Source organism: Pleurodeles waltl, chromosome 7, assembly GCF_031143425.1.
Source record: "Pleurodeles waltl isolate 20211129_DDA chromosome 7, aPleWal1.hap1.20221129, whole genome shotgun sequence".
In the NCBI taxonomy this organism is placed as follows: domain Eukaryota; kingdom Metazoa; phylum Chordata; class Amphibia; order Caudata; family Salamandridae; genus Pleurodeles; species Pleurodeles waltl.
Genome location: NC_090446.1, coordinates 1,194,084,121 through 1,194,156,209, shown reverse-complemented (window position 1 = coordinate 1,194,156,209; position 72,089 = coordinate 1,194,084,121).

Here is a 72,089-nt window from a genome sequence, read left to right as displayed (position 1 = left end):
TTCTTTTTTTGGTAACAGTACAGCCTCTCCCTTTTTCTTGCCTCACACCGGTGTAGTACGATAGCTCCACAGACAGTGTTAACACACTGTGGTTTTCAATACAAAGGTCTGGCAGACATCTACATGTGGTAGACTCCCTTTAAAGGGTCTTATAAGGATTATAAGGGGGCAAATATTCAGCCCGCAGGTTTGTTAAAGGAGCTAACCATCACCAAAATCCTGACATTAATCTGTGAGATTCCATGTAACAAGAAACCTGTCTACAGGCTTTTACACAGTGTAGTAAGATTCCATCCTTAAAAGCCATTTTACTTTAACTTATGATTTGACAATAAATAAGTCAGGCCTCTGCCTTTGTTGTAATTTTTCATAATAAACAGATCAGACTTATGGAATCTCACATAACATTTCCCAAATGAATCAATAAGACCTATAATCTTCAGCAGTAACTGATCTCCATAACTAGCTTAGGTCTAATTGCAGAAGCAGAAGCTTTGTCACAAGGCCATCAGGCACAAAGGCAGCAAAATTACAGTTGTCAAAACAATATACAACCTATCTTAATAAGGTCTACAAGATTATCAGTGAAAATCTTCTACACCTACGGTCTATCCGAAGGACTATCCAGTACCAAAAAACATTGTTTACTAACTTAATCTGCAATATTCCATGTCACAAAATTCCAGTTTATAGTTTTCAACACAGTGTAATTACAATCTACCTTCATGATACACAATGAATTGGTCATGCCTCCTGCTTTTCTTATAACTGTTCATAATAAACAGATCAGACCTATGCCATCTGGCATAACCTTTCCTAAAGAGCCAATAGCGTATAGCCTTCATCACAGCATTGCGACCATAACCACCTGAGTCTCTATGTATTGCACTCTAACTAGCAAACATCAGCTCTGCAGTCATAAAATAACAAATAAATACACAATTGAAGTTAGCAAAACAATGCACATCCTTTCTGAAAAAGGCCTAACAAGTATTAATGCATTGCAAATCTTTATCTCCAAACATTTAGCAGATGGGGTACTTACACCAAAACCCTTGCCTACTACAATAATCTGTGATCTTCCATGTAGCAAAACATATATCTATAACCTTTAACACACTGTAATGGAAATCAACCCTTAAGGCTCTATTGGTTTTAACATATGCTTTTCACAATAACTAAGTCGGGTCCACTGTCATTGTTGTAACTTTAAATGATCAACAGATCAGGCCTATAGCCTTGATTACTGACTTGCCACCATAAGCTGTCACAGAAGCAAGCTTTCCCAGAGGTCAAAAAGTGTAATACAAGTACTCTTTTACAGCAGAAGAACAAAACGTCTGCCCAGAAAAAATCTGTACTTCCATAAATCAATATTTTGGTGGAGCCAAACCCCTCTCTTAATAGTGCTTCTTAAAGGTATTTTTCTGTTGATCACAGAAGGTCTGAAGAAAGGCTCACGGTAAAGCTAGAACTAAAATGGTGGCAAAACAATGGCTTTTTCACATTATGTCCTGGAACTATGTTTTAGGAGCTATATGTAGTACAGGTATTTAAGAAAATCTGGTTATGCAAGGTTACTTGGCCTATCATTTTTCGAAATGTTTTCTTGACTTCATTGTATCTTGCAAACCCTTCATGTCATATCCTATTACTGATCCTCTACATGGACAGGCGAACAAAACAAAAGTTACTCAAATGTCCGAATAGCAGACTGTAGAGAGCAGAGCAAAACAAATCTTACTGGCTTATCCAGTAACACTATGGTGTCAGATGATGTCTGATCCTGTGATCTCTTTGCAACTGGCACTATGGTGTCAGTTGCAAAGGGATCACAGGATCAGACAGTACACTTGACACTAGTCTTACATTCCTATGGTTCAGACAACAGCAAGGATGATGGCAAAAAAGATTATCAATTTAGATGATGTAATGCCTCCATGCAAGTCAAGAAATAGCATAGCTGTGAGTGCCATCTGAAACTAAGGAAACAAAATCAGCAAAATGTCTCCTGAAGTCAGTTTTTTATGTGCAGTTGCATGAAAGGCCTCTGGAAGATTATTGTGTCTCTATAGCTCAAAAAGGAGGTCAGTCAACTGACCTTTGGAGTCAATTATGGGGTCCAGGGTTCAAGACAAATAGGTTCAGTCTTCGTTCAGGTTATTCACACAACAGGAAAGTCCTTTTTGTTTCACAGGTCCAGGAGTATTCTGAGGAGGGAACTGGGGATTCCACGTTCATGCCTAGTACTAGCCTGTGCATGGGGGAACTCCTGGCCACTCCCTAACCATTGGGCTAAAAGTGAAGAGGTGACACCACCCACTTTTGCAGCACTTCCTGTGTGTCTTATTGTAAACAATCCTACAGTGCCCCTCTTCCCAAAAAACCAACATGGCGGAACCCCTTTTCCCCCGGTCAGAGCTGGGACAGAGCTCCTTGTGCCTATCAAGAGGTGCAGGTGTGGAAATGGGCAAATCATCCCACTCCAAACCAGTTCTGAGGCAGCTCCCCCCTCCCACTGGAATTAGAGTCAAACTGGCTAGGAAGATAAATAGAGCAGGCTTACGTGTGAGCAACATCTGCCTGTGACATTGTAGGCACCATTTAGAGCTCAGGAAGGGGCTAGGCACATGCCCACAGAGCATCTCGCTCATTGAGCAAAAACACCTCTTCACATCCATGCCTTTTGTCGACTGTTTGAGAGCAATTCAACAGTCAGAAGACACTGGACACTGACAGAAATGCACATTTGATTCATGGAAGAAAATGTCAACTTTCTATTCACCCCCAAACAGAATTTAAGAATGATAAATTACTATAATGCAGCCCAGTGTTTCCCCATGGAATAGCCTGCCTTTGTACAGTGAGGGTTAGGGTTTTTCACTGCCAGGGCATGTAAAAATTTGAATATACATGTTCCACTTTTTAAATACCATGCACCCTGCCCTAAGGGTGTTTATGGGATATCAGTCACGGTTGTGACAGAGTAATCCCTCTGCCAAGATCTAAATCAGTCCGTACGTCCCAAATGAGCAGAAACATCTGTAAGAAATTGGACAGCATCCCTAACAGCATAGGAAAGGTCTCTGGCTCAGCCCCCAAATTGAGAGTTTATATAGGGAATTTTTCCACAGACAAGCACAGAAAGTGCAGATTCATCATGGAAGGGGAAACAGAAATACATTTTCAACAAATCAGAAATAAGGCTTTAGAACTGTCATACAACCTTACCACCTAAGAATAACCGACTACATAATTACTGATTCACTCCCTTCTGACCTAATGTCATCTAGAGGTGTCACAACATGCTAGTTACATAAACAACACTGAACCATTGTCAATGAATGAAATAGTATGTGCGGGACGAAGAACCTTGGAGAAAAAATACAATACTGAGTCTATGTTTGATAGTCTTCTTCAAGAACAGTGTCATTTGGAAATAAACAAGTATGACTCATTACAGCAGAAGTAATAAACAGAGCATGAACATGTTGAGAGATCCATTTTGAACATGATCGCACCGAGGCCTATCTAAAACCTAGTTAGCATAAGCCAGGAAAATACATTTTGACAGGTCATAACAAAATCTTTTCAAAAGCAGTAGCATCATGTCAGTGTATACATGTGATTTCAAATGTATATTATTCTGCACATTATTAAAAATGCACAATTTTGCACACAAGCTTCCATAAACCAGCCCCACCAAGCCAACAGATGCACTGGTATTTTTGGATTCCTTTGAAGAGAAGGGGTCTTTGCATGAATTCAACACATCTATCCTAGAATAATGACACATTGTAAGGAATTAAGGAGTTTCTTGACTTCTAGTATTATGATGAAAACTTGTGTTCTCTCCAACATTCACTGCAGAATTTAACAGGTCAGGGTGTAAGCAGTGAGTGACTCATTCCAGGGGCATAACACAGGCCCCTGCAACCCCAGTGGTGCAGGGGAGGCCCACTCTTTAGGGCACCGTCTCTCCATTTGGACCCAACAATATCAGTATCTGTGAGCTGTGGGAATTTCAGGAGCCCTCACAACATTTTGTGGGAAGGGCCCATCAGTATGTTTTGGGTCACTGACTCATTTCTTTCTAGCTCTGCATCTCCATCTGGTGATACTGGAAGAACAAAGGGCACTGGGCATTTTCTCAGTGGGCTAGCAGAATGGGGGCTGGTTTTATTGCAGTTGGGGTCTGGTTTTGTTGCTGGGTGCCAGGTCTGGCTGACGCCATCGGGGCTTTGCAAACACTGCATAACAAATAGTTTTGAAGTGTGCCCAATCAAACTATGCTTGCTTCAAAACCATTTGTTTTTGCATTTCGATGGTTCATGTCTCCTGAAGGCTTGTCACAAGTAATGCAGACCATCTAAGATTTCAGTGAAAAGGAGGTTCAGAGAGCCTATAACAAAACATGTATTTCTTTAAAATGTTACCACTGCAACACATTTCAGTTTGGTATATTAAATTATACCATTGCATTGTGTGACAATTGTTAGACGTTATTCCAGTCATGAACTTTGAAACATTCATTCCCATCCGCCACTGTCCTGACGATGGTACTATTAGTAAATCAAGAGGGAAGCCAGTTGTCTTTTGTCCCCAATATGTGGACTAGGGTGCTACTATAGATGGATGGTAACATTACAGTGAGGTTTTTTTGTGCAGTGCACATCTTAAAGGAAAAGGAGGAAAAGGAAAAGGTGGCACTATGGAATAAATATTTGCCTAGGATCATGGTCAAATTGAAGCCATAATTGATGCAAGGTTTCCTGGTTACTCTTTGTGAAATTCTGCCACTACATAGTTGTCTCTTTCTCTCGTTTTAGAGCAAAGTTGAATGCTTTGTGTTTAATTGTTGGAGACACTAAGGGCCTAAATAAGTGATTGGCGAACGGATAAGCCCGGCCTCCAAACTCCCAACAGGGTAGCTGTTGCCTTCGTGGTGACCACTGGGCCAGAGTTATTATGAGTTTCTCAATACGTCGACTGGTGAAAACCTCAGTTTCCGCCAGCCGGCCTAGCAGGAAACAGGCTACAGCATTGTCTCCGGCTCGTAATCAAGCCGGTGGCAATGCCGTAGCCTGCAGGATGCACCAGCACCCTTCCAATGTTCACTGTCTGCAAAGCAAACAGTGAACATTGCGACTGTGCTGGGCAGGGGTGACCCTACACTGCCCATATGAAGTGCATGGGCAGTGCAGGTGCTCCCATGCATCTGTTCTCCACCAGCCTATTCATGACAGTGTTACCCCCATGAAAAGGCTGTAGGAGAACAAGGTTGTAATCCGCAGGGCAGCACTGCACGCAGCGTTGCCCTGGTGGATTATGATCTCCGCCAGGCTACTGGGATCATGAATCCTGGCAGTGCTGGAGGTTCCTAGGCAGTCTGATCGCCAGGGTTTTAATGTAGCAGTCAGACTAAGGCAACAGCAGCGGTTCTCACCACCACCGTGAGTGTGGTAATCTGAAGACCGCCACACTCGTAATGAAGGCCTAAATCTGCACACTGTGTTAAATACATCTGGCCTATGCATGTTTCACAAGGATTATCAGTGGTAGTTTTGGGGAAAGGATTGTTTTAATGCCGAATTAAGATGAAAACCAGAACACCCACCTTTGGTCAGTGCATGGAGACCAATTTCTGCATGTAGCTAAAAGTCTTTATTCATTGCTATCCATTTTTTAATTATTCATCCACTCACTTGCCATCCATCCAACTATTCGTTCATTCATTGAGATCCCGGCAGGAGAGCCGCTGCCTTCATGGCAACTCCCCTGATGGAGTTTCTGCTGGTGGAAACCTCAGGTTCTGCCCACCAGCCAGGTGGGAAACAAGCTACATCATTGTCTCCGGCTCATAATCGAGCTGGTGGCAATGCTGTAGCATGCAGGGTGCACCAGCACCTTCACAATGTTCACTGCCTGCAAATCAGACAGTAAACATTGTGACAATGCTGGGCAGGGGGGCCCCTACACTGCCCACACGAAGTTCATGGGCAGTGCAGGTGCTCCCCTGTGGACCCATGCACCTGTTCTCCACCAGCCTATTCATGGCAGTGTTACCACCATGAACAGGCTGTAGGAGAACAAGGTTGTAATCCACAGGGCAGCGCTGCACACAGCGCTGCCTTGGCGGATTACGATCTCCGCCACTGCGAGGCCACAGGGATCATGAATCCTGATGGTGCTGGAGGTTCTTGGGCGGTCTGATCTCCAGGGTTTTTAATCTGGCAGTCGGACCACCGCAACAGCGGCAGTCCTGACCACCACCGTAAGTGTGGTGGTCTGAAGACTGCCACACTCGTAATGAGGGCCTAAATCAGCATACTGGTTTAAATACATCTGGCCTATGCATGGTTCACAAGGATTTTCAGTGGTAATTCAAGGGAAAGGGTTGTTTTAATGCAGAATTAAGATGAAAACCAGAGCACCCACCTTTGGTCAGTGCATGGAGACCAATTTCTCCATGTAGCTAAAAGCCTTTCTTCAGTGCTGTCCATTTTTTCATTAATTCATCCATCGGTTTGCCACCCATCCAACTATTTATTCATTCATTGAGCTATGCCCATGTCTTTAATCTCCATTCATCCAACCATCTATTTTATGATTGGAAATGGTTCTATAATGATAAATGTGTTGTAAAACGCACCATGTTAAACAAAATGTCTTGGAAAGGACCACCAAAACCTTCTTTTTAGTGGTCAGGTCCACTCCATACTCTCACTCACTATGTGCAGTATGAGGGCTGATCTGACAAAATTTGCCAGGGCTGCTTTTGGTTCTTACTACAGCCCTGACCTGAGCCTGAGAAGAGGTGCTGCCAAGGCAGGAGAGTGGATGGGCCTCTCATGAGCTGCATACCTTTATCCCTTTCCACGAGGCCGCTTCACCAGTCAGTCCAGACTTGATATAGAGGCTGGCAGGGTCGCAGTATCTGGGTGCCCCTCCCAGCCTGTTGTGGAGTCCAGAAGGTGGTGTTAGGTCCTGGAGCAGCGTATATACAAGCTGCACTGGTGGAACTAATCCTACTCCCTGTCGGCATCCTCCCACCAACATGGGCTCCTGGGATTTGCATCTCTCGAGATATCCACCTCCAGGATGCTTTTGGTGGGTGGTACTGGATTGGTCTATTGGGTGTCAGGGGAGGACCTATGGTGACAGGGACTCTCTGGGTATTTAGGCACAGTCTTAGAGCACTGTGGTCCTATAGATAGGGCAGGCAGTAGTTTATTTGGTGTTTGAGCGGTATAAGGTAAAAACACCGCTTTTACTGGGGAGAGTGTAGCATTGGTTCACTTTCTGAGTATTATGTATCAGGCCAGGGCAGCAGTGATGAATGCCTTAAAGGCTCTGTGTGAGGCTAGCTGGGACGATCTTGAGATTTTGAAAGGGGTGGAAGCATCTCTGAAGCACAAGCAGACTGAAAGGAGTATTCTCTTACTGGCTTCAGGAGCTAGCGAGCCAGGGTTGATGGCTCCAAGAGGACAGACTCTAAACCCCAATTGCAAGGGTAAGTGGCCTTCTAGGATTGGAAGAGCAGCAAAGGAAGGTGTTTGTGCACGATCATGACTGTGAGTCGGCCCCGCCTGTGATTATTGTGGTGATCCCCAAAAGAAAAAAGAAAATGCTTATGGAAAAAAAGACCATTGGGTACAGTGGGGTAACATTTGAAAATCAGTGTGTTTTTACTTTGGAGAAGGGAAGATTTTCTAGGTAGAGTGACTTAAAAAAGGAGTGGGAAAGTAGATAAAAGAAGAAAAAGTTGGGAGATGGATATAGGTTTCAGGGTTAAGTGAGACAGAATCTTACAGCAGTGTGGGAGTTAAGCTGAGCGACAAGACCCCAGATCCCTCAGGTAACCTGAAGGGCAGCAATGGGTGATCTTGGAACAAGAGTCCAGGTCATGTAAGCATTCACTGGTCTGGTTGACAGCAACATGCAAGAACTGGGCAGCAGAGAGGGAGAGGTTTGGAGCAATCATCGTGGAATTTTGGGAGGAGAAGAGGAGCAAGCATAGAATGCAACATCAGATATTGACTGGAGAACATTTGTTGGCGGTGTGGGAGATGGCGTGCATCCGATTGCGAGTATCAATCAGGGTGGTCCTTGGGGCCCAGATGAGGTGCTTGAGTTGACTCATGAAGATGATGAGGAAGAGTTAGAACACAGTGAGAGATTCCGTACTTGTAGGACGTGAACACCCCAGGGAGGGCTAGAAGACCGGAGAAAGGTTGGAGGGGTGACTAATATGTCCAGAAATAGTGATGTATTGCAGATATTGGATGCTGCAGAACAACACACAGAGGAAGTGAAAAAGAGGGGAGACAGCCAAGAGGAGACATGGGAAAACAGAGGAAGAGATGCCCAGCAAGGCAACAGAGTTTGAATTCAGGTGAGAAAGGAGTAGCAGCACTGTTGGGAGCATTGAGAAAATAATAAAGGTATAGTATTGGTAGAGAAAGGTGTAGGGCCTGATTCAGTGGATAAAGGGGTTGGATTGAGGAGGATAATTCAATGGGGGCAGCAAGGTGGGTGACGGTGAGAAAAGCAGAGCCACTGGTAAGTTGGACGAAGAAAAAGGAGTGAAGGAGGTGAACTCCAGACAGAAGAAGGTGACACTGAAGGTAAATTTGAGGGGCTGCAAAAATTGCCTTACACGGTAGTGTCCATGACTCTTGGGGGCATATCTTTTCACAGCCTCAAAAAAAAATATGGAAACGTGAGATTATAGATGTTTACAAGTTACTACACATGGAGGTGCAAGCGAAAGAAGGGTCTAAGGAGGAAGCCTGGGTGCTGACGAGAAGACCTAGGGTTTCTACCACAAGTGACACATGGAAATTGCTGTTCTTTATTTAGGTGAGTGTCTATTGTGAAAGATTTTCACATCGATCAATGTCAATATTTAAATACATGGACACAATCAGAAAGGCACGTATGGATTTTGGTGGTTTTACATATCTAGATTATGAAATCGGAATTTAGGGCCCCTTCGGGAGTGAAACAAGATAAACCATGGGGGGAGGTTGACTATGAACATTGGCTGAAGTGGATGTCCCTATGTGCCCACATGTAGCACTGTAGTGGGCAAGTAGTTTAGCTGTACAATATCGGACCTTCCTCGAACGTTTCACCCTGGTTGGTGTTGGTGAATGGGTTGTGTCAGGAGACCACCTGGGAATATGCTGGAGTTTTTAACAGGGGCTACTGTCCCAAAAATCCCTGTGTATAACCACGAATGTGCAAAATGTGGAGGGAAATACTCAGTATTGCAGTGTTTTGGGGAACAGTCATCTTTAGGGCTCAGTGGCAAGGGAGGGGAAGGGGCGCAACTACAAGGGCTTCTAATTAAGACACTAATTAAAGTTGATGCATTGATTCTCGGCTTGTTTCATATCCAAACAGATAAGAGGCTTTGATTTTGGAGTGTCGGGTTCGACAAGGGTTTCAGTAGAATACCACGGGCCTAGACAGCGGAGGTTTGTGGCTAATTTGAAGTCTGCCAGAGAAACGTCATAAGTGGTAAGGGACAAACTGTGTAAGGAAGTAGCTGAAGGGAGGGTGACGATTCAGTTTGATTAATTGCCAGTGGAAGACTTATTGGTATCTCCGGAGGAGTTGTTCCCAAGAAGACAGAGGGATCCATCCATTATTTATCACAGCCAGAGGATTACTCTGTAAATGATTTTACTGCAAAAGAAGACAAAGCAGTGCCATTTGCTTAGGTAGATATGGCTATGGCATTGGTGAGAAAATGTAGCACAGTTACAGAATTGGCAAAAAGCAATATAAAATCCATTTGGTTCCCTCCATTGCATCCTCTTAAGTTCTCATTGTTGGACTTACAATGTGATGGTCAAATGTATGTGAACAAAGTGTTGCCCATGAGTTGTGCAGTACCTACAAGTTGTTTGAGACATTCAACACTTTTCTGTATCGGTGCTTAATGGCCAGGTCTGTTCATGAAATGGTAGTACAGTATTTGGATGGTTTTTGTTCCTGGGTGTTGGAGGTACTAAAATGCAAGCATGTTGGTGAATGTTTAAAAATATGGGGGTTCCTCCGCCCCAGGAGAAGTCTGAAGGTCCAAGTAAAACTTAGTTTTTTCTTAGCATTGAGCTAGACACTGTGCATATGAAAGCCAGATTTCCACAAAGTAAGATCAGTGATATGGTGAAGTTAGTGGAAGAAGCTATTACAGTGTCAAAATGGAAGTTGACACAGGTGCAGAGGCAACTAGTCACCTTAATTTTGCATTTCGTGTTGTGAAACAGGGAGAGTGTTTTATCACCGACCTGATTTTGCTGTGGCAGGTGTGAAATTGCCTTACCACAGGATACGAATGTCAGCAGCAGTGCAAGCGGATATGGACGTTTTGTTGTTTGTTTCTTCGTAGTTTCAGTGGAGTAACTATGTGATCTCATGGATGATTCAGATTTTCTCTGATGCAGCAGGCTCCGATGGTTTTGGTTTGTTTTAGAAAATCAGATGGTACTCCAAAAGATGGCCAACAAAATGGAGGGAGGAAGGGAGGAGCATTGCTTTTTTTGTTTTTTTTCCCATGGTTGGTGGTGATAGTCTTGTGAAGCGAGGACCTAACCAACAAGTGACTTTCCATGTGTACAGCAGGACAGTAGTGGCTTTGATGAATGGCCAGAAAGCGAGAGAGACAGTAAGACTGCTGAAATGATTTCAGTACCTTATGCACGAGTGTTTAATGTTTAACATTGTGTTTAGAGCCAAACATGTGGCAGGAGTGGACAATAACTGCAGATGCCTGGTGTTCACAGTGGCAGAGATTCCATGGTTTGGTGCCATTTTATTTCATGGGACATGGCCAACAGGGGTGAAAATCCTAATTGAAAGTGGCATAAGGGTTCAGCGCAAAGGTACCCTGACCCAAGGGGTGTGATAAAGGTGTGTTTTTTTGGGGCAAATTATGGGTTTAAAATAATTTTGCATCATCACCTTCTGCGGTATTTGCAAAATTGCATGAAAATTCAAGAACTAGTCACAAAACATTTGCAAATATGACAACATTCGAAAGAAAAAATACAGACTTATTCATACACTCATATCTGCACTCAGAGACTCAGGCATGCACTCACACACCTACTCAGACACTCATGCATCCACTCAGACTCAATCATAGATGCACACATCCACTTTCAGATCCACTCAGACACTCACGCATCCACTGACAGAGACAGGTTCTGTGGCCAACCTGCGCTGCGCATCGCCAAAGGTGGGGTGGGTTGTTCTAAGGGCTTGACTGGCAGGCCTGGCTGCGCCCTAAGGTAATGATAGCTTGTGCCTTCGCCATGCAAAGCAAATTACTCCACATATTATATCATTGATGAGATCTTGTATGGCATTTATGATATTATCACTGCAACATTTGTAATAAAATTATTGATAAGAAAACTGTTGTGAGAAAGTAGCCTCTTTCTAGCATGGTTACCCCCACTTTTGGCCTGTTTGTGAGTGTGTGTCAGTGTGTTTTTGCTGTGTCACTGGGATCCTGCTAGCCAGGACCCCAGTGCTTATGGATAAAAACCTGTATGTCAGTGTGTTTTATCTGTCTCACTGGGATCCTGATAGCCAGGACCCCAGTGCTCATAGTTTGTGGCCTAATCTGGGTGTTGTCAGTAGTGATTAACTGTGTCACTGAGGCTCTGCTAACCAGAACCTCAGTGCTTATGCTCTCTCTGCTTTTAAATTTGTCACTATAGGCTAGTGACTTCATTTACCAATTTCAATTGGCACACTGGACCCCCCCTTATAAGTCCCTTGTATATGGTACCTAGGTACCCAGGGCATTGGGGTTCCAGGAGATCCTTATAGGCTACAGCATTTCTTTTTCCACCCATAAGGAGCTCAGACAAACCCTTTCACAGGACAGCCACTGCAGCCTGCGTGACATAGTGCACACACTATTTCACAGCCATTTTTACTGCACTTAAGTAACTTATAAGTCACCTATATGTCTAACCTTCACTTGCTGAAGGTTAGGTGCACAGTTACTAAGTGTGAGGGCACCCTTGCACTAGCAAAGGTGCCCCCACATAGTTCAGGGCCAATTCTTGGGACTTTGTGAGTGCGGGGACGCCATTACACGGGTGCACAACATATAGGTCAGTACCTATATGTAGCCTCACAATGGTAACTTCGAATATTGCCATGTAAGGTGTCTAAGATCATGGAATTGTCCCCCATTTCAAATATGGTATTGGGGAGCCAATTCCATGCATCCTGGGGGCTCCACAATGGACCCCCCAGTACTGCCAAACCAGCTCTCTGAGGCTTGCAATGCAGCTACAGCTGCTGCCACCTCACATATAGGGCTCTGCCCTCCTGGGGTCTGAGCAGCTCAGTCGCAGGAAGGCAGAACAAAGCATTTCCTTTGGGAGGAGGGTGTTACACCCTCTCCCTTTGGAAATAGGTGTAACAGGCTGGGGAGGGGTACCCTCCCCCAGCCTCTGGAAATTCTTTGAAGGGCACAATTGGTGCCCTCCTTACATAAGCCAGTCTACACCGGTTCAGGGACCCTTGTCCATGTTCTGGCATTAAACTGGATAAAGGAACAGGGAGTGATCACTCCCCTGTCCATCACCACCATAAGAGTGGTGCCTAGAGCTCCTTCAGTGTGTCCCAGACTTCAGCCATCTTGCTTTGCAAGGTCTGGGGACACTCTTGAGGCCTCTGAGTGGCCAGTGCCAACAGGTGATGTCAGAGACCCCTCCTGATAGGTCCATACCTGATAAGGTAGCCAATCCCCCTCTCAGGGCTATTTAGGGTCTCTCCTGTGGGTTCTCTTCAGATTCTATTTGCAAGTTTCCAGCAGGAATCCTCTGCAACTACTACTTCATCCTCTGACTTCGGATCAACCGCAGACTGCTCCAGGTACCGCTGTGTGCTCCAGGTACCGCTGTAACAGCAACAGAGTATCCAGAAGGGGTACTTTTCCTCTGCAACTTCAGCTCCAGCCAGCAACTGCAACAGTTTCCATGGTGTGCACACTCTGGGGACCCCCTGTCTTCACACTGCACCAGAAGGACTGAAGAAATCTCTTGTGAAGTGACGGAGTCACTTGCCTGCTCATGCAGGCACCTTCTAAGTAGATGACCGGTTCTCTTGGAGTCCTCTTCTGACAACGAGTGTCCTCCTTGGAACACAGAGGGTGCACCCCATCAACACAGACTGTCCTGAGGTCATGCTGTCCCAATTTGGAGGAGGTAAGACCTTGCCTTCCCAGAGAACGACAGTACCCCTGTGCACTGTGTCTTCTTCACCTCCTGAGGCCTCTGTGCACTATTTGCAAAATCCCTTCGTGCACAGCCTGGCCCAGATCCCCAGCACTCTATCATGCAATGCTCAGCTCACTGAGTCGACCTCCAGCGGCGTGGGACCTTCCTTTGTAGTGCTGCACCAAGCACAGTTTGCACCTCCTTTGTCCCCGTGTCCCGGGACTCCCGTGGGTACTATCTCGTGTTCTGAGGGCTCTCTAAAGTGCTGCGAGCCCCCTCTTCCTTCTCACACTGAGTTGAGGCCCCCAGGTCCCTCCTGGGTCCAGATAGTGCCAACTTGACACAAAATGCCACTTTGCCAGAACCAAGGCTTGTTGGAGGAATCCAGCACCAAAACTCGGCTGCATCCAACTTTTTTTCATGGGACATCCAGTGCATCATGCAGGAACCCACTGACATCTTCCTAGGGTGCATTTCTGCAGTCTTTGTCCAACCAGGGACTCTTCTTTTGCACCCTCTTCTGGTTTGGCACTGGCTCCTGTCATTCTTGGAACTTCCTTTGACTTCTGGACTTGGTCTCCTTCCTTTGCAGGTCTTCAGGTCCAGGAATCCACCATTTGTTGTCTGCAGTCTTGCTTGGTTCTTGCAATAACTCTAATCACGACTTGTAGTGTGTCCTAAGGAAACTTGCAGTACTTTACTCCTGCTTTTCTTGGCTCTGGGGTGGGGTAATTTACTTACCTTTACTGTATTCTTACTCTGCCAGAGATTCTGCACACACTACACTTATCTAGGGGGGAATGCATAATTTGCATTCCACTTTCTTAGTATATGGTTTGTGTTGCCCCTAGACCTATTTTCTCCAATTGCATTCTATAGCATTTCCTATTGTTTGCACTATCCCATGTCTAATTACTTACCTTATTTTTGTGTCTAGTGTATATATTGTGTTTAATACTTACCTCCAGAAGGAATATTGCCTCTAAGATATTTTTGGCCTTGTGTCACCCAAATAAACTACCTTTATTTTTGGTAACACTGAGTATTGTCTTTACTTGTGAATAAGTACTGTGTACCTATAAGTGGTATTGGAGGAGCTTTGCATGTCTCCTAGTTCAGCCTAAGCTGCTCTGCTATAGCTACCTCTATCAGCCTAAGCTGCTGAACACTACTACATTTCACTAATAAGGGATAACTGGACCTGATGTAAGGTGTAAGTACCCAAGGTACCCACTACAAACCAGGCCAGCCTCCTACAACTGTGCATGGCAAGGGTGTGAGTTATAGTTACCTTAGGCGTGAGTTATAGTTACTTGACAGAACTCTTACTATAACTGCTGAATTTCCATGGTTTTGTACGAGTAAATTCAGAACCTAACTATAATGTCCCTGTAACCTTTGCTTTTTTTCAGTGAATATATATATATATATATAAAACACCAAAGAATCTTTCAGGTCCTCCACGTCCCTCTCATCCAGACCAGGGCCCACAAAAAAATACACAAGCATCACAGCTTCAATCAGGTAACAAACTTTATTTTGCAATTACTTTAAATCCAGGGTATAAAACTAACCGACGCATTTCGGCTGTAGCCTTCCTCTGGGTCATAGAGTACATGTGTACAAACAGGCCCCTTTAGAGGGACCCACCCAAAATTTCCCATGCTCATTAAAAATAATTGGCGACCAGACGTTTAAAATAATTTTGAGCATGCATGACCATCAGTCCAATTATACACATTCATCAGTATATTTCACTTTTCACATGTTCATAAATGATTTCAAGTGTTTCCAACACCATTCATCCTGGGATATTGGATTCTTCTCACAATTACCTCATTCAAGGTGATATATTCCAACAGTCCTTAATGTCCTGAGTCCATCACTCTGGTAAAGCACTCCTATGTGACCTAGTTCCTCTAGTAATTGTGACACAAAAAATACCCATAGATGACGTCAGGGTGCCGAGGATTTGCACCGCACTTATTCATTTTGAAGTTTGAACATACAATTTTCTCGAAACCCCAGATTGGTGAACTACTCAATGAAAAAGAGGCAAATGCCCCAATTAGTCACTATTCTCCAAAAATGCCTACATCATAAATATGAGGCAAATGCCCCTATTAATCATCATTCTCCTAAAGTACATACATCATATAGTACTTATGATAGTACCTGTCCAAAGCATGCAATATGAAAAGGTCCCTGAGTTAATTACGGTGCAACTGATACCACCATGCCTAAAAAAGACCCCCTAAAGTGCATACATCATACAGTACTTATGAAAAATCCTGTGCAAAAATGCAGTGTAAAAAGGTACCTGAGCTGATACACTGATAAAGTGCATGTGCATGAGATATTGTCACAATGGTATGAATCTCTCATCAGCAACTAGTCGGTACGCAGTACTGTAAAAGACCATGCTAAGAGAATGCTGTAATTTCCATGTGTTATGATGTTCATCAATTAATGCAGTCAAAATACTTCAAAGCTGAAGTGAAATGCAGTAAATGTCATAAATATATATATATATATATATATATATATGTGTATATATGTATATATATATATATGTTAGAAATGGGGTCTTTGGCTGGCAGCCAGGTTACCCCCTGTCCAAGCAATGACCCTCACTCTAGTTAGGGTAAAAGAGAATCACCCTCAGCTAACCCTGCTTACCCCCTGGGTAGCTTGGCAGGAGCAGTGGGCTTAACTTCAGAGTGCTAGGTGTAAAGTATTTGCACCAACACACACAGTAACTTAATGAAAACACTACAAAATGACACAACACAGGTTTAGAAACATAGAGAATATTTGCCTAAACACAACAAGACCAAAATGACAAAAATCCACAATACACAAGTCTAGTTATCAATAAAAATGCAAAAAGAGTCTTCATGTAATTTTAAACACACACTAACACTGTTAGTGTGAGAATGTACCTTGGGTGTGTCAAAAATAACCCTGCACGGGTGAGTGTGCGTCAAAAAGGGCTTGCGATGCGTTGATTTCACTCACGAGCGAGACCATGCGTTGTTCCTCCTTTAGTCAGGTAAGCATGCGTTGTTTCTTCTCTCCGCAGGAAAGCGATGCGTCGATCTGGTCAGCACTCTCAGATCCAAGCAGGCCTTGCATCGAATTTACACGCCCAGCGGTGTTTGCTTTGAAAATCCAGCCGCACGATGATCCAAAAACCACGCATTGCGGGTTGCAATCTCACCAGCCTCCATCAGCAATGCAGTGTGTCGTTTCTCCAGCCTTGGGCGTCGATCTTCGGGTCGCATTGCTGGCGAGCATCGATTTTGAGCCGCGAAGCTGGCGGCGTGTAAATTTTTCAGCCGCAGACTGGAGTTGCGTCGATCTTTTCCCCGCACAGCGTTCTGTGCATGTATTTCTCACTCTTGGGCTGCCAGCTTCTCGTTTCAGTGTTCCAGGAACTGGATGGACACAACTTGGCAGAGTAGAAGTCTTTCCAGAGACTCCAGGTGCTGGCAGAGAGAAGTCTTTGCTGTCCTTGATACTTTAAATAACAGGAGGCAAGCTGTAAATCAAGCCCTTGGAGATCTTCACAAGAAGGAAGGTAACACAAAGTCCAGTCTTTGTCCTCTAGCACAGGCAGAAGCAGCAACTACAGGATAGCTCCAGAAAGCACAGTCACAGGCAGGGCAGCTCTTCTTCCTCAGCATCACAGCTCTTCTCTGGGCAGAGGTTCCTCTTGGTTTCCAGAAGTGTTCTAAAGTCTGTGGTTTTGGGCGCTCTTCTTATACCCATTTTCTCCTTTGAAGTAGTCCTAATTCAAAGCAAAGTCTCTCTTGATTGTGAAATCGTGCCTTGCCCAGGCCAGGCCCCAGACACTCACTAGGGGGTTGGAGACTGCATTGTGTGAGGGGAGACACAGCCCTTTCAGATGTGAGTGACCACTCCTCCCCTCCCTCCCTCCTGGCAAAGACGGCTCTTCAGGAAATGCAGACTACACCCCAGCTCCCTTTGTGTCACTGTCTAGTGTGATGTGCAACCAGCCCAACTGTCAAACTGACCCAGACAGGGAATTCACAAACAGGCAGAGTCACAGAAATGGTATAAGCAAGAAAATGCTCACTTTCTAAAAGTGGCATTTTCAAACACACAATCTTAAAATCAACTTTACTAAAAGATGTATTTTTAAATTGTGAGCTTGGAGACCCCAAACTCCAAAATGTCCATCCACTCCCAAAGGGAATCTACACTTTATTCAGATTTAGAGGTAGCCCTCATGTTGACCTATGAGAGGGACAGACCTCGCAACAGTGACAAAAACGAATTTAGCAATATTTCACTGTCAGGACACATAAGACACATTACTATATGTCCTACCTTAACCATGCACAGCACCCTGCCCTTGGGGCTACCTAGGGCCTACCTTAGGGGTGCCTTACATGTAAGAAAAGGGAAGGTTTTAGCCTTGGCAAGTGGGTATACTTGCCAAATCGAATTTAAATTTTAAACTGCACACACAGACACTGCAGTGGCAGGTCTGAGACATTATTCCAAATCTACTTCTGTGGGTAGCACAACCAGTGCTGCCGGCCCACTAGTAGCATTTGGTTTACAGGCCCTAGGCACCTCTAGTGCACTGTACTAGGGACTTACTAATAAACCAAATATGCCAATCATGGATAAACCAATTACATACACATTTTGTATAGGAGCACTTGCACTTTAGCACTGGTTAGCAGTGGTAAAGTGCCCAGAGTAACAAGAACAGCAAAAACAGAGTCCCGTACACAACCTGGGAAACAGAGGCAAAAAGTTAAGGGAGATCACGCCAAGGATGAAAAGTCTAACTATATATATATATATATATATATATATATATATATATATATATATATATATCAAACCAAGGCCCTTTCAGGGTTAGAGTGACGCATAAATTATGCAAAAAACAAAGGAGAACTCTGGGAAGTTCCCAATTTAGGTGGAGAGGTGCTCTAGTAAGGAGCACTTTGCAACACCAGCGACACTCTAGATTTGCTCACCTCAAATGTCTGCTTATCTAGCAAAGTTTTTAAGCATAGGATCAGCACAGTGCTATCCTCGCCGAGCTAGATAGTGACAAAGTCTTTTGCCATTTGTACAGCAAAATCTTTAAGCATAGGATTGACATAGTGTCATCCTCGCCGAGCTGTAAAATGACAAAAGCCATTTACCACTCCAGGCACAGTATTGCAGCTTTGGACTGGTCAAATACCGTCCAAGACAACCTAGAATGAGTAAAGCAACCCCTGACACGTGTTTCGCTCTCATTAGAGCTCTTCAGAGGGGTATAGCTTTGTCCAGACACAAGGGAGCACCCAGTATAAGCCAAACCAAGGCCCTTTCAGGGTTGGAGTGACGCATAAATTATGCAAAAAACAAAGGAGAACTCTGGGAAGTTCCCAATTTAGGTGGAGAGGTTATATATATATATATATATGTATACATACACACACACACACACATATTTCAGCTGCATACCTGCCCTAATTAAGCAGCCTTTGCTCTTACTTTGGCCTGTTCATTCTGTGCCACCTTGCCCAATGTGGACTCCTGGGAGTGGAATTTCTTTGGGTTTCCACTGCACTGGACACCTATTGGACATCTCAGGTGGGTGGCACGGTCCAGGCCCCCGGTGGTACTGGATTGGTCAGCTGGGCAGCAGGGAAGGGGTTTTGATGACAGTTAGGGACACTGTGAGTAGTTGGGCACTGTCGTAGGGCAATGTAGACCTGTGTATGGGGCTGGTGGTGGGTTCTTGGGATGTTGGCAGAGGGAGTACAGAGGAGTGACGTTTGGGTCATGTGTGAAAGGATGATGAATGAAATGAAAAGGGGGCGGCGCTTGAAAGTTAGGATTGTTTATTAGGTTGTTCATTTTGGGGGGTGGTATAACAGTGGGGATGGATTTGGTTAGATCAATTGTATTAGTGAAGTGGGGTTTCTTACATATGTTGTAATGTACATAAGTTTCAGCTGCATATTTGTCCTAAAAAAGCAGCCTTTTGCTCTTTGACATGCTATACAAGGAACATCACCTGCAGCTTTTGCAGCCTACGTCTCCCAATTCCTATTACTCTGACTGTGTTCCCTCTCAATTATGAAAAATGTGTATCGAATTTTTCAAAGTGATGGTGCCACACTGGGATGGGGAGAAGAAACTGGTGTATGTGCGATTTTCCCAATTGTACTGATTATTTTAGCCTTAATGCCATGTATATGTCAGACTTAGTAGTCATTTAACTGAAGACTAATTGTTCTCATTGCCTTCACATTAAGGGCCCAAAGATTGTTGACTGTATGCTTTTTTTAATGTCAGCAGGCTTTATTACATGCAAACACATGAGAATGTAATAAAGTTTGTGTTAAAAAGCAGTCTTTTGCTCGAACTTTGGCCTGTTCATTCTGTGCCGCAACGCCAGGTTGCCAGTCAAGCTCACCTGGCTGGCAATTTGTAATATTAGGGGCATCAGGGAAGCTGACCTGTTGTGCCTTATGAAAAGCAGAGGACTTGGCACAAAGGGACTCAGAATGGGGAAAGGGAATACAGGGCAGGCGTTGAACTGTGATAGGCCTGGCTTCGGAGGGCTCATTAATCACAAGATTTAACTCTCTCTGTCACCTTTCTTACACTAATGTGAGCCATGCGAGTCCGTACCAGAGACAGCCAAGTGTGGAGCCTTCCCTCTCAAAGCCAGCAAACGAGACAGAGTCGGGATGTTCTAGAAAATCTTGCTCTTACTGTTTTACAAGTATCAAATTGCAAGTCATTTCTAGAAGACATGGTCATTATCACATGTACGCGACAGGGGTTGGTATGGCAGATATGCCTGACGCCTGGGTCCAGGTCGGCTCTAGGGTGGTGCGACCGGTGCACCCACACCTGACGCTGTGTTCTGGGGGAGCGAGTGGGGCACCGTGTTCAGAAATAATGTGGGTTTAAAATTACCTCCTGCAGAGTTCCTTATGCTCCAGACGGTTTTCATGCAAGAATACAAATATCAAAATTAACTCTGATGATTAACGTTCCTGCTGGAGAGAGATCGGAGATTTGTCTCGTGGCACTTTGCGCTCAGGCTAAAGTAGCGCAGAGGGTTAATATGCCTGCTGCATAGAACTGTACTTTTATGAGGCTAGCTCAATAGATTACTGCTTTTGTCACAGAGATCCTTTTGTTACTCATGGTTCATAAGTTACAGCTCTAATATAGCACGGTGAGCTATGAACTGTTATCAAACAGCTGCATGCAAACTGCATGGTAGACGTTACCACCCTGCCCTATACTTCAATACTTATGTTTTTTTCCCCAGTCTTTAATTTATTCATTTCATTTCCTAATGTTGCTAACGGGGTTCATTTGGGTAGAAGTACAATCTTATTAGTAAAGCCAATTGTGGTACGTTTTAAATCTTGGGTTTGCGCTTCTCCAGACCAAACATTCTTAAAATGTACATCTGGTGATGTGAAATCCTACACCTTGTAATCCTCATTTTCCTATGCAACATTTCCCATGGACTGATTTACACACATGATTCATTGGCTCTGTATAATTTCTGCAATGTAAAGTGCTCTGACAGCCTACACTGATATGGTAGCATCATAAAACAAATGTAATGTATGTGAGAAAGAGACTATGGAGAGATTAGGTTAACTGGTGGAGTGTGGTAGTGAGGGAATTTGTGGAAAAGGATTTTTTGGGGGGAGCAACAAAGGTTGTCGTACTGAGTGCCACTAGCGCTAAAACCGGCCCTGCCCGGGTCTGAGCCTTCCACTTAAGATGATACCAAATTTCTAAAGCCACAGAGCAGCATTGAGTTTCTCTCCCATTATCCACCTCTGCAGAATGACATTAAGAGCTGTTCAGTGCAGGGAAATAGCGGCATTTGGTGATGACAGTGGGCTTGGTGGGCTGATCATGAAATCACAGAGAACGGGTTGTAGGTCTCCTTCTCCAGAATACGGGAGTGGCATATGTGAGATAAGGATGCTAGGTGCATTTTCCAAAAGGGGACAGACTCGTAGGACATATAGAAGTGGCAACAGTAAACCACTGCGTAGCACACCTAAGCTCCTCAGTCCTGGAGTATTTATTATTTCGTCTTTCCTATGGACTGCATCCAAATTACTCTTGTCTTTCTTTCCCTGCTTTTACACCTGCCACAGTTTCACTCTTGCCACCTCGATCTTGCTTCCTCTACTTTGCTAAAGCGTTGCAGCCAATTCAATGCCCAAGCGATTTCACTGAGCGCTCTCAACTCCTCCATTCCATTCCCAAATGTGGTCAGGGCCAATATCCTTTCAATGCAGCCCTCATTGACTTTCTATCCCATGTGAGGAACCACTTGACTCACACAAGAGTGTTGATCTAGAGATAAACCTGGCCAGGTCTGAGTCTAACCTGCCCTCGAGCTGTCACTCACCTCCCCTTAGAGGCGGGCGAGCCAACAAATTAACAAGGAGAGCAGAGCCGAGCCAAGGGCTGGCTGGGCTCTGCCAGACTGTGCACGAGCTCAACCCTGAAAATAGTTGGGATCTAAATCATGCAACAAACAGGATGTGAAAATACGATAGTCTCTTAAAAATTAAAAAAATGCATTTCTTTAACAAAGCCTTAATAAATCAGCTTAATATATCAGATTAGTTTTGTAGGACACACGCCCTGAACTCACCTATTTGAAGTTGCTCTCATATTTGATAAGGAATTAAACTGAGTCTCTGTAAGAGGACATCACACAAGTTGGTCAGCAGGAAGCTAGGATTGGTCCTAGATTTGCAATTCATCCACTAAATGGCTACCTCTTCTCTCCCTTTTAATAACAAGGTTTATGCTTTATTTGTAATTCTTGGCGCACCATGATAGAGCTAGGGTGGCAGGCTGAAGTCTTATTAAAGCTCTGCTCGTCTTGGTTTCGAGGATTAAAGAGGAACTTGGCCTGGCCCGAGCCTTAAGTGGCTCGTCCACCTCTACCTCCCCCGAGTCATCCTCCATGATCAACATCTTTGCGCTCCAAAAAACGAAATATTCCGAAGTTTGAAATTGACATTTGTATGACCCTTCCTGCATCTAGGGTGACCACCTGGCATTGAGGCAAATTCTGGACAGGACTGTTAAAAATTCAGGACAAAGGGTCAAAATTCAGGACAAAAATTCAGGACAAAGGGTCAAAATTCAGGACAAAAATTCAAGAACAAACGTCAGTTTTACAGACACGCGCAAGAGAGGCCATGCCTCACTATGTTGTCAGTGCATTTATTTACTCTTTTTTAACATAGCACTATTTATTCACTGTGGACCTTTTGTGATTGCCTCCTGGTATGCTACATTCAGGTGTCACATTACGTCCTTGTTCAGTAGTAAATTAATGCCCTTCAGTACTGCGGCAAGGCCATCACCCCTACCCAAATCTACCCGATCTTTCCTGAAGAGAAAGTAACAGCAAAATTTTGATTATGTTTCTGAACATTTTAAAACCCCTGGCAAACAGTTTGGGACACATTAAGATACTTAACCTTATGCTAGTTTAAACAAATTGAACAAAAACATCTGGCTTATCCCAACCGCCCATGGACTTTCAACCTATTTTTTTTTTAAAGAGGCAGGGCAGATGGTGTGGGCGACAGTCTCACACCTAATGTCAGGATGTGATGTACCCATAACTTGTCTGTAGTCTCACTGCACTAGAGTGTATGAATGGAACTCTACATTTATCTCAGAAATGGGAGCCCGGACTACCAATCAAAGATAATCAAAGAGGAGGATGAAACTGAGATCAAATGGGAGATCCACGGCAAGTAATTCAAAGGGTTGTTGCTAAGAACTGGATAAATAAAGAAGAGAAGAACAAGGTGGGACAATTCCTAAAATCAGACAAGATGGGTCCACCAAGACTATTCGAAGGTATTGGGTACCTGGGGAGTTGTCTCTGCACACAGGAGCGAAACAGAAGGGGCACTGTCAAGTGGTTGAACAAGCAACACCCATCCACCTTGGCAAACTCTTCTGGTGCAATGGTCTGCTGTTAGTGGTTTTGAAGGGTGAGCAGGGGCCAGACCCCTTGCAAGGTTGTGCAAGGCAATTGCCCACTTTGTCCATCTCTTTATATGGTTTTGAAATTGAGCAAAAGCCAAACTAGAGATCTGGGTTATCCCTAAGTGTCAAGTACACATAGAATCTTCAAAATATTTGGGATGTAAATTACACAAACAAAATTTACAAATTTTAAAATGTAATTAGTGTTTCTTTAACATATGGCACTGTTTTCGCCTTCATATACAATTAGATCTCAGATTAAACTGGGAACCAGTTACCTTTTGATACCTAGTGATTAATATCTACCATTCTTACACTGATTTCCAGGATGAAAATCTCGGCAGAGCGAACGGTCCCTCCAAGCCCAGTTTGCCTTTCTGGTCTTCTCTTCTGCTTTCTGTAAAGGCCACGTGGCACTAGTGAAGATGGTGTGCTACTCCAATGATAGTATTATTTAGCAAACCTTCCCCGCTCGTCCTTCATTCCTTCTTCAGATAGGCCACACATCTGATTTGGTCACTGCGGCGCCATCAGGAGCTCTTTCCACCCTAAAGCTAACTGTGACTGCGGGTGGATTAGGTATTCTGGACTTAGAATGCTATTATTCAGCTGCACAGGTCCAATGGGTGGCTCACTGGCTTTCTGCCCACCTCCCTGCATGAGATGGGGTTTACCAGTCAAGACTTTTAAGGAAGGCTTAATGCACTGCTCATTGTTTCCTACTGACCATTCTACGGATCACCATCCGGGGTTATCATGCACAGCTTTCTCTTGCCTTGCCAGAACCTGTAAACTGACACGAAGAAACCCTATGCTCCTGCACTACCTTTGCTAAGCCTTCCCACTCGCACAGGATGGCTGTGCTCAGAGCAACTCCATCAGTGGCCTGTTGCAGGTGTCTTAAAATTGGGGACTTTGTTTCTGAACAGTGAGCTACTAAATTTCCAAACCCTTGTGGCAGACTACCATCTTCACCCCGGTCAACTCCTTACTTACAACCACCTAAACTAATCATTAAATGCCCTATTTCATGTCTGCCACCTAGCACTAACCCTACAAGAGGTGTGCCAGAAGCTCTGTACCATAGGAAATGGTGGCAAACTGATAGAATGGGTGTACAGACCTATCCTGCAACATGGAAACCACTCCAGGTCTTCTCGTCATACTACCTGGGTGATTGATGTAGCCAAACCTCTGCAAGATATGGACTAAAATACTGGACTTTCCCCACAAAGTACCCCACAGCTGTCACTTTAAGTAAATTCATAGTGCTTCCTTGTGAATGCATTCTGCCCATTGCTTGCCATTGACCTTGTGGTTTGTAACTCACAATTTGTTGCTTTCAATTTGCTGGCTTTATTTGTTTTAGGCTATGCAGCTTGAATTCGTCCCTTCCCTTGCCAAAACCTTATTTACAGTATCCTGCCGAGTGCTCCCTTTCTGTAAACAGGCCTGTAAATCTTGTTCTTATCTTATCATATTTGCTGTGCATTCAAAGAACAAAGTCAAATGTCAGGCTCTGTCTTCGGTGGGAACTTAGGGGGTCATTCTGACCCCGGCCGGCGGCAGTAGCCGCCGGCCTGGCTGGGACCGCCAGAAGACCGTCCCGCGGTCAAAAGACCGCGGCGGTCATTCTGGGTTTCCCACTGGGCTGGCGGGCGACCGCCAAAAGGCCGACTGCCAGCCCAGTGGGAAACACCCTTCCACGAGGAAGCCGGCTCCGAATGGAGCCGGCGGAGTGGAAGGTGTGCGACGGGTGCAGTAGCACCCGTCGCGAATTTCAGTGTCTGCTAAGCAGACACTGAAATTCAAAGTGAGGCCCTCTTACGGGGGCCCCTGCAGTGCCCATGCCATTGGCATGGGCACTGCAGGGGCCCCCAGGGGCCCCACGACACCCCTCACCGTCATCCTGTTCCTGGCGGTCGAACCGCCAGGAACAGGATGGCGGTGAGGGGGTCGGAATCCCCCATGGCGGCGCAGCAAGCTGCGCCGCCATGGGGGATTCCTCAGGGCAGCGGAAAACCGGCGGGAGACCGCCGGTTTTCCGGTTCTGACCGCGGCCATACCGCCGCGGTCAGAATGCCCTCAGGAGCACCACCAGCCTGTTGGCGGTGCTCCCGCCGACCCCGGCCCCGGCGGTCAAGGACCGCCGGGGTCGGAATGACCCCCTTAATGTTTACTTTCCTTTCTCTGACTTCAAAGTGAGAGGATTTATGCGACAATCTTGCTGGATACTGGGGTTAGGAAAGAGTTTTTTCTATCACATGACAACATTTAAATAAACTTCAGAATATATCAGAATTAGAAGTACAAATCAAGCACATTTTTGTTAATTCTGAACTGTGCTGGAAAAAAATACCTTTACATGATTAAAACAAATCATTGCATTAGGTGATGTAATTTCCACACATCATCATCTGTGCACAGTATAGTTTGATTTGAAAAACTGTATATCTGTGCAAATGTAATGGTCATTTCAATCAAAAATGTGTTGTCTGTAATGGCAGTGTGTTAGCATATCATCCATACTGCACTCCACTCTGCTCTGCACCACTACACGCCACTGCACCCTAGTCTGTATCACTCTACTTTACTCCACTCCATGCCACTGCACTCTTCTCCATTCGGAACCACTCCACATTATGCCACTGCACTCTATGCTACTTCACACTATGCCTCTCTCCTCTCCTCTGTACCACTCTACTCTATGCCACTGCACTTTATGCCTCTCTACACCACTGCGCTCTGCTAGTCTGCTAGTCTGCACGCCATACCACTCCAGTCTAGGCAACACCAATCTAATCTGCACAACTCCTCCCTCTGCCACTCTGCAACACTGCACTGTACGCCACTGCACTCTAAGCTAATACACTCTATGCTAATGCACTTTACTCTGTAACACTCAACTCTATGCCCCTGCACTCTACATCAATACACTGTACATCTCTCTAATCTACTCTGCACCCCTGCACTCTATGCCACGGCACTCTACACTACTTTACGCCATCACACTCTATGCCACTTTATGCAACTCCACTATAACCTGCACCTCTCCACTCTAAGCCACCTCACTCTACTGTGAAATAATCTACTTTATGCCAGTGCACTCTGTGCCACTGCATTCTATTCCACTGCACTCTCCCTGCACCTCTCCACTCTATGCAACTGCACTCTACTCTGAAACAATCTATTCTACGCCACTGTACTCTATACCACTCTGACCACTGCACTCTAGTTCAATGCACTCTACACCACTGCACGCTGACACTCTGCAACACTGCACTGGCCGCCACTATATTCTACACCACTCTGCTCTGTACTACTGCATTCTGCACCAATATACTCTATTCCACTGCATTCTATGCCACTCTACTCTGCCCAATGCCACTATATGCAACTGCACTCTACACCAGTGCACTCTAAACAACTGCACTGTATGCCATTGCCCTTTACTCTGCACCACTGTACTCTATGCCACAGTTCTCTGTACCACTCTACACCACTACACTGACACTCTACTCTGCAACTCTGCACACTACACCACTCTACTCTATGCCACTGCACTCTAGGCACTATACTCTACTCTACACCACTCTACAATACTCCACTCTGCACCACTCTACACCACTGCACTCTGTGCCACATGAGTCTACTCTGCACTCTATGACACTGCATCACTCTGCATTACTGCACTCTGCTACTCTATTGTATGCCAATCTACTCCACTGCACTCTATGTAACTCTACCCCATGCCACTCTATGCCACTGCACTCTGCGCCAATGCACTCTAAACAACTGCACTGTACGCCACTGCCCTCTACTCTGTACCACTGTACTCTACGCCACTGCTCTGTGCCACTCTACTCCACTCTACATCACTGCACTGACACTCTACTCTGCAGTGTTGCACTCTCCACCACCGTACTATACACCAATGTACTATGTACTACTGCATTCTATGCCATTTCACTCTATGCCACTCTACTCTGCATCACTCCACTCTACAGCACTTTGCCCTACTCTGCACCACTCTACACTATACCACTGCACTCCCTGCAATGTGAGTCTACTCTGCAATCTATGCCACTGCACCACTCTACACTACTGCTCTCTCTGCTACTCTATTGTATGCCACTCTACTCCACTGCACTGTATGCCACTCTACTCTGTCCCATGCCACTCCATGCCACTGCACTCTAAACCACTGCACTCTATGCTAACGCACTCTAAACAACTGCACTGTACCCCACTGCACTGTACTTTGCACCACTGGGCTCCACGCCACTGCTCCTATGCTACTCTACTCCACTCCACACCACTATGCCACTAGCTTTAAGCCATGCTGAACAGCAGCTACTCTGGTCTATAACATGGCTAATGGCTAAAACACATTAACAAAGCCAATAACTCTTTTGTAGATGAGACCTATTGCTTTGCCAATGTTTGTTAGTACTATGAGGTACCGAAGTACCTGAAAGAACTGTGAAAAATACAATTACATCATAATAAAGGCTGCTACAAAATGCGCAAATACATTTTGGTTAAATTAAAAAAAAGTGCTTCTGAAATACAGATTTGAATAATATACAGTTTATACCTAATACTAAAAAATATTATAACACTCCATTAAAACCACACACTCCACAGCTCACCTTGGAACACCATTACAACACCTCTCTAAAAGTAATGTCTTTGCCATCAGAAAACTTCAAGTGACTCCTTTTAGTAAAGTCAATGCAGTTTTTTCAAGCCCTTTTGTATTTGCAGATTTACCAGTTGGGCACATTTGCATGTCTTTAGGGAAGGAGACTCCCTGGCAATAAGGTCTGATTCTTATCTGTCTGCCCCTCCCTCCCTCAGAGCACAGGAGACCCCCTGCCTTCCAGCCCAGCTGGGGAAACTCCTCTGCCTGTAATTTCGCCCTGCCTCCGTTGCCCTTTAGGTGAAAGGCTAAAATTACGGACAAATGCCTTAAAGCTTTCATCACAGACAAAGGACAGCAGGGTGAAATTACGGACAGTCCGTGAAATTTACGGACGGGTGGTCACCCTACCTGCATCCTGGCCATCTTTTTAGAGGCACCAACCTGTCAGAAAAGTCCTCCAAGTTGAGCATGGTCATACTAAACAAATACACGAGTCTCAAAGGCTGTGGCAGAAGTTTCTAATGTCCAAACTGTTAACCTAGAAATCTGGGTATCAAATGTTTTAATTTCACCTTTGGCAGTTAGGGCCTCTGTCACAGTGGTGACGGATATCTCGTCTGGTGAAATATCAATCCCATGGTAAAATAATGGGATTTATATTTCGGCAGACTGGATATCCTTCGTCCGCGCCGAAATCTAAATTAGGCCCTTAGGCAAAATTTTGTGTTGATTCTTGACATATCACCTGGTATTCTTGGCTATGTGCAATAGAAATAACGTAAAAGCCAGCTGCACAACAATACTGTCTTGTTTTCAACCTATCAAACCTTGTTTTTTGAAATATGGACTCCAAAACATATTGTTCTAGAACACGAACACCCCATGCTTAAGACTCTCCTTTTATGATATAACTGTTCTCTATAAATCACTGCCCCTCCTTGGAGATAGGGCCGTGCTGCATGATATCTTGGTGAGAACCATTTTTCTCCAGCAGCTCCCTTGCTTTCCACTGGAATACGTTCTGAAATGTAGAAAAGTACACATTGTAAGGTGAATGGGGGTTGGAAATGTTCCACGAAAACCCTTTGTTTGTCCTTCTTGAAGCAAGACAGCCCTTTGACTTGGGTGACTGGCTTTGCAGGGCCTTCTGTCAACAATCTCCCCAGACACCTTGCGGTTCCATCGGATGCCTCAGCTCCCGAGCGGTGCAGAATGATGCATGGTTGTTATTTTCCCTTCCTCTTTATGTCCCAGGTGTTATTTTGACTCGACACTGTTGCTCTGCACGCCTGGTGCCCAAGAAGGAATGCCCTGCATTCTTCCAGAAGAATGGAAACAAAAGAGAGAAATGGTGCTCAGGGTAATGGCTTCAACAACGTATTTCAGAGGATTTCCTCACCAAAAGGCAACCCTAAACTGTTTAAACGCTCTCTACAAAGTGCTTGTAAAATAAAGCGAGGTCTGTGTGTATTTCCACCACAAGAGATGGTTTCCTCAACATGCTAAATGAATGGGCTAAAAGAAAAACAAGCATTTGCAAACCAACAGGTCTCGCATTTGCTCGAATTAGGGATATTAGCGTTGTAAACTCCTAACCGGACTTTTCTTGCCACACAAATTAAAAGAAAAAAACGAGCGCAGGTGCGCTATGTAAAACGCAGTACAATCGTGCTGAAATTGAAAACGAAAAAAACTGTGCGCGATCACGCTATGTAAAACCCAGCCAGATCGCGCTGCGTGGAAAATAAAAAGATAAAGCAGTATGGAAACCATGCTGAAAACTTGAAGCCTCGTATGCTTTCAGTAGTTGGCCGGTGTGTTTGAGAAGGGATAAACACCGGAAAAAGCATAACGTATGCATGCCTTTCACTAATGAAATCAAGCGGATTTTAAAAGGCAAGAACACGAACCAATGAAAGTGACAGGTGTGACATGGGTGTGGTTAAAAGCACAAAGAGAGATTACAACAGGGATGGAGAGCTTGTGCGCTCGACCCTAAAAAATGGGAGATTTCTTGTCTTGACGGTAGGGCTGGAGAACAATGAAGCACGGATCAGGCCAGCCATGTGATTGGCTCTGCCAGCACCTTCTGCCAATCCGGGGACTCGGTCTGTTGGAAATTTCACACTCATATGGAAATGTGCCTCCGTCTGACAGCAGTTACGGGTGGAAGACATATTTGCTCTGATCACTTCGGGGCTAATTTACAAGGGCATTTTTTATTTGTAAAGTAGTATCCCTATGGTACTCTTTTACATACTATTAAATACTTTTCGGAATTGGAACCAAAACATCTTAAATGAGAATAAAGTTGAATTATTCAGGGAATAATCCTATATATTTAGTACAAATATGACCGTGCCTTCGTTGGATTTGTACTAATAAGGAGATAGCCGATCACAAAGGCATGCAAGTAAAAGAGTACTCGTGCAGTATCCTTCAATACTCATAGATGCTCGATGGTTAGTGCTGTGCTTTGAGATGCAGGTGGTCAGGGTATAAAATCACCCTAGACCAGACCAAGGGTGGGAGGGGATGCTGAATTGAACAGCCATCAGAGACCATAAGATCAGGCAGGTGTTGGTGCAGCAAGAACATTCAGTCGCCCACTGGTCAATAATTCCTAAAGAGATCTGAGTTTTGCAACATGATCGTTTTTGAATAATAAAAAGCAGGCTTCAACTTTAGCACATGTGGGATATCAATTTAAGATCGATTATGAGTTTTACATTCATACCTTAAAACCTGATAGTGCAGGAATAGGATCACTGGCAAATTCTCTACCTAGATTCAGGTCCTGATAGGCCAGGCAAACATATATCACAGGGGGGAACAGGGTCAAGACTGATTTGCATATGGCTGGGTCCAAACTGGAATGGCATGGGCAGCAAAAAAACGATGGATTTAGGCCCAGATCACTGTACTGGGGGTGAATGTTTGACAATGTTCAGCATTCCGTCCATCACATGTTGTTTTTGCTTTGTCGCCCTGAGTGGGAAGGGTATGCCCAGACGTGGGTCCCGTGCTTCCCATGCCACTGGATTCAAGCTAGCCTGGCTGATGAGGGGTGAAACCCCGAAACCGGTCCCAGGATGCTTGTTTCCAGTCCAGGGAAGACCTGGCCTAGCAGTTCGGGCTGGACTGTTCCCATGGGGAACAGGGTCAAGACTGATTTGCATATGGCTGGGTCCAAACTGGAATGGCATGGGCAGCAAAAAAACGATGGATTTAGGCCCAGATCACTGTACTGGGGGTGAATGTTTGACAATGTTCAGCATTCCGTCCATCATGTTGTTTTTGCTTTGTCGCCCTAAGTGGGAAGGGTATGCCCAGACGTGGGTCCCGTGCTTCCCATGCCACTGGATTCAAGCTAGCCTGGCTGATGAGGGGTGAAACCCCGAAACCGGTCCCAGGATGCTTGTTTCCAGTCCAGGGAAGACCTGGCCTAGCAGTTCGGGCTGGACTGTTCCCATGGGGAACAGGGTCAAGACTGATTTGCATATGGCTGGGTCCAAACTGGAATGGCATGGGCAGCAAAAAAACGATGGATTTAGGCCCAGATCACTGTACTGGGGGTGAATGTTTGACAATGTTCAGCATTCCGTCCATCACATGTTGTTTTTGCTTTGTCGCCCTAAGTGGGAAGGGTATGCCCAGACGTGGGTCCCGTGCTTCCCATGCCACTGGATTCAAGCTAGCCTGGCTGATGAGGGGTGAAACCCTGAAACCGGTCCCAGGATGCTTGTTTCCAGTCCAGGGAAGACCTGGCCTAGCAGTTCGGGCTGGACTGTTCCCATGGGGAACAGGGTCAAGACTGATTTGCATATGGCTGGGTCCAAACTGGAATGGCATGGGCAGCAAAAAAACGATGGATTTAGGCCCAGATCACTGTACTGGGGGTGAATGTTTGACAATGTTCAGCATTCCGTCCATCACATGTTGTTTTTGCTTTGTCGCCCTAAGTGGGAAGGGTATGCCCAGACGTGGGTCCCGTGCTTCCCATGCCACTGGATTCAAGCTAGCCTGGCTGATGAGGGGTGAAACCCCGAAACCGGTCCCAGGATGCTTGTTTCCAGTCCAGGGAAGACCTGGCCTAGCAGTTCGGGCTGGACTGTTCCCATGGGGAACAGGGTCAAGACTGATTTGCATATGGATGGGTCCAAACTGGAATGGCATGGGCAGCAAAAAAACAATGGATTTAGGCCCAGATCACTGTACTGGGGGTGAATGTTTGACAATGTTCAGCATTCCGTCCATCACATGTTGTTTTTGCTTTGTCGCCCTAAGTGGGAAGGGTATGCCCAGACGTGGGTCCCGTGCTTCCCATGCCACTGGATTCAAGCTAGCCTGGCTGATGAGGGGTGAAACCCCGAAACCGGTCTCAGGATGCTTGTTTCCAGTCCAGGGAAGACCTGGCCTAGCAGTTCGGGCTGGACTGTTCCCATGGGGAACAGGGTCAAGACTGATTTGCATATGGCTGGGTCCAAACTGGAATGGCATGGGCAGCAAAAAAACGATGGATTTAGGCCCAGATCACTGTACTGGGGGTGAATGTTTGACAATGTTCAGCATTCCGTCCATCACATGTTGTTTTTGCTTTGTCGCCCTAAGTGGGAAGGGTATGCCCAGACGTGGGTCCCGTGCTTCCCATGCCACTGGATTCAAGCTAGCCTGGCTGATGAGGGGTGAAACCCCGAAACCGGTCCCAGGATGCTTGTTTCCAGTCCAGGGAAGACCTGGCCTAGCAGTTCGGGCTGGACTGTTCCCATGGGGAACAGGGTCAAGACTGATTTGCATATGGCTGGGTCCAAACTGGAATGGCATGGGCAGCAAAAAAAAGATGGATTTAGGCCCAGATCACTGTACTGGGGGTGAATGTTTGACAATGTTCAGCATTCCGTCCATCACATGTTGTTTTTGCTTTGTCGCCCTAAGTGGGAAGGGTATGCCCAGGCGTGGGTCCCGTGCTTCCCATGCCACTGGATTCAAGCTAGCCTGGCTGATGAGGGGTGAAACCCCGAAACCGGTCCCAGGATGCTTGTTTCCAGTCCAGGGAAGACCTGGCCTAGCAGTTCGGGCTGGACTGTTCCCATGGGGAACAGGGTCAAGACTGATTTGCATATGGCTGGGTCCAAACTGGAATGGCATGGGCAGCAAAAAAACGATGGATTTAGGCCCAGATCACTGTACTGGGGGTGAATGTTTGACAATGTTCAGCATTCCGTCCATCACATGTTGTTTTTGCTTTGTCGCCCTAAGTGGGAAGGGTATGCCCAGACGTGGGTCCCGTGCTTCCCATGCCACTGGATTCAAGCTAGCCTGGCTGATGAGGGGTGAAACCCCGAAACCGGTCCCAGGATGCTTGTTTCCAGTCCAGGGAAGACCTGGCCTAGCAGTTCGGGCTGGACTGTTCCCATGGGGAACAGGGTCAAGACTGATTTGCATATGGCTGGGTCCAAACTGGAATGGCATGGGCAGCAAAAAAACGATGGATTTAGGCCCAGATCACTGTACTGGGGGTGAATGTTTGACAATGTTCAGCATTCCGTCCATCACATGTTGTTTAAACATATATCACACTCATAACCACTCATGACAGGAAGCTGGGGCTAGAATTACTGTACCTTGATCAAGTGCCTAAAAGTTGTCAAGTTTGAATTGTTAGATGGTTCCAGATTAAGACGTCGTGGACTGCAAACGTATTTCCTCTTCACAGGGAGTATTTCCTAGTGGAATTAAATGTTGCATCAAATATGCAAAGGAGAATTACTGCATGATTTGCTAAAATGGATTTTTCACGTAGCAAAATCTTCATGGGTGTAATCCTCATGGGTATAGCTTTTAAAACGTAGAAGGGCTCCTAGAAATATATGACTGAAAAAGTAATCCAAACGTAGGGGGGGGTGGAATTACAGGATTAGATTTCTGATTTTTTGAAGCTACCCTTGTAAGTAGGACCTATAGTGATCATCTGAAATCTAGAAATAAGGCTCCATTTCACTCCTTGACTTTCAACTGAAGCGCCACACTGGAGACATGATGGTTTCACCAAGCCTAATCAGCTCGAAGGCAATGAAACGAGCCCAACAACCAATTGCATCAACATAGTATAGTTAAAAGGAAAGCAGTATGGAACTGTAGTAAAAGGCACTGTCAACAAAAATACAGTAGCTAATTTAAACAAGCATTTTCAATGCAACGGGTCTCGCATTTGTTCGAGTTAGAGCTATTAGCGTTGTAAAGCAAAAAAAAAACTGCGCGATCGCGCTATGTAATATGCAGCGCGATTGCACTGCGTGGAAAATAAACAGATAAAGTAGTCCGGACACCAGGCTGAAAACATAGAGCCTTGTATGTTTTTGGTACTTTACTGGTGCTGTGTAGGTGGGCTAAACACCGGAAAAGGCATGATGTATGCATGCCTTTCACAAATGAAAGCAAGCGGATTTTAAAAGGCAAGCCCACGAACCAATGTGAGTGACTGACGTGGCATGGGTGTGGTTTTAAGCCCAAAGAGAGATTACAGTATGGACGGAGCACTTTGTGCTCACCCATAAAAAGACATTTAAATCACATAAAAAAACACACATGCACATGTGTGGCCTATCAGAGCCCTAACTCACAACAAGGAAGTGATCATGCATTATGGTCCAAGATGCCAAAGAAGATATCCAAGTTATAGAAATCTGTTCAGATTGTCCAAGACAAACAAGAATAAGTGAAGAAAAACAATAAGGGAAATAATTTAAAAACGTACACTATAGTGTTTGTCCAGGAGAGTAGCAGTGTAAGGCAGCCCCAGAGCAGAAAGATTCAATGATGTATGCACGGCAAGAGCAATGTCACACATTGCGGTGTTTTGATCTGCTTGGGCAGCATCTCACAAATGACTGGGTGGGTGTGGGTTTTGGGGTGGTAAGGACATTTTTAGGTTTAAGGGTTGGTATGGGTTTTGGGGTGCTAGAGACATTTTTAGGTTTTAGGGTGGGTATGGGATTAAGGGTGGTAAGGGTATTTTTAGGTTTTAGGGTGGATAAGGCTTTGGGGTGGAAAGGGCATTTTTAGGTTTTAAGGTGGGTATCGAATTTAGGGTTGTAAGGGTACATACAGGGTATAGGTTGGGCATGGGGTTTGGGTGGTAAGGGCATTTTTTGGTTTTATGGTGGGTATGAGTTTTGGGGTGGTAAGGGCATGTTTAGGTTTTAGGGTGGGTATGGGTTTTTGCCGTGGAGAGGGCATTTTTAGGTTTTAGGGTGAGAATGGAATTTAGGGTGGTAGGGTTATTTTTGGTTTTAGGGTGAGTATGGGCTTTTGGGTGATAAGAGTATTTTTAGGTTTAAGGGTGCATATGGGTTTTGGGGTGGTAAGGCCATTTTTTAGGTGTTAGGGTGGGCATGGGTTTTTGGGTGGTTAAGGGCATTTTTTAGCTTTTAGGGTGGGTATGGATTTTGTGGTGGTAAGGACATTTTTTAGGTTTTAGAGTGGGTATGTGTTTTGGGTTGGTAAGGGCATTTTTGGATTTAGGGTAGTTGTGGATTTTGGGGTGGGAAGGGCACTTTTGGGTTTTAGGGTGGGTATGGGTTTTGGGGTGGAGAGGGCCTTTTAGGTTTTAGGGTGAGTATGGAGTTTAGAGTGCACAGTTCATGCAATTTGAAAATGATCACGTGGTAAAGCAGACCACCCTTACATCCTATGGCCTTAAAGTCACAAGGTCTTTATAAAGTCTCTTTAAAAACACATTCAATCCTTAAGTGCAACCATTTAGCATTGCCTTTGCAGTGCCATTTTCTTTGTTTCAAAAGTACACTACAGTTATTTACCTTTCTGCCAAATTTGGTGTAATTCCGTTAAGTCGGTTTGGGCTGTAGGCGTATATAAAGAATTGAAAATCCCCATAGACACAGAATGGAGAAAAAGTGTTTTGGGACCCCCACTTTATTTCAGCCCACACTTCACGGATCACCCAGAGACGTTCAAGACAGCAGCTGAACTGACCAAAGTATAAGTTTTGAAAAATTTGTGAAGATTCATCAAGCGGTGCCAAACTTATTGGCAAAACAGAAAAATGCTCTGTCTATGGAAAGCATTGTCCTAATTATAACCACCTGGTCGCGACCGCCACTGGGTAAAAAATATATATATATGGATTATACTTACCATTTTATTTTCTACCACGCATACGTCTTTACCAACCATACCTTTAAAACAACATTTTCGTGGTGAAGGCATGCGCAGTGAAGGCATTTTCTTTGTGAAAAACTTTCCTTGTAAGTGCAGTTGTTGTAATGACTGATGCGTTATAAAGGGAATCGTGGTAATTGCATTTGTGGTTCCGTCTAAATCCCCACACACATCACCAACACAAAAAATAAATTAAAGAAAACGGTATTTAAAACAATCTGCTTAAGAATTATTCGAGGTCATCAGGGCAATAAGCTGCAGAACTGGCTCAATCTGGGGCCCGTGACATGCTGAGGCTGTGGGCCAGCGCCCACTTTCCCCATGTCTTTAAAGGACTCTTTAGTGACACCTTGCTTCTTGCAATCAATCTATACTAGATTTGCTCACACTGGAAAGCAGACTTTACCGTCAATTGATCCTGAGCATTTATAACTGATATACCATACGTACGGTAAAACATTTATTTTTTCTTTAAAAAGTCTGAATGGTCTTATACCTTAATTTGTTTTGAGACTTTGGAGCTCGCAATACACAATATATATTTGGTTCTATTTCTGACAACACACATTCCATTAGTGAATTATCGTTAAAATGTTGGCAGCTGTGGATGGAAATCTTCAGCAATACAAAGCAAAAGCTGCTTGACAGTAAAGTATTTTCTTAGCCACTGTTAGGTCACCTTCCACCTTTGACAGAATTCATTTTTGAAGGATGAGTCTACCTGTTAACCCAAACAAAACTTATAAAAAAGTCTATTGGCCTGCCGGAAAAAGAATGCATATATGATACAAGGAAGAGCAGAACAGAAAAAAAACTAAGTTAATACTGGCATTTGAACTAAAGCCATCCAATCCATAATTGTTAGTGGGATGCTACTTCATCTTTCAAAAAATAATGTAACTTCCTTGAGAAGACGATAAAGACGATAAAGATCATAATACATTTTGGACATCTTTGTACCCAGATATCAACTGCAACCTTGCAAATAAGCATTGCTGGTTCTCATCAGAAGAACTTCCTCTGACACATTCAATGATAACACTTAATTTGTTTATAATTAATTTTATACCCCTACAGTTAAATTATGTGCCCTTCTCTATATTCACAAATAGAGAAATATAAATTTTAAGAATGGCTGTATCAGAGGTACTATTTGGAGATTATTTCGAAAATCTAAGGCAGATTATTCAATAAATAATGGAAAGAGAATCGAAGACATTGTGTACCCCTGGGCATAGCTTTTGTAGTATATGTGGTGCTGAACACATTTGTGTTTAATAACATTGTCAAACTTGAGGCAGTGTAAAGAAATGCAAGTAACCTTGTGAGCTGGGAAGGGAAACCAAAAGCTTTTAAAATGAAAAACAAAGCTTCCCATATCATGAGGTCAAAAGTTTTCTTGATATTGAGCAATAGTTCCGCTGCTAGAACTTGCTGCTGTAAAAAGTTACAGATTCAATCAGTCAATCAATATTTGCCTGCAAATTACATCTTTAAATAAAACCATTGTGATCTCCATGGATGATGGTGGGGACCTGAGACGTTATCCGATTGTCTAAAGATTTAGAAAATAGTTTATAATCCACATTTAGCATTGTTATTTGATGATATGAACTGAGATTATAGGAATATTTTGCTGTATTTGTATCTAAAATAGAATAACTGTAAAGTCATGGAATGAGGGTGGATTCCAGCCACCTTACTTAATGTGATCCATTGATTTAATTAAACAGGGTGCTAGATCCTTCAAGAAGGCTCCATTTGTTCCATCCTCCATGGATATTCATTCTAGGGTACTCCAACAGATTGGCTTCCTTTGTGTGTAGTGGTGACTTCTGAACATGTCGGATCTGTAGGTGCTGAAGTGCCGGGTAGTGCAGGAGCCTGGAAAAGTCACTTGTGTGAATTAAGTCAAATGGACTACTGTTCTTGTTAATTCCTGTAAAGATATCTTCCCTACTGCTTGGACTCTCCTTCTTTATTGACAGTCTTTGATTTCAGGAATTGAGCATTTGCGACTCCGAATCTGTTAACAAAAACAGAAATGTAGTGCTTCTCTTGAAAATCATGTCTGGTTTCCCTTAATTGATCACAAATCCCTGGCATCCCAAATGTTTTGTTGCCATTAGGAATGGAGAATTGATACTTCCTCTCCCAGGATAAATATGCTGTTTAAGCAAATTATTATTCTCACCACCCATGCCCTCAGCCCCTCCACCAAAAGCTACAGGGGATTTGTCAGACATCAAGGCTCAGAAGAGATGTGAAACAGAAGAGAGGTAATTTTTCACTCCTATTCCACCCTGGCAAACCATAAAATCCTAAGGTGGGGGTTAAAAAATGGGCACGATCAGGTGAGAACCTTTCTATGTCCAGCCTCGCATACTAACACACTTCTGAAGGATATCTTGTATTAGATAGATCCGCTTCATTTATATTTCTAAAACATGTTTTATTAGGTTTTCTAAAATAACGAAAAACCATCTGCGTGGGGTCAGGCAATCAAGTGTTATACATACATTATAGTTGATTAACAGTGAAGGTGGCAGGAAAACAAAGCATGTGCCCTTGTGCGATTGTGGAGGAAGGTAGGCTATTGAAGCATTAGAAACTCATATTAAACCTGAGTTCTTAGTCCAATGGTAGCATCATGCAGACATTATAAGTTGTCTAGGCATTAATTGTAGCAGACTCTCCAAGAGCGCTCGGCTGACAACGGGGCAACGCTATTGCATTCTCATAATTCAAGGAGAAAAGTGTTCAGGCAGAGATAACACATCTTGATCTAGATCTTCCTCTGGGTGTCATCCCTCTGATTCATTCTTAAGTGAAGTCCTCAAGAGTCAAACATTCATCCACATCTCTTGGCCATCCATTCATACTAGGGCCCTCCTGATCATCTAATGACTTATCTTTGTTTATCCCGAAGCAACAATAGAAGTGCTGCCTTTTACATTTTGTTTTTTCTCTTAAAAGGGTTTTAATCCCTAGTGAGCAAGACTTTGGGGTACATTGGACTGAAAGACACTGCACTGCAAGTATCAGTTATTATTATTATCATTGAGGTACTTTTAAAGCGCAACACTCATCCCCTAAAGAACATCACTAAAGATATCCCTCAAGTTTCACCTGGAAGTGCCACTGCAAGAGTCAGGACCTAAACCCAGAGGCCTCTCCTAAAAACAACCAGGTTTTTAATTTCTTTCTGACTTTGAGCTGGTTGTCGGTAAGGCAGAGACAAGGGTAAAAGGTTCCACTGAGAAGCCTCCAAGGACCAAAAGGAGTGTCCACCTGCTCTGGATTTCCTAATATGTATAGTCTTGGCTAGGGCTAAATTACCGGATTTCAGGATTTGTGAAGGTTTATAAAATTTAACTCTAGTATGTAGGATTTCAGGTCCAGTATTATACAGGGCCTTGTGAGCATAGCATGCAAGTTTAAACATAGCTTGTTTCCGCATAGGAAGCCAATGGAGAAATGTCAAGCAGGCTGATGCAGAGCCAAATCTGTCATCATTACAGATTAGTTTAGCAGCAGCATTTTGAATTATCTGACGTTTGGTGAAGAGATAATGGTCTATACCCACAAAACGACATTGCCATAGTCCAAGCAAATAATAATCAAAGTCTGGACTATAGTATTGTGCCAAGCAATCGGTATCCACCTAAAGAGCCGTCTAAGTACCCTTAGTATACCAAAGCACTGACCACAAGTTACTTTGACCTGTTCGCCCATGGAGAGAGCATCATCCACCATGATTCCTAAGTTCTTGACCTGTTTCTTAGGGGTAGGCATAACCCCCAGGGAGTCCTGCCCCCAGGAGGAGTCCCAAATGGTATGGCCCCTCTGAATAGCAGGATCTCAGCCTTATCCGCGTTTAACTTTAAACACTGACTCAACTTTCATCCAGCCACCTCAGTGAAGAAATGGCACAAATTACATTGGGATGCATCCAAGTTCTCACCCAGAGAGATAATCAACTGAGTATTGTCCCCATAAGAGCGGATATCAAAGTCCCATGTCCATATGATTTTTGCTAATGGACCAATTAAATATTAAAAAGAGTAGGGCCCAGAGACAAACCCTGAGGGACGCCACATTCAGAGTTATGCGGTTGAGATCTAAAAGTGCCAAGATAGATGGAAAAGGATATCTTCTCCAAAAAGGAGCTCAGTCATTTAAGGGCTTTAGAGTGTATACCAACATCATTAAGTTTCCCAATCAACAGGTTATGCAAAACTGTGTCGAGCGCCGTGATAAGTCAAACAGGACCAGAGCTGCGGCTTTGCCCTGGTCAACCATAAGCCTAATATCAGCCAAAACTGCTAGCAATGTTGACTCCCTACTATTGTTGACTTGAAAGATTATTACTTTCCAAAAATGTGTCAATTGCCTATTTATATATTTAGCTAAAATGTTTGCCCTAAAAGGAAGACGTCCCATGGGTCAATAGTCGGAAAGAATGGAGGGCTCAATTCCTGATTTTTTTGCTAAAGGAATAACAATTGCTTTCTTCCAGGTCTCTGGGAAGGTAGCCCCATGAAGGGACTGGTTAAAAATCTGAGTAAAATAGGGGCAGAGGATAGCAACTGACTGAGAATAACTAAAATGAGGGCAGGGATCCAATGGGGATTCTGACTTAATTTCTATCATCAGTTTTGAGACCTGTTCTTCCATGAAGTGTTCAAAGGTTCCCAGATCGGAATGGCTTCTGGAGAGGGGCCCATAGTGAACCAAGGAGGTATTTCAGAAGGATGTTGGGCCTTGAAAGAGCAGAGCAATAACTCTTAGATATTTTATTGGTGAAGTGATCCCCCAGTTCTTCACAGAAAGCCTGTCAGAGGAAGTGATTGGGATAGACAGGTAGGCTGCGCCACCTCCTTCACAATTTTGAACATTTCTTTAGAAGAGCTACTGTTTTCTTTCATTTGTTTTGAAAATTGTCCTTTTGGCTCTACGTAGGACTTTATGGTATTTCTTTAGTTCATCTTTATATATTTATTGAGCTATTTTGTTTTTAGAAGATCTTCACTTCTGTTCGAAGTTTTTACACCTCCTTTTAGCCATTCTTAGTTCAGTGGTGTACCATATTTCAGAAGGATGCGTTCTATGGGACTTGATGGTTTTTAGGGGAACACATCAATCTAACGATTTAAAAATGCTACAGTCAGGAATTCTATTTGTTCTACAAGAGGTTTCTCCATCTCCTTCAGTGAAAGAGAGAAATAACTGGAGAAGGTTTCCTCAGTTATGTGACTCCAGGTGCACGTTAACATTCGGACTGGGTCTCCTGAACAACGATTATAACCGGGGAGTGTAATTGAGAAGGCAATTAAGTAGTAGTTGGTCCAAGTTAAAGGGACGGTGTCTAAATTAGAAATGGTATAACAATTTGAAAAAACAAGATCTGATGTGTGACCTGCCATGTAGGTTAGGCCTATGACCCTGTGCTCAATATATGCATATCATTCTCTAATTACTTACACAGCTGACCCTCGTCTTTCTTATCGAAATGTAAATTTAAATCTCCAATGACTAAATAAAGTTCAACCTTTACACTTAGCGAGGTTAGTTGTGCAAGAAGATTATTGGAGAAGTGTGGGTCATATTCAGGGGGTTCTATCGAGGACTCATCCCCCAAACACCTTATAATCTTTTTGAGTGAGCTGGAAGGCTAAAATCACCCAACCCTTAGACACATATTTGAATTCCACTGAGCAGGAAAAGGAGTCCTTGAAAATAATGGCAGTACCCCCTCTGAAGGATATCTGAGATTGCCTTCCAGTATGAGGCAATCGTAAGACAAGCCTAAGTGAGTTGTAGAAATGTTACTTCCAGTGCATCACGTTTGAGGCATACACTGCTCTTCTAAGAGTTTTTTTTATGTAGCATAGAGGGGTTTATGGACATGTGCTATAGTATGCTAAAGTGTGTAATTCAAAATCTAGCATTGTTGCTGGGTTCTCTAACGTGTACAATGGTTGTTTACCGGTCCTCCGGGATAAATTCTACACCACATTCTTTTTCGTCTTTGTACATTGGGGCCGAATATGACAGTGAGGTGTCACATGTGAGAGGAGTTGGCTGGGAGACTGACTATGCGACTCTTGAAGTCCTGTCGATTGCATTGAACTGAAAAGTAGGCCACAGCACACAGTGAAGGAAGTCTGGGCTTTGCCAATTGTGATAAACGTAGCACTAATGAAGAATTTGCTCAGGTATTTGCCTCCACCCCTTTTCCAATGTTAAAAAATAGTTAATTTACAGTAACATATTTTTTCCACATTACAAACATGCATCAGTTTATTTTGATTCACATGTGCAGTGCAACGTTTCCTAGCCTTCTAAAGTGTCCATGCCCTTCCCGGACAGTAATTAAGATATTGGTCCCCGTTTTCATAGTCAAAGAGGCTCAGCTTATCCCCAGAGATCTTTCCTTCACTTCACCTTCTTGATTTCATAACCTGTTGGTGTTGCAGTCTGGAAGTCCGAAGGGGAACACTCAGTCAACTGGGCTCCTACTGTGATACCTCAGCCTATAAGGACGAGGAGGTAGCACTGGATTCTGAGAAATTAACGTGTGCCACACCTTTAAAGACTTCAATTAGGCATGTATTTGCTATGTGTATTTGTGAAGGGCACTATCACCCGTGAGGGCAACCTGACCCTGAGCAAGTTTGTTAATTGAAAAGCCAGGTGTTCAGCTTGTTGTGGAATTCAAAAAGAGATGAGGAGGCTCTGATGTGGAGTGGGAGACCGTTCCACGCTTTAACCCCTTCGCTGCCAGGCCTTTTCCCCTCTTGTGCTATGCCTTTTTTTTAGCTATTTGGGGCAGTTCGTGCTTAGGCCCTCATAACTTTTTGTTCACATAAGCTATCCACGCAAATTTGCGTCCTTTTTTTCATACATCCTAGGAATTCTAGAGGTACCCAGACTTTGTAGGTTCCCCTGAAGGAGACCAAGAAATTAGCCAAAATACAGTGAAAATTTTGTTTTTTTCAAAAAAATTGGAAAAAAGGGCTGCAGAAGGCAGCTCGTGGTTTTTTCCCTGAAAATGGCATCAACAAAGGGTTTGCAGTGGCAAGATCAACATCTTCCCAGCTTTCAGGAACAGGCAGACTTGAATTGGAAAACCCAATTTTTCAATACAATTTTGACATTTTACTGGGACATACCCCATTTTTACTATTTTTTGTGCTTTTAGTTTCCTTCCAGTTAGTGACAAAAATGGGTGAGAAACCAATGCTGGATCCCAGAAAGCTTAAAATTTCTGAAATGTAGACAAAATTCTGAATTCCGCAAGGAGTCATTTGTGTAGATCCTACAAGTGTTTCCTACTGAAAATAACAGCTGAAATAAAAAAATATTGAAATTGAGGTGAAAAAAACAGCCATTTTTCACGACGTTTTACTCTGTAACTTTTTCTTGCGATGTCAGATTTTTTAAAGCAATATACCGTTGCGTCAGCTGGACTCCTCTGGTTGTGGGGATATCAAGAACTCTAGGTACCCAGAGCCAATAAATGAGCTGCACCTTGCAATGGGTTTTTATTCTATACCGGGTATACAGCAATTCATTTGCTGAAATATAAAAAGAGAAAAATAGGTATCAAGAAAACCTTTGTATTTCCAAATGGCCACAAGATAAGGTGTTGAGAAGCAGTGGTTATTTGCACATCTCTGAATTCCAGGGTGGCCATACTAGCATGTGAATTACATGGCATTTCTCAAATAGACATCTTTTTAACACACTGCCTTACATTTGGATGGATAAAATTTAGAGAAAGACAAGGGGCAATAACACTTGTTTTGCTATTCTGTGTTCCCCCAAGTCTTGCGATAAAAATGGTACCTCACTTGTGTAGGTAGGCTTAGCGCCCACGAAAGGAATTGGCCCAAAACACAACGTGGACACATCACATTTGTTCACAGAAAACAGAGGTGTTTTTTACAAAGTGTCTACCTGTGGATTTTGGCCTCTAGCTCAGCTGGCACCTAGGGAAACCTAGCAAACCAGCACATTTTTGAAAACTAGACACCTAAGGGAATCCAAGATGGGGTGACTTGTGGGGCTCTGACCAGGTTCTGTTACCCTGAATCGTTTGCAAACCTCAAAATCTGACCAAAAAAACACTTTTTCCTCTCATTTCGGTGACAGAAAGTTCTGGAATCTGAGAGGAGCCACAAATTTCCTTCCACCCAGCGTTCCCCCAAGTCTCCCGATACAAATGGTACCTCACTTGTGTGGGTAGGCCTAGCGCCCACGAAAGGAAATGGCCCAAAACACAACGTGGACACATCACATTTTTTCACAGAAAACAGAGGTGTTTTTTTACAAAGTGCCTACCTGTGGATTTTGGCCTCTAGCTCAGCCGGCACCTGGGGAAACCTAGCAAACCAGCGCATTTCTGAAAACTAGACACCTTTGGGATATCCAAGATGGGGTGACTTGTCGGGCTCTGACCAAGTTCTGTTACCGAGAATCCTTTGCAAACCTCAAAATTTGACCAAAAAAACACTTTTTCCTCTCATTTCGGTGACAGAAAGTTCTGGAATCTGAAAGGAGCCACAAATTTCCTTCCACCCAGCGTTCCCCCAAGTCTCCCAATACAAATGGTACCTCACTTGTGTGGGTAGGCCTAGCGCCCACGAAAGGAAATGGCCCAAAACACAACATGGACACATCACATTTTTTCACAGAAAACAGAGGCGTTTTTTACAAAGTGCCAACCTGTGGATTTTGGCCTCTAGCGCAGCCGGCACCTGGGGAAACCTACCAAACCAGCACATTTTTGAAAACTAGACACCTAGGGGAATCCAAGATGGGGTGACTTGTGGGGCTCTCACCAGGTTCTGTTACCCAGAATCCTTTGCGAACCTCAAAATTTGGCTAAAAAACACTCTTTCCTCACATTTCGGTGACAGAAAGTTCTGGAATCTAAGAGGAGCCACAAATTTCCTTCCACCCAGCGTTCCCCCAAGTCTCCAGATAAAAATGATACCTCACTTGTGTGGGTGGGCCAGGTGGCTGCAACAGAATAAGGCCAAACACTTGTAGAGATTGAGGGGATAGCACAGCGAGGTGATGAGCACATATTTTTCTTTTATACATCTTTTAGGCTGACTCTGCTTTGGGGTCCCATGCAAGTGAGGTATCATTTTAATGGGGGACTGAGGGGAATGCTGGGTGGTAGGAAATTAGTGTCGCAGCGGTGATCCTACATAGAAAAGTGAGGAAAATATGATTTTTTATGCAAATTTTGAGGTTTGCCGAGGAGTCTGGGTAAGAAAATGATGGGGGATCCAGGCAAGCCACACCTCCTTGGACTCCTTGGGGTGTCTATTTTTAAAACTTGTCTGGGTTTGGTAGGTTTCCCTAGATGAAGGCCACACCCAGGACCAAAACCATAGGTGCCCCCCCACCCCCCAACACAGGTAGTTTTGCAATAGATCATTTTGGTGTGTCCACATACTTATGTGATGTTCAAAACACTAAAATTGTGAAAAGAAATGCACTTAGGTTATGTTAAAAAGACCCCTTTTTAAAACATGTCTGGGTTTGGTAGGTATCCCTAGATGAAGGCCGCACCCAGGACCAAAACCATAGGTGCCCCCCCACCCCCCAACACAGGCAGTTTTGCAATAGATCATTGTAGAGGCTGGACTGGCTTGTAGTGAGTACCAAGGGGTACTTGCACCTTGCACCAGGCCCAGTTATCCCTTATTAGTGTATAGGGTGTCTAGCAGCTTAGGCTGATAGATAATGGTAGCTTAGCAGAGCAGCTTAGGCTGAACTAGGAGACGTGTGAAGCTACTACCGTACCACTTAGTGTCATTTGCACAATATCATAAGAAAACACAATACACAGTTATACTAAAAATAAAGGTACTTTATTTTTATGACAATATGCCAAAGTATCTTAGAGTGTACCCTCAGTGAGAGGATAGGAAATATACACAAGATATATATACACAATAGCAAAAATATGCAGTATAGTCTTAGAAAACAGTGCAACCAATGTATAGTTACAATAGGATGCAATGGGGAAACATAGGGATAGGGGCAACACAAACCATATACTCCAAAAGTGGAATGCGAACCACGAATGGACCCCAAACCTATGTGACCTTGTAGAGGGTCGCTGGGACTATTAGAAAATAGTGAGAGTTAGAAAAATAACCCTCCCCAAGACCCTGAAAAGTGAGTGCAAAGTGCACTAAAGTTCCCCTAAGGACAAATAAGTCGTGTTAGAGGAATAATGCAGGAAAGACACAAACCAACAATGCAACAACTGTGGATTTCCAATCTAGGGTACCTGTGGAACAAGGGGACCAAGTCCAAAAGTCACAAGCAAGTCGGAGATGGGCAAATGCCCAGGAAATGCCAGCTGCGGGTGCAAAGAAGCTTCTACTGGACAGAAGAAGCTGAGGTTTCTGCAGGAACAAAAAGGGCTAGAGTCTTCCCCTTTGGTGGACGGATCCCTCTTGCCGTGGAGAGTTGTGCAGAAGTGTTTTCCCGCCGAAAGAATGCCAACAAGCCTTGCTAGCTGCAAATCGTGCGGTTAGCGCTTTTGGACGCTGCTGTGGCCCTGGAGGGACCAGAAGGTCGCAAATTGGACCAGGAGAGAGAGGGGACGTCGAGCAAGACAAGGAGCCCTCTCAGCAGCAGGTAGCACCCGGAGAAGTGCCAGAAACAGGCACTACAAGGATGCGTGAAACGGTGCTCACCCGAAGTCGCACAAAGAAGTCCCACGTCGCCGGAGAACAACTTAGGAGGTCGTGCAATGCAGGTTAGAGTGCCGTGGACCCAGGCTGGACTGTGCACAAAGGATTTCCACCGGAAGTGCACGGAGGCCGGAGTAGCTGCAAAAGTCGAGGTTCCCAGCAATGCAGTCTAGCGAGGTGAGGCAAGGACTTACCTCCACCAAACTTGGACTGAAGAGTCACTGGACTGTGGGGATCACTTGGACAGAGTCGCTGGATTCGAGGGACCTCGCTCGTCGTGCTGAGAGGAGACCCAAAGGACCGGTAATGCAGCTTTTTGGTGCCTGCGGTTGCAGGGGGAAGATTCCGTCGACCCACGGGAGATTTCTTCGGAGCTTCTGGTGCAGAGAGGAGGCAGACTACCCCCACAGCATGCACAAGCAGGAAAACAGTCGAGAAGGCGGCAGGATCAGCGTTACAGAGTTGCAGTAGTCGTCTTTGCTACTATGTTGCAGGTTTGCAGGCTTCCAGCGCGGTCAGCAGTCGATTCCTTGGCAGAAGGTGAAGAGAGAGATGCAGAGGAACTCGGATGAGCTCTTGCATTCGTTATCTAAAATTTCCCCAGAGACAGAGACCCTAAATAGCCAGAAAAGAGGGTTTGGCTACCTAGGAGAGAGGATAGGCTACTAACACCTGAAGGAGCCTATCAGAAGGAGTCTCTGACGTCACCTGGTGGCACTGGCCACTCAGAGCAGTCCAGTGTGCCAGCAGCACCTCTGTTTCCAAGATGGCAGAGGTCTGGAGCACACTAGAGGAGCTCTGGACACCTCCCAGGGGAGGTGCAGGTCAGGGGAGTGGTCACTCCCCTTTCCTTTGTCCAGTTTCGCGCCAGAGCAGGGCTAAGGGGTCCCCTGAACCGGTGTAGACTGGCTTATGCAGAATTGGGCACATCTGTGCCCAAGAAAGCATTTCCAGAGGCTGGGGGAGGCTACTCCTCCCCTGCCTTCACACCATTTTCCAAAGGGAGAGGGTGTCACACCCTCTCTCAGAGGAAGTTCTTTGTTCTGCCATCCTGGGCCAGGCCTGGCTGGACCCCAGGAGGGCAGATGCCTGTCTGAGGGGTTGGCAGCAGCAGCAGCTGCAGTGAAACCCCAGGAAGGGCAGTTTGGCAGTACCAGGGTCTGTGCTACAGACCACTGGGATCATGGGATTGTGCCAACTATGCCAGGATGGCATAGAGGGGGCAATTCCATGATCATAGACATGTTACATGGCCATATTCGGAGTTACCATTGTGAAGCTACATATAGGTAGTGACCTATATGTAGTGCACGCGTGTAATGGTGTCCCCGCACTCACAAAGTTCAGGGAATTGGCCCTGAACAATGTGGGGCACCTTGGCTAGTGCCAGGGTGCCCTCACACTAAGTAACTTTGCACCTAACCTTTACCAGGTAAAGGTTAGACATATAGGTGACTTATAAGTTACTTAAGTGCAGTGAAAAATGGCTGTGAAATAACGTGGACGTTATTTCACTCAGGCTGCAGTGGCAGGCCTGTGTAAGAATTGTCAGAGCTCCCTATGGGTGGAAAAAGAAATGCTGCAGCCCATAGGGATCTCATGGAACCCCAATACCCTGGGTACCTCAGTACCATATACTAGGGAATTATAAGGGTGTTCCAGTGAGCCAATGTAAATTGGTAAAATTGTTCACTAGCCTGTTAGTGACAATTTGAAAGAAATGAGAGAGCATAACCACTGAGGTTCTGGTTAGCAGAGCCTCAGTGAGACAGTTAGGCACCACACAGGGAACACATACATATAGGCCACAAACTTATGAGCACTGGGGTCCTGACTAGCAGGGTCCCAGTGACACATAACAAACATACTGAAAACATAGGGTTTTCACTACGAGCACTGGGCCCTGGCTAGCAGGATCCCAGTGAGACAGTGAAAACACCCTGACATACACTCACAAACAGGCCAAAAGTGGGGGTAACAAGGCTAGAAAGAGGCTACTTTCTCACACAACCCCCCCCCCCCCAAACGAAGGACAATAAGGCTAACCTTGGCCAGTTGAGACTTTATTGTCTAAGTGGTGATAAGTAGAGAGTAGCTCTGCAATAGACTGGTTACTCCCTTTATCATCCACTATATGGTTACTTCCCTGTGGGGATGTAAACCACCCTGTTTGAAGTCTTTTAGCTAAGCAACAATGTGAAGATGTATTTTCAGAGTTTCTATCAGTAAGTTTTAGTTTAGAGCAGTGGGAATTGTCCACTGAACCTATTTGTAGTGATGGAAATGCCAGACAGGGATGCTGACTCAGAAAAGCCATAGCTGGGCAAAAGCTTTGTTCATATGGCTGGAAGAGAGAACAGGGATGCTGTTTCTCTTGAGTTGGAGCAGGGCAGGGATGCTGTCCTATGTGCTCCACACTAGGGCAGGGATGCTGTCCTAAGTGTTGTGAGGCAGTGCAGGGTTTCTGCACTAAAGTTTCTCTGGGAGGGTTGGAGGGATGCTCCATGTTAACTAAAATGGTGCTCTTTTTGTCACCAATGTTAGTTATCCCACAGAGAGGTACTTCCACCTCAGGGAGTACAGCTATGCCAGCTGATGATTCCCTTGGAACAGGTGCCACCCCAGGAGAGGTTTCTCCCACCACAGGAATGGTATCCTGAATGGTAGGGTGGTTAGGGGATACTGTGATACCCTTTTTACCTGTTGATGGAGAGGGATCCTGAGTTTTCAGGCCTTGTCTCCTTTGCTTTTTCATTTCAGTAGAAATGAGAGGGAACAATTTCTCAGGGATGCCCAGCATGGCTGCATGGGCATAAAACTCTACATCAGCCCAACCTGAGGCCTCTAGGTCATTACCTAAGAGACAATCTACAGGTAAGCTAGGTGATACCACCACCTGCTTAGGGCCAGTAACTCCACCCCAACTAAACTGAATTATAGCTAAGGGAAGAAACTTAGTGGAGTTATGGACATCAATAATCTTATACTGTTGTCCAATGATGTGTTAATCAGGATGCACTAGGTTTTCAGTCACCAAAGTGATACTGGCACCTGTGTCCCTGTAGGCCAAGGCCTCAACACCATTTATTGAAACTGTCTGCCTGTACTTATCCATTGTAAGGGGACAAGCAGCCAGTGTGGCAAGGCCAATGCCACTAGGTGTGACAGAAACTGTCTTGGGACTGACTACCCCAGTTTCTACTATGGACCCATAAGTGAACCCAACTACACCCTTAACTTGACTGTTGCCAGCAGTCCCACCACTAGTACCACTACTGCTAGGGGCACTAGAGCTTGATGTATTAGTGGTGGTAGGCTCAGTGGGTTTACCTGGACAGGACTTATCCCCTGGCCTATGGCCTCTATTTTTACACACAAAGCACCAAGGCTTTTTAAATTGTGTAGGTTGAGAAGAAGAGGAAGAATTTGTTTTATCCCCACCCCCTGAAGAGTGTTTAAGATTTGAAGTGGGATCTTTGGTTTTACCCTTATCCCCATGCTTATCTTGAGATTTTTCACCATCTTTCTTCTTAATGTTCTCTTTGTCACCACCTGTATGAACTTTTCTGTTCACCCTTGTTCTGACCCATTTGTCTGCCTTCTTTCCCAATTCTTGGGGAGAGGTCAGATCAGAGTCCACCAAGTACTGGTGCAACAAATCAGACACACAATTATTAAGAATATGCTCTCTCAGGATCAAGTTATACAGGCTGTCATAATCAGTAACTTTACTGCCATGTAACCACCCCTCCAAGGCCTTCACTGAATGGTCAATGAAATCAACCCAGTCTTGTGAAGACTCCTTTTTGGTCTCTCTGAACTTTATCCTGTATTGTTCAGTGGTTAAGCCATAACCATCCAGGAGTGCATTCTTAAGAACTTGGAAATTATTAGCATCATTTTCTTTCACAGTAAGGAGCCTATCCCTACCTTTTCCACTAAATGATAGCCATAGGATAGCAGCCCACTGCCTTTGAGGGGCATCCTGTACAACACAGGCCCTCTCAAGTGCATCAAACCACTTGTTAATGTCATCCCCCTCCTTATAAGGGGGAACTATCTTGTGCAGATTCCTGGAATCATGCTCTTTTGCAGGATGACTATGGGGAATACCATGGGTTTCTAAACCCAACTTCTGTCTTTCCTTCTCTAATTCTAAAGACTGTCTATCCAAATCCAGCTGTTGCTTTTTAAGCTTCAGTCTGGTTTGTTCCACCCTCAACTTATTGAGTTCCCTCTCTAACATTCTGTCATCAGGGTTGGTGGGAGGGACATTCCTAGATACAGAGGTGTGATGGGAATGAACAGAAGGAGACCTGTCCCTTACAGAAGCCACCCTAACAGCTTGGCTAACAAAAACATCACTACCAGTATGGTGAGAATAAATGCTTTTGCTATGATGTGAGACAACACTATTTGTATGGTGTGGCTCTCCATCATTACCAACTATGCTAGGCAGTCTAGTAATGGGCAGGCTAGGAAGTTTCTTTCCTGAATCTTTTCCTGGGGGAGTCCCTGGATCAGATTGGGAACCATTAGCTACTTTTTCTACAGATGGGGCACTTCTAGCCTTATCCTGTTCTCTAAGCATGTTAAGTAACAGTTCCAAGGAAGGATTCTTCCCTACACTCAAACCTCTCTCTATGCAGAGACTCCTTGCTCCTTTCCAGCTAAGGTGATCATATGCAAGTTTGGACAGATCAACATTTTGGCCTGTGCCAGACATTTTTAGAGAGAGTTAAAGTGACAGAAAAAGAAAAAAAGTTTTCAGAACTTTTTGGAAAGACAGAGAAAAAAAAACTTTTTAAACTTTTAAGAACTTTTTGAAAGTTTAGAAGTACTTTTCAGCACTCAGAAAAGAGTGAAAAGAGGAAATGCAAAACTTTTTGGCTATGTGTATATACACTGACCTTGTTTTGTATATTTTTCTCTTATGAAAAGTACAATGACAAGAGTGGTAAGTAGTCTCAAAGCACTTATCCCACCGCTGCACAACCAATGTAGGAGGCTGGACTGGCTTGTAGTGAGTACCAAGGGGTACTTGCACCTTGCACCAGGCCCAGTTATCCCTTATTAGTGTTTAGGGTGTCTAGCAGCTTAGGCTGATAGATAATGGTAGCTTAACAGAGCAGCTTAGGCTGAACTAGGAGACGTGTGAAGCTACTACCGTACCACTTAGTGTCATATGCACAATATCATAAGAAAACACAATACACAGTTATACTAAAAATAAAGGTACTTTATTTTTATGACAATATGCCAAAGTATCTTAGAGTGTACCCTCAGTGAGAGGATAGGAAATATACACGAGATATATATACACAATAGCAAAAATATGCAGTATAGTCTTAGAAAACAGTGCAACCAATGTATAGTTACAATAGGATGCAATGGGGAAACATAGGGATAGGGGCAACACAAACCATATACTCCAAAAGTGGAATGCGAACCACGAATGGACCCCAAACCTATGTAACCTTGTAGAGGGTCGCTGGAACTATTAAAAAATAGTGAGAGTTAGAAAAATAACCCTCCCCAAGACCCTGAAAAGTGAGTGCAAAGTGCACTAAAGTTCCCCTAAGAACAAAGAAGTCGTGTTAGAGGAATAATGCAGGAAAGACACAAACCAACAATGCAAAAACTGTGGATTTCCAATCTAGGGTACCTGTGGAACAAGGGGACCAAGTCCAAAAGTCACAAGCAAGTCGGAGATGGGCAAATGCCCAGGAAATGCCAGCTGCGGGTGCAAAGAAGCTTCTACTGGACAGAAGAAGCTGAGGTTTCTGCAGGAACGAAAAGGGCTAGAGACTTCCCCTTTGGTGGATGGATCCCTCTTGCCATGGAGAGTCGTGCAGAAGTGTTTTCCTGCCGAAAGAACGCCAACAAGCCTTGCTAGCTGCAAATCATGCGGTTAGCGCTTTTGGACGCTGCTGTGGCCCTGGAGGGACCAGGAGGTCGCAAATTGGACCAGGAGAGAGAGGGGATATCGAGCAAGACAAGGAGCCCTCTCAGCAGCAGGTAGCACCCAGAGAAGTGCCAGAAACAGGCACTACAAGGATGCGTGAAACGGTGCTCACCCGAAGTCGCACAAAGAAGTCCCACGTCGCCGGAGAACAACTTAGGAGGTCGTGCAATGCAGGTTAGAGTGCCGTGGACCCAGGCTGGACTGTGCACAAAGGATTTCCGCCGGAAGTGCACGGAGGCCGGAGTAGCTGCAAAAGTCACGGTTCCCAGCAATGCAGTCTAGCGAGGTGAGGCAAGGACTTACCTCCACCAAACTTGGACTGAAGAGTCACTGGACTGTGGGGGTCACTTGGACAGAGTCGCTGGATTCGAGGGACCTCGCTCGTCGTGCTGAGAGGAGACCCAAGGGACCTGTAATGCAGCTTTTTGGTGCCTGCGGTTGCAGGGGGAAGATTCCGTCGACCCACGGGAGATTTCTTCGGAGCTTCTGGTGCAGAGAGGAGGCAGACTACCCCCACAGCATGCACAAGCAGGAAAACAGTCGAGAAGGCGGCAGGATCAGCGTTACAGAGTTGCAGTAGTCGTCTTTGCTACTATGTTGCAGGTTTGCAGGCTTCCAGCGCGGTCAGCAGTCGATTACTTGGCAGAAGGTGAAGAGAGAGATGCAGAGGAACTCGGATGAGCTCTTGCATTCGTTATCTAAAACTTCCCCAGAGACAGAGACCCTAAATAGCCAGAAAAGAGGGTTTGGCTACCTAGGAGAGAGGATAGGCTACTAACACCTGAAGGAGCCTATCAGAAGGAGTCTCTGACGTCACCTGGTGGCACTGGCCACTCAGAGCAGTCCAGTGTGCCAGCAGCACCTCTGTTTCTAAGATGGCAGAGGTCTGGAGCACACTGGAGGAGCTCTGGACACCTCCCAGGGGAGGTGCAGGTCAGGGGAGTGGTCACTCCCCTTTCCTTTGTCCAGTTTCGCGCCAGAGCAGGGCTAAGGGGTCCCCTGAACCGGTGTAGACTGGCTTATGCAGAATTGGTCACATCTGTGCCCAAGAAAGCATTTCCAGAGGCTGGGGGAGGCTACTCCTCCCCTGCCTTCACACCATTTTCCAAAGGGAGAGGGTGTCACACCCTCTCTCAGAGGAAGCTCTTTGTTCTGCCATCCTGGGCCAGGCCTGGCTGGACCCCAGGAGGGCAGATGCCTGTCTGAGGGGTTGGCAGCAGCAGCAGCTGCAGTGAAACCCCAGGAAGGGCAGTTTGCACATCACAATGACATATGTCTTTTAAATTCACTTCCTCGTCCCAAGACACGCATGGGGGAGTTTACAAACAGAAAATCACATCTAGATGCTGCCTGCCTTGCTGCTGATGCACAACCAGATCCCAGCCCATTCCTCTGATATGAGGGATGATGTCTCCCCTGTGATTCAGACAGCCAAGCTCCAAACTTAACATGCAGTGCTATATATAGAACAAGCAGAGGGAGAGTAGAAACTGTTAGGCACCATGATAGCTGTGTACCAATGTATTACTCTCCTGCGGACTATTTCAGTTCTAACTGTGTGTATTGTTTTGGTTATTGGGGCTCACACCTAAATTCCTACAAGTCAGTTGTACAATGAAACTTCATATCAAACAAATACTGTCTGTGTCATTTGTGTATGGGAACATACCGGAAAAGATAGAAATGTGTAGGACCTGAGTGACCACCACTTCCCTGAGAAGTCCCAAAGATGTCATGGGCTTGGACTTCTAAACATTCCTCTGTTGTGGGAGACCAGAGGCACTGCTAGTCTGTCTGAGCTAAATACAATATCTGGGTGACAGAGTTATTTACAAGTGGGTCAAACTTAGTCCCCCACACCATTAGCTATCCTGCTGCCTAGAAAGCCAAGAATCACATGTAGGATAATGAGAGCCCACCCAAACAAATGTCCCTCCATAACAATAGTGAAACACCGAGGGAGGAGTAGGACAAAAAAATGCATATTCCAAAATAATTACAAATCAACACCTAGAGATGACCTGGCAGGCATGTCTGATAGCTCCATATCATATATGTGACACACAGGTGGGCCATAGGCCTACAACAATGCCCTATGACAGACAGCAGATACCAAGACAAAATCAGAGTACAAAGTAAAGGCATCCAAAGGCTTGTATCTTAGTGCTAAATGATCTCAACACAGACACACTAATTGTACCCTGTTTCTTTGCAGAGGAACACGGATCTCCTGCCGATATGCCTGTCCATGAGTTCCCTGATGACATGGATGACGAGAACATCAACCTCACACAAGAGACCATTGACATGGTCCTCGAAAGCCTCCAAACCCCCCCTTCAGTAACAAGGAGGAGCCAAGATGAAGCAGCCACCACAGTAGAACCACCCGCCACCCCAATTGTAAGACCTGCCAGCTCCAACACAGCTGAGGACTCTGACGACACTGGCACCAGCTTCGAAAGAACAGTCGTTGGGGTCCAGCGGGAGCTGGCCAAGGAGGTGCGGGTGGGGATGCAAACTATGGCAGCCAGCCTTGAGGGGGTGCGTTCGTGCATGCTGTCAACTGCTGATCAGGCAGCTGCAATGCAAGCCAGAACATCGCTGTTGGAGGAACTTTTAGTAACACAGAAGGCAATCTGCACAGCTGTCATCCAGTTGACCAAACAACTCCAACAGCAAGCCAGTCAGCGTGTGCACGAATGCAACATCGAACCCCTCAGGGCAGACCTGGCTGCCTACCATCGGGATGTGGCTGCCATTCTGAAAAACCAGCACGCTCTCCTTGCTGCAGTACTGCCCTTCATAACTGGACAGGGATCAGCCCCCGGGATGTCTGCCTCCATGTCTTCTGACACTGAGGTGTGTGTTGCCCCTTCAAAACCAACAACAACAAGGACACACCAGGCAACACACACATCAGAAGAAGAAGACATGGAACAGATAACATTCACACGCAAGAGTACCCGGAAGCCCTAGTCCCTGCACCATGCCCCACTCTCACCAAGGTCCTACGTTTTGACACATGCCAGCCTCACTCCAACTACCCTCAATGACTGTTCGGCAATCTACTGTTTAACTTGTCCACATTGGCTGTAACTGTTTCTCTCCTACCATTTGGCAATTCCTGTTCCTCTGCACCGTCTGTGACATCACCCCAGCATGTCAGGAGCATCATCCACACCCTGTAAATAGGATCACCATTTAAGAATGCACCAGAACGGACTCACCTAACATTGTTAATGGACTTTTTGCACTACTCCACCTAAAAATAAATATCACTTGCACACCTATTGTGTCTCTGTGTCATTTCACACTTCAACTGTGCAGTACATAACTCCAAAGTGGCTGTGTGGCAACCATGTTGATTCTCTAGACTACTGTCCTGATTTCATGTATACTGAAACATCTGTGCAGTGGCCAGGATTGCATCATAGCTTTACTAGACTGAGGAAAATAACTGATGTAGGGACTAAGCACACACAATCATGCTGTGTTGGACAGAATGAGGCCCCATCCATAGCTATTCTAGACAACTAATGGTGGATGAGAAATGTAGGCACCTTGCGATACTAACACAATACATTATGCTGTAAAATGAAAGGAATGATAACCAAATTACACTGCATCAATCACCCTTACAGCGTATACTACCATGAAGGAAAGTCATGCTCAAGCAGTACACACATGATGTAGGTCAGCAATGACAGCAACAAGACAAGAGTGTGAACAAATACTCATCTACAAAGCTCTCCCTGAACTTCACAATGCTGTCCAACCTATCTATTTACCTACAAAATCAACTCTGGAAGCACTCTTTGTGAAGTAGGATACATACCAACCCCAAATCTTGATGATCTATGCACACTACCAATGGTGGCTCTCCCACACGGTGGATACTTACCAAGTTAGCACACGGGTAGCTGGCATGTTAAACCTCAATAGCCTGGGGATAGCTAGCATAGGACACAAATGTCATACTAAAACTTTCTGCTACACTGATGTCAAGGCCATGAAAAGGTAGCACCTAACGCATCTGGTAAAGGGTTAACAAATTTTTTATTTCCAATAAGTAAGAAAAGAGGCAACTAAGGGAAAGATAAACCTACACTAATCTAACCTGACTACTACTAACCCACAACTGTCCCTAACTAACCTAAGCTAAACTTACTCTACACATGTAACGAAACGATCTAAACATCAACCCCCCACCCACCATTATGAGACAAGACACATGCAGGACAACACTTACTAACCTACACACATACTATACTATCCTAAACAAACATATATATTATTATTATTTTTTTTTTTTATATATTTTTTTTTTTTTTTTTTTATCAAACAGGAATCCCAACATTGCCCCCCACCCACCCACCCACACAAAAATATTAGATAGAAAGTATAAGGACCCCCCACCCTCTTACCTAACACTAACTAAGCTAATTACCTATACTTATCCTACAACTAACCCCCCAAACCCAACTAACAGTATGAAAAGAGGAAAGAGGGGAGAGGGGAGGGGTAAAAGTTCAGGAGGGCAAAATAACTAAAGATTTGCCCTCTGAAGTGTGCGCCGGATGGAGCGCACCTTCTTTTTAACCTCCGCCATGTCCTCCGTCAGGTTGTCAACCTTTTGAATTAACCTGTCCAGTTTCCTAGACAATGCCTGGAAGGCTGCAGGGTCAATTGGAGGGTCACTGCTGGTCTGCGTGCCGGTGGAGGTGGAGATTGTCGCTGGAGTGGAGTGGCCACGGGACAGCCCTGCTCCCAACACACGGCTGGGTCCAGGTCTTGAGGAAGATGGCTGGTCCGTCGCTGGGTCCCCTTGGGCAGACCTGGTGGTTGTAGGTGGCACCGTTGGTGCAGCCTGTGGTGTGGCATACCACGCCCCGGAGGCCCGTTCCGAATTGTATCTGCGGGCCATCCTCCGATACCCACACTGCACCTGCAGGATGTGCCTGTACCTCATTGCACGGCGCTCAAACTGGTTGCGAGCTGCGGCACTCAGGTTTGCAGCTGTGAAGGGAAAAGGCAAATATTGAGCATAGAATTTACAGTGGGTTGAATACCACAATGGGTAATTTGACCATTACTAGCAATGTATTGGTTGCAGCAATTGTTACAACATATTTCACGGGAAGGCTCAGAGGAAGTACATGTGAATCATGCATACTGAAGGGCATATCACATATAGCATATCCATGTCTCTACATGATGGATGACATCACCCTAAACTACTCCTACAATTCATACCTAAGCCATTATACATTATGGCACCAGCTCGTCCGCATACTGACTTCACTACATATGTCATTCTATGTGATAAGAATCACACTCCTCACTCAATGGCATTTCGAAATAGTTGTGTGCTAAGATTGAACCCCTGGCCATGAATCATATGTCGACACTATGGGCCAGATGTAGGAATTGATGGGAAATCAACTAGCAAATTGCAAATCTGAACGGTGTCTCTGACACCGTCTGCGAGTCACTATGGGGTCCCTAAATCCCACCTCATGAACATCAATGATGTGGGTTCCAACTTGCACCACCTTAGCAACTATGGGCACTCACGGGGATGGAGGCCTGCTGGGAACAGCAGAACTCCATAGACGTGACTGCTTTTAAATGAAGCAAGTTATTTTTCACCAAGTGTAGGCCCTTTATCTGAAAGGAAAATGAGCTGCGATTTGTTTAAATTCACAACAATTGATTGTTCGTAATTTACACAATAATTATTGCTCCCCTAGACCACTGGCTGTTTTGTGCAGGAGTATTTTGGTCCACTCACAAAGGTGAAGGTTCACAATGCGGACCCCTTCCAGTCAGCAAGTTGGTTAGCAGCCACTTCAAGTGGATGATAACAGCTACTCACTTTGCAACCACGTACTCGTTAGCAAATGGGATTGCCTAACACTGTGATTTGCAAGTAGGGCTGGTAAACTCCTTTATTTTTTTACTTTAGAAAAGCATTTTGCGAATATGTACATGACCACCAAAAACATTTCGGATTAGGAAACAGACGTTTGCAACTCACTAACATCAAATTATGCTATTTGCAATGTGGAGACATTTTGCTACATCTGGACCTAGGTACAAACTCAAGTCACAAAAGGTGTTAAGTACGTGTAACATACTGTTTGCTACAGTCCTAGGTACCCTGTTTCACAGTAACATCCCAGTCTTTGTGGGTGGTGTGGGAAGAACAAACAACAATCCCATGATCAATGCACAACCAGGAGTGTACAGAAAGTTCAACAAGCATGTGCCTTCACACACAACACCTATGAAGGGCTAGCAACACGTTGGAGTCAGCCCAACCTTGTCACACATGTCAAAATGATATGACTTAGCCAAACATAACATACTATTAGTGAGGCATGTTTTACAACACACACAGAGGAGGTAGAACACCCATTCACATGATTCAACAGAACACCTAGGCCATTGCACTCAAGTCACACACACTTCGAGGTCACCTTGTGGAAGTACATGCCCCCGGAAGATCCGACCTACAGTGTACACAGTCCATCCTCAACTAGGAAGAAGCACTTGTCATCGAAGCCATGTGCCTAAGCTATCTGGGAGACTGTCAGTCTGATATGCTGACTCAGTTAATGGCAAGTTCCTGACCAAGTCTAACATTGACCAGTGTGTTCAAAATGAGTCATGCTATTCCCAATAGTCGCACTAATTGAATGACCTACTGCCCCTCAATCTGAGAGATGACTAGGGATTGCTTTACCGAAACATTATTCCAATTTGATATCACACCAAAACAACAAAGCCAATGAACGGCCAGCCCATCATATCATGAATTGTCCTGAACACACAGTAATCCATAATGCTTCATTTCCAAACAATGTAAATAGCACTTAGGCAACACTCACTGTAGGTATCGGGGTCGTCAAAATGGGCTACCTCACCAACGGTGTACGGGGCTGGTCCACCTGTAAAGCATGAAAGGAAGATTATACTCAGACTGGGTGAACAGACAAATAATTTCTGTTACAATGACAGTGTGTGAATATTACATGGTAATGATACACTTTCACACATGCTCATCCTGCCTGGCTGACTTTGTATTCTAGATTATCATTGGATGAGTCTCCTGCTCCAGTGACACACCCTACTACACTCATGCAGTGGCCAGGACAGTCATGTGTCGTCCAAGTTACTCCTCCATTAGTAGGCCCGAACAATCATGTGATCCATACATCTCAGCATGTGCATCCCAGAGAGAAACATTTCACAACTGGTTCCATGAGGACTGCATGACCACTCACAATCAAACAGGCTATGTGGACAGGTTCAACACACAGCAACCAGACACACATGTGACATATGTGTGGACAACATGACTAACTTCATGTGACGTGAAGGCAACACACAGGTGTTGCATCATCATGTGTTTGCAATTTTCGGTCTAGCTATGGCGTCTACATATGTAGGTATGTTGTTTCTACATGACGTACTCACTGGCCATTATGACCAGTAGAGTACAAATAGAGCAGTTCACGTGTTGCTTTTCAGACACAAATGCAACACTACATTCCATGCAGCTACAGCCATCTGGTAGGTGTTGCAAAGATAAGGCATCGGCCTGGTAGCATAGGTCTTCATACACACCCGGCAACAAATACACATTTGGACACATATGTATACCTTTGTAGCGCAGCATTTGCATCATTTTGTGACGCAGAGAGGGGGCTACTTAGCAAAATACAAATAGATGTTGCATTTTACTGCTGTTATTGGGTGTACATGTGTAGCAAAAATGGGGATTTATGTGTATGCCCATGGGCCTAGGTTTCCCTAGTATAACACGCAGTCAGCTACTTATTTTGCAGATTGGCTACCAATCATCACATGTTCACGCACACATTCCTATTATTCCCATGTAATTGATTATTACTCACCAACATAGCCACCAATCCGGAGTCCCAGGTGGTCCAGCAGGTCCTGTTCCCTGCTGATCAGATCTGCCCAGCGGTGCTTGAGTTGATGGACATTCCTCAGACTCCCGTAGACCCGGACCAGGTGATGGCGCACCTTCTCCCAACGGATTTTCCTCGCCTCCGTGTGATACCCCTGTATCACACGGCCCCCAGCCTCCAGCATCAGTGGGAGGAAATGGCTTACGAGCCATATGAAGCCCCCCAATTCGTCCTCACCCATCCTGGACAGGCGAGGCCTACCTGACATGATGCGAGGTGTAAAAAAGTACCAAAGAAAAATGAAAGAAAAAGTGGGAAATGGGGAAAGGTAGAGGTGTGAAAGAAAAAGAAGAAGGAGAAAAATAGCCCAACTAACACCCCAAACTATGCTACCCACAACAGACTCCCACAGACAATACAAACTATCACAGGTATAGACAAAACAACACTAAACAGACTGAGACAATGTTTGACAACAATAAAAGATTGACACAAAGACAAAATACAAGGCACACAGGACACTAAAGCAGTAAAACACAGGACAACACCTTTCACACAACCACACAGTCTAGATAACTCTGAGACTGCAAAGTGAAAGTGAAAGTCAACTCCCAGTACAGATTTGGTAAACAGGATATCCTATTACATCACTTCCTGCATAAAATGGCCGCCGTTTTTATTTTCGCGTAATGCGTCATATTTTCACGCATACACAGATGTGCGTCATATTTTTTTTACGCATTACAGTGCACATGATGCGGAGTGTAAAAATATGCTATGAATATTAATATTTCAAATTGTACATGAGATGACCAACATATTGTGCATGTAGCCTCAATTTCACCACGCATACATCATGTGCGTGGTTTTTCTTACACGTACAGTGGTGCACATGATGCGGAGTCAAAACAAATGCTATGAATATTAATAATTAATACTGTACATAAAATGAGCAATATATTGTGCATATAGCGTCATTTTGACCACGCATACATCATGTGCGTGGTTTTTATTACACGTACAGTAGTGCACATGATGCAGAGTCAAAAATATTGTGGATGTAAATAATAATTTGAAGGTGAAATATCAAGACACTTTTGGATACATTTGTATCTGACTCTGCATCGTGTGCACTCATGTACATGAACAAATTATGACCGCCATGCTGTATGCGTAGAATATGGAGCAAATTGATCCAAATGTCTTCATGTGTTTAGCTTTGGAAAGGTGATTTGTCATGGTAAAACGGTGCGATGTGAGACACATTTGTGTTTGTATCTGACAAATGTCCGTACTTTTATGTATAGACGGCCTTCACACTGTGATGTTTGGGATACGTTAACTAATGTATTGACCATATTTGACAACATATTTGGTGTAATTGCTGATGGCTATTTTGAAATGAGGTTTTTGATACCATTATGTATTCCGTCTCCAAAATGTCCCCACCTTTATGATGGGGATGCTTTTATCTGTAGTCCTAACAGGGAGTGGGAGAGTCACTTTCAGTTTTTAGGGGGCTGACCATGTCCCATTATGATTTTGTGTTTCATATTTGTGTAGGACTTGTGACATGGAGGCCACATATGTGCCTTATGCATGTGTTTAGTTCACAAGTACATGATTCCTGTATGTTTTGGGGGTGGTAGAGGTGGAGTTAGTCCCCCAGCACCCTAGGATTTGACCATCCAGAATAGCTACTGTATCCATGGAGTATTTTTATCATATCCTGGCAAACCTGCAGCAGCGGGCGAATGTAAGGCCATATGGTATGAATGACTGTTGACCATTCATTCATCTCATTAGCCCATTTGACGTTTGCAGTATTGATGATTTGGAGCTAAGTTGCATACCATTTTCATATGACTAAGGGGGTCATTCTGACCGCGGCGGGCGGCGGTCGCCGCCCGCCAAGCGGTTCCCGCCGAAAGACCGCGGCGGTCATTCTGGCTTTCCCACTGGGCTGGCGGGCAACCGCCAAAAGTCCGCCCGCCAGCCAGAAACACCCTTCCCACGAGGACGCCGGCTCAGAATGGAGCCGGCGGAGTGGGAAGGTGCGACGGGTGCAGTTGCACCCGTCGCGAATTTCTGTGTCTGCAAAGCAGACACTGAAATTCTTTGTGGGTCCCTCTTACGGGGGCCCCTGCAGTGCCCATGCCACTGGCATGGGCACTGCAGGGGCCCCCAGGGGCCCCGCGGCACCCCCTACCGCCATCCTGTTCCTGGCGGAAGACCCGCCAGGAACAGGATGGCGGTAGGGGGTGTCAGAATCCCCATGGCGGCGGAGCACGCTCCGCCGCCATGGCGGATTCTCAAGGGCAGCGGGAAGTCCGTTTCTGGCCGCGGCTGAACCGCCGCGGTCAGAATGCCCATCGGTGCACCGCCAGCCTGTTGGCGGTGCTACCGCCGACTTCCGCCAGGGCGGTAATTACCGCCAGGGTCAGAATGACCCCCTAAGTTTGCAAGACTCTCAGCGTTCACGATGTGATAATGCGAAGATTGTTTTGCTTGTCTGTGTCCCTTTCTGCATAAACTGGTTTAGTGTCATGTTACAATCTTCCTGCTAGGTTCAAACTGGGACACAACTGTGATGGTCTACTTTCAAATATTAGGTTGGTTGTATGACATATGTGTACATGTGTGTGGGAATGTGGATCCAGTATGACCTGTCTGTGTGTATGTTGTCACTGTAACTTCAAGGTCTCCTCCTGAGTTAGTGGCAGCTGATGTTGTTGCAATTGTGTATTGCTCACATCATACACTTGAGAGAAGCCATTGATGACATGTTCACGTACACATGGATGGTCCCACCCTGTCTCTGAACCCGTGTGATGTGACTTTCAAATGATCTCCAATTTTGGGCTGGATGAGAGACTGTTTCAGTTGTTTGGATCCGGCATGTCTAATTGTCACATTTGTACTCTTGTTGGGCTCTGTGTATGGTAATGTAACATGTCACATCCTACCCTCTGTGCATACAGTTGTGATGTTTATTTTTGGTGTGATGATTTTTAATGGCATTCTTGATCAATGAGACGACATTCATCTTCAGCTATTTCAAACTAAAGGTGGTCAGAAATGAATAGGCCAAAGCATGATGTGGTGTTTGTGATCTGTCTTTATTTACAAGTGTGGAATACAAGTGATTATAATGACTTAAGTAAAAAAATTGTTCACAAGCTGTTGGCGCCTACGCACTCCTGCTGCGGTGTTAGGTTGTTCCCCCTCCTGTTGCAGGCCAGCATCCTCCTCATCATCATCCTCAGGCATGTCTGGGTCCGGTTCAAGGAGGGGAATGTTCCTTTGTACACAAATATTGTGTAATATGGCACAAGTGAGTATAATTTTGCATACCATCTCTGGGGAGTATAGTAGGCTTCCGCCAGTGATGTCAAGGCAGCGGAACCTTGACTTTAGGATCCCAAAGGTCCTCTCCACAATGCTGCGTGTCCTCTTGTGGGCGTCATTGTATGCCCGCTCAGCAGCAGTATTTGGGTTCCCATATGGTGTCATTATCCAAGGCTGGATGCCATACCCCTGATCAGCTGAAAGAGAAACACAGAATGGTATCAATTAGATGTAGGAGGCACTGTTGTACGTATCTTTGATGGCAGTAGTTGTGTTGTGTTGTCTGTGACTATTTTGTGTACTAATGTGACAACCTATGGTTGTTGGTGGAAACTTTGGCATTGTTTTTTTTCCTTGGCTGAGCAAGTGTTTGTTGTCTAACTGTTTGTCAGCAGGATGTATTGGTTTCTCAAGTACAGTGTGCCCTCCCTTGCATTGTGACTTGTGACACAGGTGTCCGTGTGTCCTCACTGGGGGTGTGATGATAGTTCCATGCAGAGTTGAAACATGAAAGGGTATTAGAAACGTCCATATGAACATAGCCAGGCCATCCCATCCCTTAAAAGTTAAGCATTGTATTAGTGTACAGGTTATTGTGAGACTTCCAATTTGCAAGGTGACATTTAGGCAACCACAGTCATGAATGTCTTCACACTAAGCTGTGGAGTAAATTCAAATGTGTGAGAGGTTCAATGGTGACTTGTGACACATGGCTAGTGATGTGAGTACCTCAGTGTGTTCCTGTCTAGGTGTTGCTATTGTGGTGTATGTGTTGTTTATCCTAGAGGGTTTCTGTGCAGTGAGTATATAAGTAGATTTTTGTCCTTACCAACAAGTAGTCCATTGCCATACCGTCCATCCTGGAAGTGTTGGTTGATGGTGCAGTGACGGAAGATGAATGCATCATGTACACTCCCAGGATATTTAGCCACGATGTTGCTGATCAGTCCTTGGTGATCGACTATGGCCTGCACGTTGATGGAATGTGTGTGCTTCCTGTTGCGGTAGAGGTGTTCACTCGCAGCAGGTGGCACAAGGCGTACGTGTGTGCAGTCAATTGCACCAAGGACGTGCGGAAAGCCACTGATGGCGTAGAACCCCTGTTTTGTTTCCTGCTGCTTCTGCAGTGTGTTAGGGAAGCAGATGTGGCGGGGTGTCAGTCCAATGATGGCATCCAGTACTTTAGGCAGGAATGCGGAGAAAGATGGTTGTGAGATTCCACCAACCAGGGCACCAGTTGTCTGAAAGGAGCCACTTGCCAGCAGGTGAAGTACGGCAAGCAGCTTTGTTTCTGTTGGGATAGTGCGTGGAGTCACTAAAGTGGGGGCCAATTGCTGTTCAATATTTGTCAGCAGCTGCTGAATGGCTGCCAGTTCAACCGGTACCTCTGGATGATGTCTCGTTCCCTGAGGCCATGCAGGGTTGTTCTTGGGCGGAATATCTGCAATGTCTTTGGGGTCCCTGCTGTTGTTGTTGTGGCTGCTGTTGTTGCTGCAGGGCTCTGCGTCTACGTGCACGTTGAAGAAAAAGCACCTCCATGTCTCCCTGTTGCTGCTCTGCTGCTCTGTTGTTTGTTCTGTGTGTTCTGATTAAGTACAGGTGTGTTTGCCCCATTTTAACGCCTGCCCTGACCCAGGCGTTAAAATTTCACGCTATTCATGCTTTGCGCCATTTTTTTGCGCCGCCTGCCGCGCGGGAGTGATTTTTGCCCTGGAGCATAAATACCACGCACCGCTATGTGCGTCTGTTTTTAGACGGGAACGCCTTCCTTGCATCTCATTAACGCAAGGAAGGCGTTCACGCCAAAAAATGACGCTATTTGCCCATACTTTGGCGCTAGACGCGTCTAACGCCAAAGTATAAATATGGCGTTGGTTTTGCGCCGAATTTGCGTCGAAAAAAACGACGCAAATTCGGCGCAAACGAAGTATAAATACGGGCCTTTGTCGCTTTCTAGTTTGGTGTGGATGGTACTGTGCCAATCCTATGCTTAAAAACATTGCTACAAAAACAGACATTGGAGGTGAGCAAATCTAGAGTGTGGCTAGGGTTACAGGGTGCTCCTTACTGGAGCTGCTCTCTACCTAAACTTGGGAACTACCCAGAGTTCTCTCTTCTGTTTTGCATAATGTATGTGCCACTCTAACCCTGAAAGGGTTGTGTTTTGATATACATATATATATATATATATATATATATATATATATATATATATATACACTTAAAAACCATAGAAATTCAGCAGTGATAGTTAGAGTTAGTTCAAGTAACAATAACACATGCTCTAAGGTTACTATAACTCGCGCCCCCGCCGTGCAGTTTTCTCATCACTAATTTTATTGGACATGTTGCAGTGATATTATCAATGATGTCATAGAAGATGTTATGAGTGATGTAATATGTGGGTGTTAGACCTGGCATCCTTGGTGTGGTCTTCCCTGTCTTTTTTGCCTCTGCTTCCTATGTTTGGACTGTGTGCTGAGCTTTGTTTTTGCTGTTTTTGGTACTCTGGGCACTATACCACTGCTGACCAGTGCTAAAGTGCAAGTGCTCCCTGTGTAAATTGTATATGTAATTGGCTTTTCCATGATTGCCATATTTGATTTACTAGTAAGTCCCCAGTAAAGTGCAATAGAAGTGCCCAGGGCCTGTAAATCAGATGCTACTAGTGGGCCTGCAGCACTGGTTTTGCCAACCACCTAAGTCGCTCTGTAAACATGGCTCAGACTTGCCACTGCAGTGTCTGTGTGTTCAGTTTTAAACTGCCAATTTGACCTTGTAAGTATACCTACTTGCCAAGCCCAAACCTTCCCTTTTTGTACATTTAAGGCACCCATAGTTAGGCCCTAGGTAGCCCCATGGGCATGGTGCAGTGTGTGTTAAGGGTGGGGCATGTACTGATGTGTTGTACGAGTTTTACATGTTCTAACAGTGAAATACTGCCAAATTCATTTTTCACTGGTGCACGGCCTATCTCTCTCATAGGTTGACATGGGGGCTGCCTTTAAATAACTTGTAAGTGCAGTTTCCCTTTGGGGGCAAAAAGAGATAAGGAGATTGGTGTCCTTCAGCTCACAAATTTAAAATACAACTTTTAGTAAAGTTGTTTTTTAAATTGTCAGTTTGAAAATGCCACTTTTAGAAAGTAGGCATTTTCTTGCTTAAACCGTTCTGTGACTCTGCCTGCTTGTGTATTCCCTGTCTGGGTCAAACTGTTAGTTGGGCTGTTTGTGAATCTCCACTAGGCAGTGAGACAAAGGGAGCTGGGGTGTAGCCTGCATATCCTGATGGGCCATCTGGGCTAAAGTGGAGGAAGAAGTGGTCACTTACACCTGAAATGGCTGTGCCTGCCCTAACACAGGTCTGAGTCTGGTGTGAGTCTGGAGCCAGGCCTGGGCAAGGCAGGATCTTGTCAACAACAGAGACTTTCCTTTGAAGTTTGCCAACTTCAAAGACAGAAAGGGGTATAAGTAGTGGACCCAAACCCCCAGATTTTTAGTTCACTTCTGGATTCAAGAGGAACCTCTGCCATTGAGAAGAGCTGAAGAGCTTGAAGAGTAGTACTGCCCTTTTGCCTGTGACTGTGCTTTGCTGGGTTGGCCTTCAGTTGGTGCTTCTGCCTTAAGGAGGACAAAGACTGGACTTTGTTATATATTCCTGCTTGTGAAGTGACTCCAAGGGCTTGGACTGAGCTTGCCTCCTGTTTTGACATTTCAGGGCCATCAAAGACTTCCTCTGTCAGCACCTGGACTCTCTGCTGAGACGCCTACCCTGCCTAGTGGTGCCCACTTCAGTTCCTGGGCCCTTGAAAGGTGAAACTGTTGGAAGAAAGACTGAAATCCCCGCACAGGAACCGTGTGGGGAAAAATTTGACTCACCACTTGCAATGTAACTGTAAAAAACAACGTACCACCTGCCTTGCGGCTGAGAAATCGATGCACCACCTGCATTGCGGCTCGAAAATCGACACATCACCTGCATCGCGGCTTGAGAAACTGATGAAACACCCACTTGTGGTTGCCGAAAATTATGCAAAACCCTCACAGCGCGGTTTTCCATCACGTGTGGCCGGATTTCGCACACATCATCCTTGGGTGTAAAAATCAACGTGAACCTGTGGGGAACCGAGGTGCCCGTCTGGAAATCGATGCATTGCTCTCTGGCAGGAGAGAAAAGCGATGCATCGCCTACCCGACCGGAGAAGAAATGAAGCACAGCCTCACTTGAGAGTAAGGAATCGACGCATCGCTGAGTTTTCCGAAGCACACTCACCCGTGTGGCTTTATTTTTGATCCAAACCAGGTACCTTGTGTAACAACGTTTCCATTGTTTTTCTATGGAGTAAGATTATATTATTCTAAAATTTCATAACTTTACTTGTGCATGTTAGATCTTTGTCATTTTGGTCTTGTTTGATTTAGATAAATATTGACTATTTTTCTAAACTGGTGTGGTGTTCATTTTGTAGTGTTTTCACTGTACTACTGTGTGTGTTGGTTCAATACTTGACATAGTGCCTTTGAGATAAGCCTGACTGCTTGTGCCAAGTTACCAAGAGGGTCAGCAGGGGTTATCTTAAGTGAGTATCTCCCTTGCCCTGATTAGAGTGAGGTTCATTGCTTGGACATAGTGTAAACTGACTGCCAAACAGAGACCCCATTTCTAACACTGGGGTAAGTAGCAATGCATGATAAGAGCGAGAACTGTGGTTACCTTAGAGCACCTGAAATAACTCTAACTATAACCACTGAATGTCTATGGTTTTGTGTGAGTAAAATGTGAACCTAACTATAACATCCAGGAGGGAGGTCCACACAACATTCCTCCATTATTTTACTAAAGCCCCGTTGAGGTGGTGGTTCCCAGGGCTCAGCAGAGCCCAATTGAGGGGGATCTGCATGGCGCCCCTCCCATGTGTCATTTAAGTCCCGAGGATCTGGTGGTCCCCGGGGCTCCTTAGAACCCTAGGAGTGGGGCAATGTTCCCCCTTCCTTTTTTAAATATTGGGGAATGTCCCTGGGACCTGGCCCACCCAGGGACTAAACTTAAAACAAGTATGAGATACAACACTTGTTTTTGAAGAAAATGATTGCTGCAGATTCACAAATCTGCTGCAATATCATGGCAAAATGTTTAAAAAACAATATTTTTGCCATGGCAGATTCCCAGGGGGACCCCAGTAACCAGGCTAGAGGGTCAGGGTATCTCTACCCTGCCCTCTTTTCTTTCTTTTTTTCTTTTTGTTTGGGACGCACCATAGTCTGAGTTCCAAAGTGTTGGCAGCTGTTGTGGGAACCTTAGCACATCCAAGAGCTTAATTACAGTAAGGTGCTGTTGCTTGCAACATCCAGACTTATTTGGGTATATTCATTACATCCTTGAATATTAATATACACATTGTATTACACCTGCTAAATTGTACCAACTATACCTGCCAAAACATGTGCTCTTCACATGTGATCTGTATTGAACATGTGCCACAATCAGGAGGGTAATTGGTCATTTCCTTAACAAGCAACCAACTGCCTTTCCACCTGCTCCAACTGTAACTGCCAAAACATGTGCTCTTCACAATGTGATCTGTATTGAACATGTGCCACAATAAGGATAATTGCTTATTTCCGTAACAAGCAGTCAACTGCCAACATACACATGTGCTTATTTAAGGATGCTTGTGAGTCTGAGGCCTGGCTTGGTACCTATTGCTCTGTTCACCTGTTTCCATCACGTCAAGTTCCTCGTCCTCTACCCTGCTTCAAGTGGAGTTCCAGTGCAAGTCAAGTTCATTGTCCTCCAGCCTGTCTCCAGTCGAGTTCCGGTGTTCCTCATTCTCCAACCAGCTTCCAGTCAAATTCCAGCTTTTCTCTGCCTCCGGTCGGCTTCCTGCCAAGTCCCAGCTCTCCTCTTCCGTCTTCTGCCTATGATCCCATATTTCCTGTAAAAACAGAGAAAATAAGAAAGGTGAAAAAAAACAGTTTTGGTTCTCCTGAAATTTTCAAGCAAGTAACTTCATATCAAGGTAAAGAGACTAATCAATTAAATGAAAAAACACAGAGATGTGTCTTTTAAATAATTTATGACAATAAGAACTAGTGTGATTTATCGTTTTGGTGGGAATCGAAGGTTCCATTAAACAGACATTAAGGAAAGGTGTATTTCCTGTAACAAGCGCTCTCTGAGAACTAGGAGACTGGAAAAAAAAGCACGTTTATCAAAACTATTATTGGCAAGAGATTATGCCAGAACACAAAGAAGCCCTTTAGTCAAGTTGATTGTTTTTGAGTTTGGACATTGCTTCACAGACTCTGAAACTATTGTACAAAGAGGAAGAGACATTTTCAGCCTTATAGAAACATATACACAATATGTCAACAATGTAGAATGACGCAATAGTTTATACAAATCAATGTATTAGTGAAGTAATTCTTTTGCAGCCCAGAATCCTAACAAACAAGAACTCATTATTTTGAGAAATCAAAAGTCCTGACGCCCAACATGACACGCAGTCCAGGGTCCAGTAGTTCGATTTTGCAGTCCATGAAGCAGAAGCTGGTATTTTCCCAGACACCCCCTTCCCCTTCCCAGACACCCCCTTCCCCTTGAGGACTTGTGAGAGGGCAATGTACTCTTTATCACTGTCACGTTAGCCCTCATCAGGATTGGAGAATTGTCATTGCCCCATCGGTTCGCCTGGAATTCAGGTGAGTGGCTCGCACAGAATAGCAGCTAATCAGATCTCTGCACAAAATCGGAAGGATTCATGAAGGGTTTGCACCCCTAGATATACAAATTTGTTTTTCTTTTGATATCTCAAAAACTACTGAACAGATTTACACCAAATGACAAAAAGGGTGTTTTCTTGGACTAAAGGCTAATATTTCTGCCAAATTTGGTATAATTCCTCCAGTGGTTCGGGCTGTAGTAATTTCTAAAATCCTTATGGGAAATTGCATAGGGGCAAAAAAGCATTTTGGGGGGAGCCCCCTTTTTCTCAGCCCCTGTAGGAAGCTTAGCTCTTTAAATTGTGGACCAAAAAGAGATACACTGTGTAGAGTCCAAGCAAACCGCAAAGGAATTACAGAGGCACAAATGACACCCCAAATCTCTCTTTTGTGGTAGTGTCAGCAAGCAGTTGGCATATCAGGGGGTAGTGTTAAGCATGTATTGCACTCACATAGGCAAGATCATCAGAATCAGATGAGTACTTTTCGAGTTATGAATTTTTACAGTATTCCAAAGTTGACAGTGCCCTTTTTTTCTGTGGTAATGTTATCCTAAGTGGGAAAAACATACTCTGCATGCTGGTACTTAACAGCGACTTACAGGACCAATCTTCTGGAATTAAGGTAAGAATGGGGCAAGGTCCAAAACAACACCAACAGGTCACTTTGGAAGGCATTGGGGTGTCCTGGGGCAGAGGTGCTTTTTCGTGTTCGGTGCCCAATGTTATCCTACAGGGGAAAAACATGTACTCCATTCTGGCACTTAGTGACAACTTACACAACTGTTCTTCTGGAGTTAAGGTAAGTATGGGGTAAGGTCTAAAGCAGCACCAACAGTTCACTTCTGGAGGCACTGATGCGTCCAGGTGCAGAGGTGCTTTCCAGCCTTGGGTGCCCTCATTTTATCCTATAGGAAAGAAACAAACACTGCATACAGACACTCAGCGATAACTTACAGGACAGTTTTTCTGGACTTGAGGTGAATATGTGGCAAGGTACAAGGCCACACCAACAGCTTACCTCAGGGAGCTCTGGGAAGCCCAGGTGGGAACATTGTAATACGCACGGTGGGGACATCCCCACCACGGCAGTGGCGTTCTCCCTGTTAGTTGGGTGGTCCCACAGTGGGACCGCCAAACTCGAAATGAGGCCCTATGTCTAAGAATTGACAAAGACATAGCAAGGGCATATATGCCCACACGTAATATAATACACCATGCCTTAGGGCTGTAAGGCCTGTAATGGGGTGACTTACAAATATTACATGCAGTGT